General features: G+C 37.5%; 2 protein-coding genes across 2 annotated transcripts; both read left to right on the plus strand.

Annotated features, from left to right (window-relative positions):
• Positions 1–1,198: 1,198 nt before the first annotated feature.
• Positions 1,199–3,520, plus strand: LOC130185450 (uncharacterized). Its single transcript, XM_056401924.1, has one exon. It carries the CDS (start codon positions 1,256–1,258, stop codon positions 3,209–3,211), a length of 1,956 nt encoding a protein of 651 aa, XP_056257899.1. The 5' UTR covers positions 1,199–1,255; the 3' UTR covers positions 3,212–3,520.
• A 14,474-nt stretch (positions 3,521–17,994) lies between these two features.
• On the plus strand, positions 17,995–49,031 carry arhgdig (Rho GDP dissociation inhibitor (GDI) gamma). The gene is made up of 6 exons (XM_056402563.1): positions 17,995–18,672; positions 31,358–31,531; positions 32,696–32,779; positions 42,157–42,233; positions 44,924–44,987; positions 46,466–49,031. Exons 1-6 carry the CDS (start codon positions 18,600–18,602, stop codon positions 46,663–46,665), a joined length of 672 nt encoding a protein of 223 aa, XP_056258538.1. The 5' UTR covers positions 17,995–18,599; the 3' UTR covers positions 46,666–49,031.
• Positions 49,032–72,089: the final 23,058 nt, after the last annotated feature.

Here is a 72,089-nt window from a genome sequence, read left to right on the forward strand (position 1 = left end):
AGTCCAAAGTACAGGTATTAAATGCAGCAAAGTTACAGATCACATAACAGTAGCCTCACAAAGTATTGTGACACAAAGGAAGAGTGACCATCTCAGCAGCTCTACATCAACCAGGCCTTTATGGTAAAGTGTGGCCAAACATAAGTCAGACTATTTCACTGCTGCCATTTTTTTTTTTTTTTTTTTTTTTTTTAAAGATAAATGTGCTTTAATGTTGCACATTAATCTTTCTGGCTCCACTGGATTAAAATGGAGGCCCCGCTCTATATTTATGTGTAACACGAGGCGATCGTAGAACGGTTCAGGTTCATAAAAGGGAACGTGAAGTTACCTGTGAGTCTCTTGAACTTATGTTTATTAAAAACATGACATGGTGTCAGAAATTCAGTGAGCCCACGTCAGGACGGTACATCTACCGTACTAAAAACCTCCTGAACAAGGCAAGGGACCCCTACCTGACTCTACTCGCCTACAGAGCCACACCTCTCCAGTGTAGACACAGCCCAGCTCAACATCATATGGGCCAACGTCTCTGCACCACGGTGCCAACTTTTCCCTCTCAGCTGGCTCCTGCCCTGCCAAACAGCATTACTTTCACTTTAAAGGAAAATGAGAAAGGGATGTAAGATGCTGCAAACTATGACAGGCGTCACCGTGCCAAAAATCTGCCCTGTCACCAGGAGAACGGCTATGGGTGGTGGATGAAAAGATAACTGGGACTGTTCTCCAAAACCACTCCACTCCGAGGTCGTACTTGGTGGATGTACCTGGGGGTGGTGAGACACAACCGTCAGCACCTGATACCCCTACACACATCTGCTCGAGACAGAGGTCTCCACCACAGCAACAAACCTGAGGGCCAACTCCTGAGGGGGTTCACATGTCACCTGCTGTGGTACCCACAGTCTCTCCAGCTGAGACTCCCACTCCCAGAGCTACGTCTGGGAGAGCCAGACTAATGTGAAGAACAACCAATGTCAGACGGGCAATAGGCCCAGGAGGCACTGGAATGTGATGATGTCACAGCATAAAAACATTGAATACATAAATGCTAAACACTCGGAAGTGATGTCATACAGGGAATAGGCCAAGATCAAAGGCACTGGAATGTGATGATGTCACAGTATAGAAACACTATACATAAACGCTAAATGTCAAAACAGCCCAGTTTTAAGTCCAACGTTTGACTTAAAGAGGAGTTGCTTAAATTCTTAGTGTAGTCTGTGTATTAACGAGAATCAGTCCTGATCTGAAGATGTCTGTGAACGAACAAGACAAAATTGAACATCCTCCAAAAAGGCACTTGCTCTTCTTGGCAAAAGAGAAAGCAGTGCATGACATACAAGTGGAGATGACCAGTTCAAAGATTATGAAGCTGGACAGGGCCATGGCAGCAGAGAGACGACAAATAAAATGCCTTGAAAAAAAGATTGCGACAACAGAGTATGTAACCGAAGAGTACCTCCAGAGGACTGAAAAAAAAGCTGCAGATGCAGAAGCATTTTATGAAAAACAGCAGGCATTAAAACAGGAGAAGAATGCTGTCATTAAGACGTTACAAGATGAAATAGAGGCCATAAAAAATAAATATGCCAACGATAAGGAGACATTGGAAAAATATAAAAGATACAAAAGCCTTATGTGCAAGGTGATGACTTCAGAGTGGGTGAATGCCCAGGCAGAAAAGATGAAAAAACTGGGCACAAATTCTAAAACGACTGGTGACAGCTCAGAATCTGAGAAGCAAGAGAAACCACAAATTGAATCTGAAAATGTATTTGATATAGTGGCGCATCTGAGCGAGCAGAACATGTCCCTGATTGATAGGGCCAACAAGGAAAGTGTCGCATTTGCCCATGTCCAGCGTGACTATGACAACACATGGAAGAAAATAAAAGAGATAGATGACAAACAAACATTGCAGATAAATGAGTGCAGTGAGGAACTTGAAAAACTAAAGAAGAGAGCCTTCTATCTCAATAGGATGATTTTAATCCATGAGTCTTTAAAAACAGCAAACGAGGATGCTATGTTGCATGCGCTTGGCTTGAAGGTGATAAAAGTGTATTGCAGAGTAGTGAATGGGCGACCGAACTGCCTCACCACCCTGGAGATGCTGTGTAGCATTGAACACCAAGTTTCATTACTGCTCGACCTAATTGAGCAACTCCCTGAAGAAATCTGGGAAAAAATGAAGAAGATCAAGCAGAATAGGAAGAGGCAGATGATCCATGAGAAAAAGCTGAGACTAGAGATGGAGAGAGAGAATGAAAAGCGGAGGAAGTGCGATCAAAGAATTGTGGGTAAAAAAAAGAAAACAGGTACAAGAAAACTGAGACCCAAATGTTTCTCTGGCTGGAAGGACACAGACGACGACGATGAGGACTTCAAGTTACTAGATGGGCTTATTTGGGACATGAAGGAAACCAAAGAGAAGCCAGGCGGTGCCACTCTAGAACTATGGGAGGAGTGGGGATTTGGCGAGGAAATGGCTCCAAGAGATGTCGAACTGGTAAAGCAGTGGGAAAAGGAGAAGAGTAATGCAAGTGCACATGGACAGAAGAAGATGGAAGAGAGACAGCAGAAGAACCTGGCAATTAGGTCTGAAGACAAAGGCAGGGACCAGCACAATTTGAAGCTGACCCGTTCAACTGGAGGTCCCGCTTTTAGTGTGGACGGGTTCAGTCATCTCTATGCTGTCCCCCCCGATCCTCCAATGAAAATTTCCTGGCCTAAACCTTTGAAAATTATAAAAAATACTAAAAAACCTCAGGCCAAATGTGAAGAGACCAGAGGCATCCATTGGCAATGTACCTGCCGCCCCTCTGCACCTGTCGTCTCCAAGAAGAGTGCTGCAATAACTAAGCCTGTCTGTGTCCATGGACAGAAGAAACAAAAGAAGGAGCAGAAGAACCTGCCAATCAGGTCTGAAGACACAGACACGGACCAGCACAATCTGGGGCCGACCTGCCTGCCACCCATAATCGAAACAGGTAAAGCTGCAGAGGATTCAACTGGAGGTCCCACTTTTGAATTGGACGGATTCAGTGATGTCAGTTCTGCTACCAGCAAGCCACTGCAGAAAATTTCCTGGGCTAAACCTCTGACTATTGAACAGCAGCCGAATCATGAAGAACTGGAGCCCAAACGTGAAGAGACCAGAAGCAACGAGCCCCAACATACCTGCCACCCCTCTGCCAATCAGGTCTGAAGACACAGACAGGGACCAGCACAATATGGGGCCGACCCGCCTGCCACCCATTATCAAAAAGGGTAAAGCTGTAGAGGATTCAACTGGAGGTTCTACATCTGTCTGTAAGCCCCAGCAGCCCTTTGCAGCGCCTTCAAACACTTGTCTCCCGCCCATTTGAAATGCTGTTAAGCAGAAGTCCAAAAACTAATGATCTGGACAAGCCTAATATCCTTAATTCTTACCCTTTCTTTACCTTATTTCCCTTCTTTCCCTTCCCGCCCTCTCTCTCCCTCCCTCCCTCTCTCTCTCTCTCTCTCCTTCCCTCTCTCTGCCCCCCCATACAAGCAATGTTAATTCTGTTAAAACTAAAACATAATAAAAAAATAAAAATAAAAAACAAATTATAAAAAAATGTGATGTTCTTATATCTGTAAAACCATGTGAGCATGTCAGAAACCTGGGTGTGGTTTTAGATACCGGTCTCTACTTCCAAAAGCACATCTCTAATATTTTTAAGACTGTCTTTTCTCATCTTAGAATTTTTTTTTTGACATCAACCGGATGTTGATTTCTTACTAAAATTTAATATCAGATCAATGTTGGATGTTGATGTCAAACAAATGTTGGGTTTTGACGTCAACCCGATTTTCATTTCCAACTAAAATTTGATGTCTGTCCAACGTTAGAGTCCAACGCCTTTGTGACGTTACATTGACGTCCTGCTGGGTTATTAATGTTGGAATTAACTACACAACAACGACACAACGCTTTTGATTTGAAATGACTTTTTTATATTCTGTTTTTTTCCAAAGTCAATGAGAAATCGTGTTGAATAATTGTGATCTCAATATTGATTAAAATAATTGTGATTATTATTTTTGCCATAATTGAGCAGCCCTAAGCTGACTATAGAGGCGACAGCTTAAAGAGTAACAAAGCCTTTCTGTCACTGAATTATTACCTACCCAGGAGGTAATTTCTCTGGTTCTGTTTGTTTGAGTATATCTCAGAGAACGTTTTAACATTTTCTATTGAAATAGTCCTTTTTCTCGGTTCTGTTCAAGTGTCCCAGTACGCTGTGACAGTGTGAACAACACCAGAATTAAAGTTATTATTCACACCTGTGCTTTTCCTAGTGACATGTCCGATGAGTTGATCAGTTAGTTTCATTGCTCAACAGAAAATGAATCGCCACCTCTTTTGATAACAGATACATTTTTATATTTAAGTCATTTTTCCACATTTTTGCTGATTCCAGCTTCTCTGATATGAGGATTTCAAGTTTTTCTGTTTTACATGACAGTAAACTGAGAGCTTTGGGTTTTGGGTCCGTGGATAAAAACAATTTGAAGATAGCACTAGGCGCTCCAGGAAAACGTGTTCTGACATTTTACAAATGAACAATGTATAGTTCTGTTGTCTTTGTTAATCGTCTCTTGTGACTGCTTCTTGTTCTGAGGTCTCTTTGGATAAAAAGAGAAAGAGATTTTAATCTCAATGAGTGCCTGATTAAATAAAGATTATATGACGTTAGAATTAAAATAATCAGCAGATTCATTGACAATCAAACTAATTGTTAGTTGCCTATAAAGGCCTTTAAATAAAAAGCCCTGTCCACCACGCAGTTATTGCAACATGGATGAGGCTAAAGTGGAGGTGCACCCTGAAACACAGCCTGTATTCTCTCAGTTCTCTCTGTGTATATATATATATATATATATATAAACACTTAAACACTTATGAAAAAGATATAATGAAAGCAAGACATCAGTGACATTGACATCAGTGCACTGAAATGGTAAACTTCACTGGGAATTAAATAAAACAACTATGAAAATAAATAACTATAAATAAAAAACATAAGAACAACATACATACATACATGAAATGCTGCCTATATAGCTTGACTTGACCAGAGCATTTCCACTGAATTGTTGTTTCTTAATAAAAGTATTGATATCAGCACATATCAGAGAATATATGCGCTGATACCGATATATCTTTGACAGGCCAATATCGGCCGATAAAATCGGTTCTACTCTGAATCACCGTCCAACCAACAGTTTGAATCCCAAAGACACTGAATTTACAGTCAAAACATCTGAGAACTGGAACCAGTTCAGCTTGAAAAATGACTGAAACAATGAATTGATTATCAAATAGTTGCAGATTAATTTCCTGCCAATAGACTAATTGATTAATCAACTACTCTTTTCAGCCCTGGGTGCAATTATTTAAAATGCTGCTGTTGCCACTGTTTTTTAATCCACAAATGCTTTAACATGCAGATATGGATGGTCATTCCTTTAAGAATAGACAGAAGTCCAAAAAGTTGTGAACACAGAAGTAAAAACAAACAAAATCCCCTAAAGTTGTGAATTATTTTTCCTGCATTTCACATGATCATGTAAATCTAAAAAAAGACACATTATTATGTATTTAGTTGTCATGATTTTCAAATCAAGCATGACAACCAAATAAGAGGGTTTTGAATATTGAAACAGATCTCCTGTGTGTAGGCGGTCGGTGCTGAGGCAGAGACAATCACTGCAGTGGAGACGTGCTGCCACCGTGTGGACGCCCTGGAGGAAGCAGTGGTGAGTGTGTGTGTGTGTGTGTGTGTGTGGGAGGAACGTCAGCTTCACTCTGTACCGTTCACACTGAAATTATTTCTTGGTGCAGTTTTCCTACAATTCATTCTTGTCACCTCGTGTGTTTCTCACGGTGACAGGGATCTCTAATGGACACATATCAGAAGTATCCAGACCCGGAGGAGCTGAGTTGGTGTGTGACCTGGGACGTCATGCAGTCAGCTCTGCTCAATGAGGGAGAAAACCACAAGGTGAGATCCAAAAGCTGTTTGTAGACTTCCCATGAAGAGGGAAATGTAGTAATCCAGCCTGCTCATGACAGGCTTCATGACTGTTCAGTAGTTGATTACAGCGGTTCAGACCTCAGCCCTGCTCCTCTCTGAGTATAGTTTTAATGTTCACCCTTTGTCTACAAAAGTGCGTTCATACGTTCAGCTGAAACTACAAAGACTCTTCAGCATTTAGGCCTTTACACTGTGTGATTCAGGGCTGCTTGAGGCGAACATTGACATTCCAGAGAAATGTGCTCAAATCTGCTCTTCGGTCACAAAAAACTGTGATTCTACATCAGACAGTGAGACACAGCAGACGATGGCTGATTCTTAGGTTTGGTGACTAAAGACAGCGTCAGCAAGTTCTCACCATGTGACTGAATGCTGCTACGCCCCACATCTACAAAACAACCAACCAGAGTACGATATTAAATGCTGCAGTTGGGTCTTTAAAATTTAGGAGGGAAAAGACACATTCACACAGAGAAACCAAAACTATGGCAGAAAAATTAAACAGAAAATAGCTTTGTTTGTCTTTTAACTGAGCTCTGTGACTTTCAGACCAGAAATCAGTCACTTCACTGTTCAGTAATCCATACATGGGTCCAGGTCATATCAACTGATTGATTATATTACCAGGAATTATTCTTAATAAATAATTGTCAGTCTCACAAAACACAAGAATCTATTTAATGAACAGAAACCGGTGGATCGGTCATTAGCATGTCTTTACTTTTTGCTTTTGCTTTTTTTGAGTTTGTGAATTCAGGGGTTGTTGATCTGGTCAGACCCAAACATGCACATGTGTGTGTTTCTCAGAGCGTGGAGCTGGTGAACGATGTGCAGAAGGTGATCCTGCAGCTTCAAGCCGAGTGTGAAAAACTACATGAAACAACCAGGTGTCTGCACGAGGACAACACACAGAAACAGAACCACATAGAGGTAAAGAAAAAAACTTACTGCATGTTTCATGTTGCTCTTTTCTTTGTCCCTCTCTTCTTCGGTGGCCCTTAGAGATCAACGCACTGCAGCCTAAGAAACCACATACTAATAGACAAAACACAAACATATTCAGAAAAGATCTTTATCAATTTGACGTCACATGTGCTGCAAATACACACAACACAACCAAATATAGAAATGTGTTGCAAGTAGCACAGACGACAATGGAAGTGTTTCCAGGGGAAACAAAAAAGTGATGAACCTGGCTGGGATGCACCTGCATGGATGTATCCATACATACTTTGTGTTCGATGCTTTTAACTTCATAAGTCACAAATCATTGAACAACAAGTGCGTCTCATTTAGACAAAAGACAGAAAGAGGAAAATCTGAGAAAGTATCTGAACTGTGTGCACCAGAAATAAGTTTTTCCTTCTTTCCTCTCCTCTTAATTATTGCTTCATATTATTGAATTCAGGCGCGAGTGTAAGGTACGGAGAGATCAGCTGTTCAAGCATTAACACTGTCAGCCATTTACTCATGTTTTGATTTTATCGTCCCAGTAACAGATGCAAGGGTTTGACTCGTACTGCTTTTGAAAGGTTGATCTGATTAACCACGTGGTATTTGACTTGTGATCTCACCACAGCTGGTCAGGATCGAGTTGGACTCTGTGAAGAAGCAGCTGGAAGACTGCAAGAAGAATATTCATGAGAAGCTGCAGTCTCAGGGAGCTGCAGAGAACGACGATGCTGCTGGTATCAGAAAGTAAGTGTTGAAGTCACGCTCATTAATCAACAGTTAAGTTTTTCAATATCAGTAGTCAGCCCTGCTGTATTCACCTCACACCTGCACATGGTTGTTTCATACTGTGAAAATGAAGAACTTAATATAGTGACGTTTCTTTGTGTGTCTTTCTGTTGCAGACAGCTCGTGGACAGATTTCACTGCCTCTCCTGTGACCGAACTGTTGTCAAGCAGACCCCCGGACCGTGAGTCAACACAAATAACAGTGACTATCATAATTCATGTATTTAGATTTCTACTCCTTATGTGTCCAGAGGAAAAGTTATTTCATAATAAAATTTCCTGTGTCTTATATTTTAATGCCTCAACCAGGGCCAGAGGCATATTGTTTATGGGTTGTCCGTCTGTCCGTCCATCTGTCAGTCCTATTCTTGTGGACAAAATATTTCAATTTGGCACAAACATTCACTAGGACTCAAGGATGAACTGAACATATTAAGATTTTGGTGGGCAAAGGTCAAAGTTCAAGGTCACGGTGATCTCACGTTCTTGTGAATGCGACATATCAGGAACACCCAGAGGAAATTTCATTACTTGTGTCACACTGTGACCTCACAAAACACTTTTGTGGCCATAACTCACAAATTCATTCACTAATTATGACACAATTTAAATCGAATGTCTGTAAGATAAAATGAACTGATTACATTTTATTTCCAAACGGTTAAAGGCCATTTCCACTGTGACATCATAATGTTCTGCAAAAACACTTCTGGCCATTATTCAATGCTGTAACTCAGGAAGGGGTGATTGTGACCATATTTCCTGAAACTTGGCTGGTTGGCGGAGGGATACAACCTTGAGGCTGTAATTCCAGTTTTTATTTGACTTGATCATTTGAGGAACTGTGGAAAAAACAAGGATCTAATCATATTAAGAATGGCAAACGAAAAAATGTTCAACTGAAAAGAAATGTGGCCAAAGAAGCATGGGAGTGAGTTTTTATTTATTCCGTTAATATTTTACCCTCCTCTAGCTGAATGTAAAGAGTGCCACACCATTGCCCACTCGTCTACATCTTTGTTAATAGTGTGTATAAGATCATCTTTTAGATAATGTTTTAATAAATTACAATATCCTCTCTGAAATATTTTTGTGTAACAATGAATTTTCCGTTTCCGTTGGGGAAAGGTGAGGGCGTCCCAGAGCTTGTCGGTGTATTTATACCCTTCCTGTTAAAGAGACCCTCCTCGACCATGAGTGGGACTCCACACAGAAAGAAAAGATAAGAAAATATGGGCTGTGTCTCAGCCTCACGCTGTAATTTTACAGTTCAAAATATCCTACAACGCTTTTCAAATTTTTTGTGGGTTATGATGGAATGTAAATTCTTGTGGGAATATGCTCCAGTAGTAACAAGGGGTAAGAAAGGAGCTAATATTACAGCATAACTGGAACTATAACAATGACAGGTCCTGAAAATGAACAATGAGTGCATTGTGTGTATTTTGTGTAGGAGTCTTTAAACTCTAAAGTATTAGATGGTCCAGCTGGTGCATAACATGATGACTGGGGTATTTTACCTCTGTCTTGTACAATCACCTCCCAAACTTCAACATCAAGTGCCCTGAGAAAGATGGAATATTGGCTTGTCTTCATTACCCCAAATTCCCATTCCAAACTCCTGGCCTTTGAGGGAAAGCCCAGCCTCGTGAGAGTAGGCTAAATATTGGTCTCAACGTCCTCTGAACAACAGATTCTTGCAAACAGAGGATGTTTAGAGAGAATAGAGCTTATGTATAAGAGGTTACCATAACTAAACATCTGCGGGTTTTGGCTGAGAGACTTGCTTTGCTTCTAATTGGGTGAACACAATGAACCAAAATAAAGAATCATTTCCGTGTTTTGCAGCAAAGAAGACAAACTGGAAGCATGATCTGAGGACAAAGAGGGAGGGCCTGAAGTCAACTTTCAAGGTATAAAAGTCACTGGTCAGTGTGAATAATGAGCTGCAAGATGAGACTTCTGCTGCTAGTACAACCTCGGTGAAGAGTTCCCAGCCTCATCTGAAAAGGTAAAACATTTTAAGCTTTTGGATGTTGTGATGAGCATTTTAAGACACTATATGGATTAAAGGGTTCCAAATTAATATAAATAAACAGTACTTCAAATAATCATTGGTTGCACTCCTGCAACATGTTAATTCAGTATATTAGTCTTCTAACACACCAAACGAGTAGGACTAAGAACAAACTATGTAACAAACAATACTGCATTTGTATTACGCGGGAATCACTGTGTGTAGCTACAGCATGTGCACTTTATCGTGATATATTGCACAGTTAATTATTGCTAATGCTACCTTCCCTTTCCTTTGATAAATTGAGTCAAATACTTTCACTCATCACCTGACAAAACAAGCAGCTTAGTCATTCCTTCATCCCCAAACAAACTTGATTACCACCCCTGATTTTATTCAGTCATCACTTGACGAACACCTTTTGTATTCATTCATTCATCGTTGCCCAGCGACTACCTTTAACACATTGAATTATTATTCATCTCCTCAGAGAATTAGTGTCTGGGTTATTCAGTCACTCTCAGTCTGACTGAATCAGGCAGTTATGGATGAATGGTCTCCACACGAGTCGGGTATTCTTTCCACACTAAGCAGCGATAAATGCTCCCCACCCAGTAAGCTGTCGGGAAACCATTTAGACACTGCTTATACATGCACCCCAAGTGTATAGCTTACATACTGTGTCTGTGTGTGTCCGTGTGTGTGTGTGTGTGTGTGTGTGTGTGTGTGTGTGTGTGTGTGTGTGTGTGTGTGTTTAAGAGAGAGAAAGCAATTACCAGGCTCATGTCCCCGCAGCTTAATAGAATAACTTGCCAAATCAATGCAGATTACATTTGCAAATCCATGTGATATGAGTGCATGTATTTAATTTGAGGTGTGGGACTGTATGATAATTGTTTTTCCTCAATCATCAACAGCACCCATATGCCTTATCGAGATGATAGAAGAGCTTTTCTTTTAAATAACGTGACTGTGGTTTTGGAAAGAGTGAGAGAGCCAGTTTTCACTTCCAGAGAAAGTTCTGGTATAACCTTATTTTTCCAGAGAAGATGTAATGTACTTTTCAGTAGTTTGACAATAGGAGCTTTAAGTGGGTCCCTGCATTTGCTAAACTACTTTCTGTCACACTTACATTATCAGTACAAACTTGTCAATTTCCCACTGTCACAGCATTATACGAATATGATAAATATCAAGCTACTGTCAGCTAGGGCTGCCACTAACAACTATTTTTCTAACGATTAATCTATCGACTATTTTATCCAGTAGTCGATTAATCTAAACAGTTAATTTTCCTCCAGAAAATCTAAATGACACTCTGGCATGAGCAATAACCCCAGATTCAGGGGTTAAACATTTTCTCAAACACTTATTCAGTGTAAATACTCAAGCAGCAACAACTTTACGACTTTATCAGAGTAAGCATCAGTTACAAAGACCAAAGATATTAAAAAGCTCTGTCTACTAATGAATAAACAACACTTACACATGAAGTAATCCTTCACGTTTGTGACTGATCTCACTGTGCGCCACAAAATAAGAAGGGATTTGAACAGTAATGTGCTCAAGTCAGAAACTAACAAGCTGATCTTATCTTTATCTTATCCATACACCTTGTGATCCAGCTCAGAAGATTACTGTTGTTGGTTTTTGTTGTTGTTGTTGTTGTTGTTGTTGTTGTTGTTGTTTTTAAAAAGAGTAAATTCAGAACAGGATTTGAATTGATTGTTCTGGTTTCTCAGTTTACAACAATCTGCCACGTTTTAGGATTTGTGGTAAACTAAGATAATCAGTGAGACTCACATACAGACAGCTTTCGTCAGCGCGATGTTGCGGTGTAAAGGACACCGGGAGTCCGTGGGAGAAACAGATGAAAATATCTCTTTTCTGTTTGTTGCTGTTTGTTGCAGGTATTTTAATAAAGTTCTTATTGGCCTTTTACGTTTTATTGCACTTACAGTAAGGTAAAGTTCAGTGATAGTTGTCGTCCACTCCAGTAATCTTCAGTTGTCTTCACCTGGTTCTGTCTCGCGCAGCCTCTGCCGTGCCGTTTGCTCCGTGTGCGTGCGTGCGTGCGCGCTGTTTACCTGCAGCCCCGCCTCTCCCAGAGAGCAGGCTCGAGGACAGAGAATCAGTTTGACCATAAAAGACAAATAGGGAATAAATATATGGCGGTTAATAGTGACTGACCGCCACAAATAAATCAATGTATGTATGAGAAACGATTCATCGTCGACGTCGTCGATTACGGCGACTAATCGCAGCAGCCCTACTGCCAGCAGGAAGTTAGCTTAGTATAAAGACCTGAAACATGTTAAAGGGTTTATATCTTGATAAAACCACAACTTGCTTTTACAGACGTTTTTGTTTTTGTTTCTGTTTCTGTGCGAATTAAACACGTGACATATAACGTGATAATTCGAGAGTTGTAGCTGTAGAGACTCAAACAAACATTCACTAAGGCTCAAGGATGAACTGATTAGATTTTGTAGGCTAAAGTTCAAAGGTCAAGGGTGTGTTGACCTCACAAAATTCTATTCAATCTAATTCTAGTTTTGTAAGTAGTAGCTCTGCATCTACCTGAACAGATGGGTGACGGACTGGTTCAGTTGAGGGTTGAGCTATGGTCCTTGGCCTTTGCCCGCTGATCATTTTATCAGGTTTTTTCTGTCTGTGGAAAAAAATGTAGCTTTACATGGCTAAACCCTGGGGGCTCCTTATGCTGAGACACTCTTTATGACCGCCTTGTTCAAGCACACATTTTATAGATGCCACTCACCCCACCGGGAACCACTGCTGCTGATTTATATTTCCATAAAGCAATATGAATATAATGGGTTTATAGCACTGCTTGCTTTAGGACAAAGACAAAGAAGAAGAGAAAGACCCACTGCTGACACTGACAGGGGTGATTGGTAGGGCAAGGCAATGATTTTAAATCAGGTTTTATTGTCGTTAACCATTTTAAAATGATAGATTTATACATCGAGGCTTAAGATTTTTGCCAGTTTGCGGGGATTTCTTTATAGAGGGAACCACCTCAGCACTATGTGGTCTTATTCAGAGAAACAAATGACGTATTCTTTAATACATATAGCCTACTGTTGTGAAACATGCTTCTTCTGTTTTCCATTTCCCTCTAAAATTAGAAAGGCTGCCCTTAACTTCGACATTTTGGATTGCAAGGTATGGATTGTTGTTGACACCTGCATTAACAAATGATAAAAACATAAAACTAGACTTGAAGTAACTTTAACATGTTGCATGTATCCTGAATTCAAACGGTTTGTATGATTTTGCAAAGTCACTCAACTCAACTAATGTGCCTATCTCGTTTCTAATATTTTTATTGTGAAGCATAAACACAATTATACACATCACCGAATGCAAATAAATAGCAACACCTACAACAAAGAAAAGCAACCACAGCAATACGCACAGAAAAAGGCCGAGTAGAATACCTCAAAATCGACTTTTATCTAGTTTTAAGTCACATACACTTTTTACACCTTGAGCATTTTCAACTATATATTTTAACCAGATGAAGGATTTTAGTCATCAGACGTCTGGATCTTAAGTTGTCAGAGAAAAAAAGCCAGGCAAAGGTTCGGCAGCTCAGCTCCCAGTCACTGGAGACGTCCTGCCCTGTGTCCGCTGAAGCGCGTTTGCAAATCACAGATTTTTTTAGATTTTTGTTTTTTTTACCGGTTTTAATCCCCTGGTCTGTGTGTTTAAGGATGTTTTGGATTCTTTCCAGTGGGAGGGTATCAGTCATTGTTGTTATCCAGGCTTTAAAGGTATAATGTGTAAGATCGTGCTACTTGATCCACCTCCATAGGGGGCAGCATTTCACCTCTTCGCCCCTGTCCAGTTAATCATGTTGTTGGGTTCCCCATGTTCCTTATAATTTATTGTTTATATGTGCAGTTATCGTTGATAGTTGAAATTGTTGATAACACTGGAACAAATTATGAGTACTTGTAATACAAACAGTATGTTTTTATTTACTAATAAAAATAGGAAGGCAAGGGGATACTGCATGACACATGAAGCTGTTCTTCATATTAATGACTGGGCCTGAAATTTTTTTGGCTGAAATTTCGATTCAGATTTCATTCACGATCTGGGCTCACAAATAGATTCAGTTTCTGTCTGTGGGGACTATTCTTGGCTTTGGACCCTTGCTTGAGCTCTGCCTTTAAATTTTCAGCTTTTTATTGAAATGTAAGCAGTTCAAGTCCAGTGAGTAATGTTAAATAATACAATGTTGAGTGGACTGCCCAAGGTTTAGGCAATTAAAAAACGAAGGTCAATTTCATGGAAAACAGGCCTTTCACAGGCATAAAGAATTTGGTTAATTTACAGCTTTCCTGCAGCAATGTTAGACAATGAAGCCTTGAAAGTTAATTCAAACGATTTCTACAGGTGATGATTTACATACTCTCTGTTTGTACAAAGGCAATGTTGGGACAAATGGTGTTACTACAACCTCTGATGCATTATTAGGACAATACTGTCCTGCAGAAAGTAGTACTGTAGCCTACTTTATTTTGCTATCAGCATGGTGAGAAAAAGGCAGGTAACAAAGGAAGACAGACTGGTTGGCCAGGGGTTCATCCTACAGCAAGATATGGACTCTAAACATTCAAAGACAAGAACTAGATAGTAGCTTCAAATTATGAAAAGCAGCACTGTCTCCAGACTTAAACCTCATGGAGCTGGTTTGGTACGAACTGAAAGAACCAGAGCAACCTACAAGAGCAACATGTTTTTAGGAACTTCTGCAACAGTGTTGGGACAAACTTCCAAACAATGTTGGTTGCCCATTATTATATGGTACCCTAATAAGATGTAACTAGCCCTACTTTGTGTCAATTTGACAAAAACTAACATTAATATTTTCTGTATTAAAAGGTAAAAAAAACAATGCATACCGTAATTAGACGCCATATACCTAAATTATGGTTTAATTATTAGATACTGCATATAATTTCATAGAAGACCCAAAATATACTATACTTAGATATTATTATATTAAGAGCAAAGAGCTAACCTTCAAGTCCCCAAAGTTCTTGATGTTCCAGTATTATTCAGGAACTGTGTCACGGAAAAGAACGTAGTATAATGCCATCAAAGCCGCACTGCATCGCCAGACCGTCTCCTTCAAACTGCTATTCCCAACCTGACTTATTATCAAGATAGGGATAGAGATATACAGCTACAATACGCCGACTAAAGCCAAAGATAAACTCTCACGTCTGGTGCCTATTCTCATCGGCCAACGCGATATCTATGATCTGTAACTGAATCAGCGTATTATTACCCCAGTAAATTGGGGTGTGAACCTTTAATTCATTCATTAGCCGTTTAACATTTATCCTTTTAGGGTTGTGAGGAGGCTGGAGCCAATCCCAGCAGACACAGGGAGAAGGCAGGGTACACCCTGGATAGGTCGCCAGTCTATCACAGGGCTGATGTAGATACTAGCAACCAGTCATGCTCACATTCACACCTATGAGTCGCAGATTAACCGAGAGTACAGTACAGAGGGTCTAAACTTCTAATATCAAAGTTATCTTCAGGGCACCACCCTACTGAGGGAAGGACAGCCAATACTGATTCGGTCTCAAAATGTACTATCAATTTGGGTCTCTGAGGAATACTTAATTTGATAAATACAACCTTTGTCTGTGGAAATGGCTGATTCAAAATGGTGGCTGGGACCACATGGCCTAAACAAGGGAGACTGCAAGCAAGATGGCAGACTCAAAGGATGACCACTGGATGCCAATGTGGGGTAGAGAGAGATTGTGTTTCTTTGTTTGAGACTAATTCATGTGGCTAAAGGTGCCAAGTTAAAAGGGCGTCAGCTACATACAAGACCTAGTACTGGAAAGGCCTCAAGTATGTGTGTGCCCCCCATGTCATGCAACATGGAAATTATGCTGCCGTGGGCACCAACGACTTGAACTCCTTCCGCGGTTGCCGTATTTACAAGTTTTGGGTGCACCATCCAGCTACCTGTAGTGCACTGCATGTAGCCATTCTTGTCAGTGTGATTGCACTCAACATAGCAAGTACTCGAAGTGAGACAACAGCGTAGGTGTATGGTTATTGGGGTATGACTGTTTTTGTTTACTGTCTGATCAAGATCATATTAATTATAGTTTTTGTCTAATTTGATACAAGTGCAACCACAATGCTTCATTTCCGTTGTAGAAAAGTGTTGAGTGTGTTCGGCTGCTGAATCAGTCAAGTTATTATTTATGTGTTCGATGCTTTGATTTTTTGCAAAACTCGGTTAAGACAAAATAAGCTAAGACTATTGTTGTAGGCAGCTCGGAATGTCCCAGGTTTTGCAAAATGTGATGGGGTGTTAGTTTCTCAAGCACACATATTGGAAGTGTGCAAATTAAATCCTCTAAATATTATATCCTTATGCTCCCTAGTAAAATACACCCAGTAGATGCTTGAATGACTAGGCTAATAATAACCATGGTCAATAAGGATGGCATGGGTGTTACAGTTTATTCCAAAAAAGACACAGAATGTAATGTTGAAACACAATACTAGAGTCCTTTAGGAGCAAAGCTGTAAATAGCTGATACTTTGTGCCAATATTCATAAAATTTTCCTCCATTTCTATTAAAGAAATGACATGTTATTGATTTTACGTGTTAATTATCACTAAAAACTAAAACTAAAACATGTAAACGACCAGCATAACTGATATCTATTATTCAATGAAAGGCCAGTATTGACTCAAGCTCAAACCTGTAAACGCACAGTTTCTTTGCTGGCAAGAAAGTCTAGAAAATCTACCACCAAACTAAGTTTGTATCCAGACACAGCCGCAGCTCTGTTTCTCCTCAGTCTTTTTTATCTCTGCTCTCACTTCCCTCCTCTCTCATTTTCATTTTCTTCCCACCACACAAGCCGACATCCCTCATTTATCAAACTGGCCCATTTCACTAATAAAAACCTGCACTGTGTCTGTCTGTGTCTTGGGTTTAAACATGAATTGTAATGTGACAAAACAAATCTGGGTCAGTTTATGGGAGGTCATGTTATACTTTCGCTGGAATACTGCAAGCACATTTTTGGGAGGGTAATTATAAAGGGTTCATTAGTAGACTTTTGTTCAAATCCCAGTTGTGGCTAAATTTTGGCTAAATTGACTCCCAGCAAACTATATTCTGATTTCCTCATGTTTTTGAAATTATAAACTATATATTTGGGTGGTTAGCGTCTGACACGGTGTGAGAGACAGAGAGAGAAGTTGTCTCCAATAACATGCGACATGACAGCTGGACTTGCTCTGAATGACAGATTAACAAGGTATGTGTGTGTGTGTGTGTGTGTGTGTGTGTGTGTGTGTGTGTGTGTGTGTGTTGTGTGTGTGTGTGTGTGTGTGTGTGTGTGTGTGTGTGTGTGTGTGTGTGTGTGTGTGTGTGTGTTTGTGTGCATTTGTGTGCGTGCAGACGTGTGAAAGGGAGTGAGTCTGATTGTCAAGTGGGAGAAGCAGCCCCTTTTGTATTCTACAGTACTACAGCCTCTCTCATTGCACCAGGGATATCAGAGGAAAGCAAAAACAGAAGAGAGAAAAAGAGAAGACCAGGGAAGAAAAAGACAAATGATAGTGGAAAAAAGACTGAGAGGAAAAAAGAAGAGAGTCAGAGTCATGATTGAAGCATACTGCTGACAGGGTGTGGTCACTAAAAGACACAGGGAAATAAAGAAGAGGATGAAGACGAAGAGGTGGGAGGGGGGAAATAAGATAAATACAGACACAGAGAGATGGCGTGACACAGTGATGAATAGGTGGAGGGAGAGAGTGGACACCACATGAGAATTCATGAAAGTGATGAAAAATGAAGAGGGAAATAAAAGCATGAAAGAGTTAGAGGGGGAGATGCATGAGAAGGAATGAGGTGTGGAGAAAGAGAGGAGGGGAGGCAAGGAAGAGTGAATGAGGGAGGGGAAGAGAGAGAGAGAGAAAGAGGGAGGGAGGGAGGTAAAGGATGAGCTCATTGCAGTCTCTGGGTTGATGACACGAGGAGGAGGGGTGGGGGGATGCAAAGGGGGGGGGTGCAGGGGAGGGGTTCACTGCTCGTCTGCGAATCGATAGCCAGCGTCTGAGTCCCACACACACACACACACACACACACACACACACACACACACACACACACACACACACGCTGCAGCTCTACCGGCTAAACCAGCGTCTGCCCGCCACCGTTAGCTTCCAGCATCCCCGCCGCATGCGAAAAAAACAGCTGACAGTTAGCATTTTAGCCTTTAGATTTCTCCCTTCTTTATCGCTGAGCTGTACTTCACAAAAAGAGACGAAGAAGAAGTGCAGAAAGCCGGCTGCTACTGGTGTCTGCTGCCTCTTCCTCACCCTACCTCACTCCCTCCCACCATCCTCTCTCTCTCTCTCTCTCTCTCTCTCTCTCTCTCTCTCTAGCTCACACACATCACCATCTCATCCACACCCACACCCAAGGATACCCTCCCTGCCTCTCCGCCTCTGTCTCTCTCACACCAGTCCTCTTCCCCCCTCTACCCCTCCAACTACATTTTTGGTATTTTCCTCCGGGGTGGAGATGCTCGCCTGACCCCCGTTCTTTCCAATCCAACACTTTTGTGGATGCTCTTGTGTTTCATTCAGCCCTGTTCTGCTACTTTGTTGCTACCTGTGGAGGTTCCCCGGTTCTCTGGTTCTCCTTCTGCCAGCCGTCGCACAGAGTGCAGCCGCACGGAGAGGCACCATGCTGGGATTGGACGTGTGTGAGTTTGGGGGTCAGGTGCTGGAGCTGCTGTGGCTAACTATGTGCTACAGAGGTGAGGCAATGGAGGAGTGTGTGTGTGTGTGTGTGTGTGTGTGTGTGTGTGTGTGTGTGTGTGTGTGTGTGTGTGTGTGTGTGTGATTGCATGTTTTAGTGAATTAGTATAACCACAGTGATCCAAGTTTTTATTCCTTGCATGCAACGTCTGTTTTATTGTGTTTTGTTTCAAGGCATTCATAATATAGATATAAAATTTTAATATTGTGTGTGAGCTTATAGGAGTGTTTGTGCTTGAATCTTTGTGTGTGTGTGTGTGTGTGTGTCTATGTGCCCTTGTGCATGTGTGTGCCATATGTCTCAATCCTGGTGGGTGTGGACATTTTTATGTCTAACATGAAGCACTGCCAAGACAAGCCAAAGGTGGCAGATCAATAGGTATTGATCACATGCTACACTATCTCTGTGTGTGTGTGTGTGTGTGTGTGTGTGTGTGTGTGTCTATGTGCCCTTGTGCGTGTGTGTTGCTAGCTAGCTTTTGTAATTATGTTTCTGCTCACATATAAACACAAACACAAACATGCAGAAGGGTGTGTGTTGGTGAGAAATGTTGACAGTAGGGAGCAGGTGTGTGTGTGTGTGTGTGTGTGTGTGTGCCTGTGTGTGTACGTGTGTGTGTGTGTGTGTGTGTGTGTGGATGACAAGGCGTATGCAGGAGTCAAATGATGTCACCAACGTCTGCTGTTACTTCCAACAGTATTTTTGCTATTGTATTTGCAGCAGCACTATACAGTCAGCTTTCTGTGTGTGTGTGTGTGTGTGTGTGTGTGTGTGTGTGTGTGTGTGTGTGTGTGTGTGTGTGTGTGTTCACTACACTGCAGTATTGCTGAACAGTTACAGATGGTGGAACAGTCCTGGGGTTTCCCCTCACACGGGTGTGTGTATAAGAATGTGTGTTTTGAGAGATAAAGGGAAAAAAGGAAAAGAGGAAGGGAGAGCGACGCAAAAAAGAAAATCAGAAGACGAGTGAAGTAATTTGACAAGAGACACAGAAACAGAGAGAGGGAGAAAAGAGGCAGTAAAACCACAGTGACAATTACGAGAGAATAAACAGAGGAAAATGAGAGATCCTCTCCAAGTGAAGGTCTTGAAAGTGGACGTGAAATGTGATTTAAGATTTAAGAAAGCCACGAATAATCTATTCCATTAACTCTATGAATTTCAAACAGCCATTTGAATTGATCACCTGCTCCAGTTGGGCTCTAAGGCGTCGTGAAACGTAGATCTTTGTGTCGCTGCTTTCAGTCTGTTTATGCTGAAGATTTACTACTCAGTCCCAGCTCCCTAAAGTTCAACTGTACTTCTTGTTTTAAACTGGGGACACTGTTCTGTTGGCGTGAAGCCACTGAACCCTCATTTTGTAGAATTTATTTGTTTTTGAGCACCATTAATCCACACAACCACGATTGATGTTTTTCTCACTGGAGAAATCTGTTTCTGAGACACATTAGAAACTCAAAGTCACTTTGAAGCATTTAGTCATTAGCCAATCACACCAATAATGTCACTGCAGAAACCAATATCATTGCTATATTTGCATTATTTCATTGTTTTCCAAAAACTGCTTAAAATTTTATGGAACTGTGCAATTTCTGAGCAGTTTTTTGTGGATATGACACATCAAATCTTGTCAAAAACACTTGGCTAGGATTGAATTTTGAAAACGAGGAGGAGGAGATTTTGATAGGAGCGTGGGAGGTGACTGAGTGGAAGATAAATGGCAAGAGTAGCGAGCAAAATGACAAAGTGAGGGGGATGGAGGGGTAGAAACAGAGGTAAAGAGGTCTGGAGGAAGTGGGAGGCTGAGGAGGAAAAGAAGAGCAGTGAGAGGAGGTGAACTGGAAGATATCAGGAGAGGAGGAGGTGGAGGAAGAGAGAGATAAGAGATGAGATAAATTGATAGGAAGGAAGGAAGAAGAAGAAGAAGAGAGTAGGTGGAAGATGGGAAATAGAAGAGGCAGCAGGAAAGGAGGAGAGAAAAAGAGGTAGAGGGGGTAAACAAAAGACAGGAAACAAAGGGAAATGTTGGTGGTTGAGATCGAGATGTTCTGTCAGCAGCTGTTACTGGGAAAGAAAGGAGAGCAGCCCAGGATAAGTGTGTGTGTGTGTGTGTGTGTGTGTGTGTGTGTGTGTGTGTGTGTGTGTGTGTGTGTGTGTGTGTGTGTGTGTCTGTCTGTGTGTGTGTGTGCGCAGTGTCAGAAGCACCTATGCTCTTGGTTTCATTCCATTAGTTCTCATTAATCAATGTATGAAAATCAATGTGCAAAATGTGTGTGTGGGTGTGTGTGTGTGTGTGTGTGTGTCTGTGTGTGTGTGTCTGTGTGTGTCTGTGTGTGTGTGTCTGTGTGTGTGGTAGAGAGAGAGTGGGTGAGTGGGTGAGGCCCATGTGGCAGAACACTCTTCACGAGCTGTCAATCAACAAACACCAGCACAGGCAGCGAGCAGCACGCGTTGAAATAGGCTAATTGAAATCTTGCTCTTTTCTTTCCTCCTCTTTTCTACAATCTCTCTATCCTCATTACTAGCTGCGACAGCAGGCCTGGTATTGTTTTCAGCCTGTGTGTGTGTGTGTGTGTGGGTGTGTGTGTGCATGTGTGTGTGTGTGTGCGTGTGTGTGTGTGTGTGTGTGTGTGTGTGTCTGTCTGTGTGTGTGTGTGCGCAGTGTCAGAAGCACCTATGCTCTTGGTTTCATTCCATTAGTTCTCATTAATCAATGTATGAAAATCAATGTGCAAAATGTGTGTGTGGGTGTGTGTGTGTGTGTGTGTGTCTGTGTGTGTGTGTCTGTGTGTGTCTGTGTGTGTGTGTCTGTGTGTGTGGTAGAGAGAGAGTGGGTGAGTGGGTGAGGCCCATGTGGCAGAACACTCTTCACGAGCTGTCAATCAGCAAACACCAGCACAGGCAGCGAGCAGCACGCGTTGAAATAGGCTAATTGAAATCTTGCTCTTTTCTTTCCTCCTCTTTTCTACAATCTCTCTATCCTCATTACTAGCTGCGACAGCAGGCCTGGTATTGTTTTCAGCCTGTGTGTGTGTGTGTGTGTGGGTGTGTGTGTGCATGTGTGTGTGTGTGTGTGTGCGTGCGTGTGTGTGTGTGTGTGTGTGTGTGTGTGTGTGTGTGTGGTCAGTGTTGTCCTCGAGACACCTACTGTAGTGGGAACTACCACAGTCTGTCTGTGGACAGAAACTATACAGGTGTGTAGCTGAGATCAAAGATGGGTGTGGTCCGACCCGAGAGTACTCATGTAATAATGTAGTAATATCTACTGAGTACTTGGGGTTTTGAATGTCAACATGTTGGTAGACGTTGTGGCTGGTGCGATCCCATCGCAAGATGGTCTTTGGTTTTCTCTACATTTTCTTGCACAGTCATCCCCATCTTTCTTTTTCTTTCTACTTTCTTTCTCATTTTTTGAGGCTGAATTGACGGCCGTTCCCTCCCTGATTGCCTACCTGCCTCCTTCTTACCCTCCTTCACTTTTTACCTTCCTGTGTCCCTTCTTCGCTTTGTCCCACTGTCAGATTGAATAACATAACCTCTCTACGTCACTTTGTGAGATGAGAGTGTTTAAGAAACCGTACTGTATCTGCTTCTCACATCATCTCATCCCTCCTCCTTTTTTTCTGTCACCGTAGTGATAAATGAGGTTGTCTGGGTGAGCAGACACATACGAGACCAATCAAGTCAGTCAATTAGACAACCTGCTCTCTCAACCAGGCTGACAGAGCAGCTGAGGATGTATTACTGTGTGTGTGTGTGTGTGTGTGTGTGTGTGTGTGTGTGTGTGTGTGTGTGTGTGTGTGTGTGTGTTCAGATGAATTTTATGAATTTATTAAGGGAGGGGGGTTCAAGCTAAAATGGGGTGTTAAGCGGCTCTTTAATAGGAAAGTGTGTATGGTAAACAATCTAAAACCAGGGCTGTGCCGTGGTAACATGATGTTTTAAATGTTGCTGAACAGCAGTCGCTGTCTCCACAAGTTGTAACTACAAGATGACGCAATTTCCATTTAATTCTGGTGAGGTACAGTGTTTTACTTAGTAATGAAACCTTTACAGTGCTTCTTTTTGATCAGCTAAAACGTAGTATAATAATGATCTGTGTAAGGTTTGTAAACTTTAACTAGCATTAGCATTTTTCCACATTTTCTTATGTTGTTATGGCACTTGAAATTTAACTCAAGAGTCTCCTATATCTCCTGATCATCTTTGAGATGTTTCTGCTCCTTGATTAGAGTTCACCCGTGGTAAATTTAATTGACTGGACATGATTTGGAAAAAAATAAGCACAGTCAGGCTCAAATACTGTTTAAGTCTCATACCAGTGCTGGCCTTTTATTATGCCAGGTATCAGACACTCTTATGATAATGGTTCCGTATTGAAATTTTCCTAGTTGAACTATGATAGCATGGTTTAGTGTCACATGATAATCTTAATGATGACTGCAGTAAAAGAATGTAAAGATTTCAATCAACATCATGGAGTTCATTTTGGTTTAGCAGCATATATGACAGTATATGGATAATGCAGTTTTAAAAACTGCGAAACACGTGGCAGTTGAGCAGCTGTATCGCTCCCTAATCACTACTGACAACTGTAACATTATAGTCAAAGCATATTGAAAGGTGTGTGTGTCGGGTCTGCAGAGTTCAGTATGCTAAATACTGTATAATCAGAGGCTGCAGTGTCAGTCATGAGCATGGTGATATCACCGTTCTCAGCAGCTGGTATCATTTGTTTATCATCTAAGCCTTTCATTAACAAGGAAACGTGGGGAGTGAGGTTTCCGCAACTGGCTGGTTAGCATGATGAAGTGTTATGAGCGTCTCCAGTGTTGTCTGCAGCGCTGCACAGAAATCGTGCAGGTCGCAGAACAATTCGGTTGTGTTGTGGCAGAAAAGGCAACGCACGACAGCACCCTTGGAGATGGAAGCATACCCTGCTCGCATGGCCTATGTAATGCTGTTACGTTGATCACTTCGACTTTACTACCTTTTCCTTCATTGCAAAAGCTGTTATTGGCTTTTCAGAGGCCTGAAAGATTTCTTTTTATCTCCCACTGTGTATGTCTTTTTGTATATACTGTATGTGTGTGTTTCAGTGTCCCAGAGGTCTTGTTATAGGATTAGAACAGAGCAGTGACAGTGGGCCTCAGAGGACTATAAAAAAAACAGCAAATCAAAGCTTATATCACACACGCTTGCAAACACACAGACAGTGAGAAAAAGGTGTTTTCCTGACACAGTGAACAGTTATCTGGGTTAAGGAAAGAGGAGGCAGGAAGTGATTATGAAAACAAAGGAAGATTGTTGAGGCCAAAGGAAAGCAGTTTCCCTTTGATTACTTAAAGTCCCAATGAAATTAAACATTTTATTTTTAAATTTGCGAGACAATGACCCCTTTATGACACGTTATTTTAAACAATCTTCATCGTTCAGATGAACACAAAAATTGCACGTTTAAACATTCCCTTAAAGGAATCGTTTGCATTTGGGAAATATGATTATTCTTTTTTTGGTGGAGGATAAAATGAGAAGATTGATACCACTCTAACATTTGTCTGTTCAATATCAGGCTACAACGAGCAACTGCTTTGCTTCTCTCAGCACAAAGGCTGGAAAAGGGTAAGCAGCTATAGCCTGTAGCTGTCAGAAGATAACAAAATCCAACCAACCAATCATTTCTTACTGTAAAAACATAAACTTTTGGGACCATTTCTTGGCTCTGAGTAGTTGCCAGGTAACAATTAGAGACTATCAAGAAATAGTTTGACAGATAACCCCACGTAAAAAGGCAAATTTATGTTTTTGTATGAATTAAGTAAACAAGCTATAGGTGTTCATTGCTGAGCTTTAGAGGCACTGATAGGTGTGTTTTTAACCTATGGACAGAGCCAAGCTAGCTTCTTCCCCCTGTCTTAATGCTAAGCTAACCCGCTGTTGGCTGTTGTCATGCACTGAACACCACAAGGTAAGGACTCAAAATCTTAACTCAGGCGAAGGCTTCCACAAATCATAATCACTCTACTTAACAACTGTCAGGACAGGACAGCAATACATACAAGGCAGACTGATCTAGAGGGAGAAGGCTGAGGCGAGGTCAGAAGACTGAACTGTGGTTACACACAAAGCGCAGACAATCACTGTGGCAGGAAAACATTCAAGGGCAGGAAGTGATTCTGAAGCGAGAGGGCGAGTTAGTGACATCAAAATAAAACAGTGTAAGTGTATACAGTGACAAGACATAACCAAATAGATGCAGAGCTGGACATGACAGCTGTAACTTTATATTTACCCGACAGATGTGAGAGTCTAATTAGCTTTCTGCACATGAAAAGTCAGCCCCCAATGAGCTTAAAATTTTTGTTTTTTTTAATGTTTTTTTTTAACATTATTTTTGCAAGTGTTGGCAAGCAACACGTCGCATTCAGATCGACATTTGTGAAAGGCAGTTGTCACCAAGGAACTATTAAAAGAACATGTTCTGTGTGTGTATGTGTGTGTGTTTTTGAGGTCTCATGTGAGCAGTCCTCTTCGCATCCTTCTTATCCGTCTTCCCCTGAAGCGACTTCTCCCCTGCCAAACAGACTGTTGTGTTGATTTTCACTAAGCATGTTGGTTTAGCTGTAAATATCAGCAGATGAACACTGAGACTGTGTCTTGTGGGTCTACATACATGCTTACATTCAGCAAGTGGGTCCTCTGTCTTAGTGCAAAAGCCGCAATCTTTTTTCTTTTTTTTTTTTTTTGGAAAATGTAGTTTGATTTTGAAGATAGGATCAGCAGTTGACAGGCAAAAGTCTGATGCAGATAAAAACAATCACTCTGTGGTAAATATAAAGTTGTCTCAAGAAGATTAATCATTATGAATTTAAAGTAAAAACAATGAAGATAAATGAATCTCAAGTTACTTCACTATTAGGTTTTAGCACTTACATAGCATTGTGAGGGGCCTACAGATCCACATTAATAATAAATACTCACGCAGTGGCACAGCAAGTCCTTTTTTAGAGGTGACAAGTGTTTTGTTGTTTTGTTTGGCCCCTTTTTTTTCCCAGCAGCATCTCTCTTTTGGCACATGCACCTTCTCAGTTTTCTTTTAGTGTAAAATTTCAAAAGGTAAATAAATGAATAAAATTTCTGTGTTGCTGATTTACACTTAGTCTCCATATTTCATAGTAGCCATGTGTGTTATGATGCAGGAGGTCTGAGAAGCTACTGGGTTAGTGATGCGGTTTTCATCAAAGAAAATGCACCAGTTAATATCACATCGTAGATGGGGGCTGAAGCAGTTGAAAGACCACACACACACATGTCAACACATGCACATGAACAGACACACACACGGCTGGCTTACTGCTAGTGTTAGCTTGTTTCCAATGGCAGATTCACACAATATGGAGGGTTTTAGCCCTGCATGTTTTTTCATGTTTCGGCCAGCAGCAAAGGGAGTTGAAAATCTTCCATAGTAACAAATATTACAATTAGATGACTGTTGTTAATTGCAAAACTTTGATTTTTAACTTTTTTTCACGAATAGAAAGATAATTCAGATCAGATTAATTGCAGGGTCGTTAACAGAGTCATTACCTCAAGTAATTTAACCTGGTGGGAACAAAGGAGAAATTTTGTAGGGCTTGTCACTACAACTACAACAAAAGAAATCCATATTTAAATGTACAGTTGTACAAGCTGCTGCCTCTCTGTGGAACGAACCCTGCCTTTTAAAATAAATGTTAATTGATGCAGTTACTGTGACAGGTCAGCAGTCTGGAGATCAAAGAGGAGCTCTCAGATGTCAGAGAGGAAACCGGTTTTAATGGCCGCAGAAACACGTTTACGCTGCAGTGTGTGTACATGTGTGCGTGTGCACGTCATGTGGGGGTGGACTACAGAGTTTGATATGTAAATAGCGAAGGGTGAATCATTTATGAAGTCATGTACCATCCATATCTGACATACTACAGAGTTTAATGTTTGTGTGTGTAAGAGAGAGAGAGGGAAATCGGCAATAGATCTCCGGGGTAATATTTCAAACTAGACATTTATGCTTTGGCTACTTTGCTTGGAAACGGTTTTGAAGATTAATTCAAACATGCACTTTCAATGAGCCACCTGGACTGATCTTAAATTTCCTTTATATACTTCTTCATACTTTAAATTTCTTCCATGTATGAGCACAGACAGCACCACCTGAGATCTTGACAGCTAATCGGCTGTTTTCAGTAATATATTTATAATATGCAGATTCAAAGAACTTTGCCTATTTGTTAATATCAGAATGATGAAGGATAAACTTGGAATTTTAATTTTGCTAAAAAACATGTAATAGATCTCTTTCTTAATGGCAGCAGTGAGGGGGACGTGTGTTCTTATGCTAAACATATGAAAGGAAAAAGCTCAGGTATGTAGAGTTAGGGGCAGAAGCAGAGCAGCGAGGATGGAAAGTTAGGATATGTCCAGTAGAAGTAGGATGTAGAGGATTTGTAGCAAGGTCTGTTGTCTCTTTGGTGAGGGAGTTAGGAGGAAGTAGACAGAGTGTGAGGAAAATAGTAAAGGACATGTCAGATGACGCAGTAAGATCCAGTCAGTGGATTTGGATGAGAAGAAGTAATGGTAGCTGGGGGCCCAGCAGGGGGAGCACTTAGGATAGACAGACTCTTTGTGTTTTTAAGTGCGGGGTGTGGCCTGTGTGAGCCTCTTTGAGACCATGTGGTTAGTCCAGGTGAGGTGGCCTGTATTGCTTGTCTGTATTGCTTTGAATTGGTTTGTAGTGTGTCTTTGACTGTTTAGGTGAGTTTGTTTGTTTGACAAAACACTGGTGAAAGGATGTTCCCACCTGATGACCCCAAAGACATGTTAGTCATCGCTGCTCATTAGTCTGTATAGCTAAATTAATAGTTATCATAGGACTTAGGATGTTAAGCTTAGGGAGCTATTCACTGAGTTTGGTCCATTTTCTGTAGCACAAGTTTCTTGTGTTTATCTTAAAAAAAAAAAAACTAAACAGCTTTGTTCTGCAAAGAAAGGCAAGGTAACCTTATTTGTACAACTGCTTTCGATAAGCTGAAGAAATGCATGAATGAGTTTGCTTCAATCATTACCTCCAATTCCTTCTATTTATTTGAGATGGGGAAAAGCTTATTTATTTCTTGTGACTGGTGAAACACAAATCTCCAAATCTCTCCGAGTGATCCACGTAGATTCATGGCCACCAATGGCAACAACTTAACCTGTCTGCATTAGTATCTAATATTTTATCATCAAAAGTACTGTATATAAATACTGAAAGATCAAGCAGAACCAGAACCAATGTTTTACCTAAATCAGTACTGCAGTACAGTATATAGTATCTCAGTGCTGTGATGTGGTCTAAAGCCAGACTGAAATCTGAACAAAATTCAATTATATCCAAGAAGTTGTTGAGTTGAGTAAAAACAGCTTTCTCAACATTTTTTTCCAACAGTGGGAATATTGGAGAAAGGAAACTTATGTAAGGATAGTGGTTATCCATCAGCCAGTGAAGACAGTGTGAGGTCAGGAAACTAACCTGTCAGTGCCTACCCAGTGTCCCGTGTCAATTATAGGGAAAAAAGGTTAGAAAGAAAATATGAGGGAAGATGCTATCGACATAGTTAAATACAGACTAGCATTTTCAGACACTCATTTTCTTTTTCTGGATGAATTCTGTGAATTAAGTGCTGAGACACAGTTATAAACCTGTAAATACTACACAAATGTAATAATATTCCATGTTAAAACATCATTTATCACCTGTTAAGTGATGACCTATGATAAAATCATCTATGTATCAACCCTAGAAGATCATTAGCTGTACTGCTCCACGCTGTTAACTATACACTATGTTAATGACAGTAGACAACTATAGCTTCATCTCTGAAATCTACTTTACTGTAGTAGACTGTACTTTACTGTATATTATAAAAACAATCTGCACCAGGAAAACTACAACCAAGGGATTATAACCAGTAAGAAGTATACCATCCCATTAAATATAGATTTATAGTTATTTGTGTGTGTGTGTGTGTTTGTGTGTGTGTGTGTGTTTGTGTGTGTGTGTGTGTGTGTGTGTGTGTGTGTGTGTGTGTGTGTGTGTTGTGTGTGTGTGTGTGTGTGTGAATAGAGATTATTAAAACTGGTATACCATGAATCTCTCTTGCTGCAAGTGAAAATAAACGCTCCACTGTGTATATTCAGTCACATAAAACAGGTCCACAGCAAAGGTGATGTCAGTGCAAGGGGAGTTGAAAGGGTTGCCATGGTGATGGGCAAAGGCAGCCGTGTTTGGCCCTGACTGGGTGGGGTGCTGCTATAAACACACAGATGTGTGCATGGGTACATGTGTGCATATGTGTACTGAGACTTGCTTTGGGTCATCACATCCCTCATTAACGCATTTGATTTCCACTCACAACCTAACACACTGTGGCTGTGTGCATTTATGCACCTGGTAGATGTGTTTGTGACTAGATTTGAGTGTGTTCATGTGTTTGTGTATTTTCTGTGTCATCCAATTACCTCCACACACAGCTTCGAGCTGATGTACACTGAGCCGTCTCATTATGAACAGTAAAAACAGAACCAGAGGCTATTACACAAGGCTGTTACAGCACAGTAAACAGACATTTACAACAGTGTGTGTGTGTGTGTGTGTCTGTCTTCTGGAGTCTTGAGGTATGCACTGTGGATTTGTGATCGTAACCATGTAATGTTTTATCATAGAAAATGATCCATATCACAGTAAGCGTCATGTCTGCTTTTATGTCGTACTGAAGTCAACCGCAATATGACAATAGTAAATGTTGACACGATAGAGTGGTTACTCTGATGGGTTACTTAGTATGTAAAGCAAATTTTCAAGCTGATTTCCATTCCACATATAAACATCTGATCACCTTCGAAACCATTTTCAAGGTGGAAATGATAAATGGTTGTCAATTCCTGCCGTTGGTGCATCTTGGGAAATAAAGGCCTGGGCTGTACTTTCTCTTTCTGGTATAAATGTATCGGCCTTATTGTGATACAAGCTGAAAGTTTTTGCTGTTCTGTTGTTGTTGGAGTTGTTTTTTTTTTGTCTTGTGACTGCTGTTGATTACGGTTTTGACGGTTTTAATCCTTCCAGTTATTCCAACTATTCCAGTCTGCGCATATTCACTCTTTGGAGGTGCGGATGAGGTAGAGATGCTAAAATGAAATTTCAGCCCGCAGAACACATTATCGAATATTATCACATTATCGAAAAACTCAGTATTGAATCAAAATCCCTGATGAAATCAAATCCCGGATGGCTGGAGCTGGCCTACATAGAGTTATATATCTTATCCCAGACAGTAAGCAATCTCGCCTGTGCTGGCTGAGTTACTGAAATATAACAGAAATATTTACTGCTGATGAGCTCTGCTGAAAATGTTGCTTTCCTTACTGTCAGACCAAAGTCAGTATTTATTATTTTATTTTTAGTTATTTGATATATAAAGTTATTTTATATGTATAAGGCATACATATCAAAGTTATTTGATATTTAAAAAAAAAACAATCTTAAACTGAGATGACTTCATATCCATATGTATTATAGGCCTTCCAGTTTATAGTCCCAACAATTCATTTGTCCAACTGCCCATATTTTCTCGCACCGTGGTTTACAATCAAATATTTTAGTTTAGTGACTCCCAACCAAGGTTACTTCTATTGCCAGTATAGGCATGTGGAAAGATTGGGGGAGTATCAGAAATTATGTTTTGATTTTGAAAAATACTCCTTTAGTTTCCAGTGTATTTGGTCCACCTAGCTAAATTAATGCAGGCTAATTCAACCATCCTGCAATAGGTTCTACCTTTATTAAGGTTATGTTCACTTTTTGTTGGAAACATTTTTAACAGCTATCGATTCAACTTACTGATCATTTTGGAGCATGTATGCTCGAAGGGGTGTCGAACGGTATTACATTTGGGAGGTGTTTCTTTTATTTAGCCTACGAAGCGAAAAATAATGAACAAATGGCTGAAACAGTGAGCTAAAAGTAATTGTTAGCTACCAATATCTAATGGATAACCAGTTGAAAGAGTTTGATAGTAGTTTAATAATGGTTAAACTGTTGAAAATGTCGACTAAAAGGATTGCTATAAACAATTAAAAGAGTCAGATAAATTATGGCTATGGCTGAAAGGGTTGGCTAACTAGAAGTAATTGTGAGCTAAAATGCATGAATAAACAGTTATAGTTGCCTATAAGTAAGAATAGACAATTGAAGTAGTAAGCTAAGATAGAAATAAAAAGCTAAAATTAGCCTGATGGATAAATACTTAGCTACGTTAAGTATTGAATAAATGTTTGAAACATCCCTTTTCTTCCTCTTGGAAGTGTTGATGATATAAATGAAGACTTTACCAAACCAACCTAAACAATGGCAGTTCAATTGTGTGTGACAATTATCCAAACAGTGTATGCTTTTGTATAATTAACAGTGTTAGTCCAGTTTAAATTAAATTAAAATGAACACATTTGGAACATGACAGATGGTTTCAGTGAAACAGTGAATTCAGTTCTGCGATGGAGTGTGTCTGTAAGACAAAAAAACCCTGGTCTAAAAAAAACAGCTCCAAAAACTGTAAGAGTGACATGTAAGTGTATTTATTTAATGGTTTTCTCCCCCTTCTCTCTGGAAGGTCTGATGGCTGACAAAAAGGATTTGCCCATTGAGGAGGAAGAGGATGAGAGAAACCTCAACTACAATCCTCCGGCTCTGAAGTCTTTGCAGGAGATTCAGGAACTGGATAAAGATGACGAGAGTCTGGTCAAGTACAAGCAGACCCTGCTGGGGACGGGACCAGCGACAGCAGGTGCGTGTGTGTGTGTGGTTATTGATTACCTGAGGTGACAGAAGAGCTGGTGATTCACACTGGTAGCCAGTGTTACTGCAGCTTTAATAATACCATTCACTCAATATAACGACTTGGTACATAGTTCCTTGGAGTCATCAACTTCTGATCAAACACACACACACACACATACATACACACACACACACACACACACACACACACACATACACACACACACAAAGGAACAGACCTGCTTGCCTCAGCATCTCTAATCCAGCAGCCCGGCCATGACAGCTGATATCAGTAGAATAGCTCTGACTCCCTTAACACTGTAACTCAACACCACCACGTCTACAGCTTGGTAACATCGAATACAGTGGGAAAAGCAGTGAAAAGCAGAGAGGAGAGGATTTATCGTCAAAGACAGTTGCTGAAATGTTTACAGACTGTGATATTTAACATTTATATGCTAAAACTGCAACTTCTCTCGTCTCATTTCAGTTTTATTATCATTGACTTTCAATATTTTTGTAACCAATTTAACAGTGTAACAGTGTGGCTCTAGGAATACCAACATAGTTGTGTCAGCCACCAGGATTACCAGGTTATTGACCATCAGGATGAATTAATGATGATCATCTGACTTTTCATCTAGCACCATCTGATACTTTGGTTTATGACCAAATACATGTAAAACTAATTCCCATCAGTCTCAGCTGCAGTTTGTGTTTAGTGCTAACTAGCAAATGTTAGCATGCTAACACATTAAACTAAGATGTGTTATTTTTAAACATATGTTCATGAGTACAGATTCACAAAACCCCTAGCATGGCTGTAGACTCTCATTTATATTATTCCCCAGATCTCGTAATCATTAATACCATCATTACAAAGACAGAAAAATAGTTCTAACACACAACCTCCCCTAAAGCCACAAGTCTTGTGTTTGTGTATGGATTGAATAGGTTATATGTCACATGTTAGATAATGTGCCCAGGTAGCTGCTTCCAGTCTTTTTTTGTTAAGCTAAGCTAATCATAATCCATATCGATCTTCTCATCTAACTCTAATTTTCCTAAATGTTGAACTATTACTTTAAAAAAAAAAAGATCAAACAAACAAATATAAGAATGAGTGAATGAAAAATAAGTGAATCTGTGAATACTGTATGTTTTTCTCCAGACCTCTCTGGCCCTAATGTATGGGTTACCAGACTGACCCTGTTATGTGATGAAGCTCCTGGACCGATGACCATGGACCTGACAGGTACGCAACACTTCCTTTTCACCACTCTCGCATTCCCTTAGCTAGCATTACCTGTGGTACGGTGCTGCCATACCCTCTCATATACTGATATGCTCTGGAGCAAGGCATCCCCCACCCCACTGTGCTGCAGTTTATGTGCAGAAAGACTGCAGTGGGTGTGTCCATGCTTGAGAGAGGAGAGACAGCTAAATGTTTGCTTAGTGGGCAGTATTGACATTTTCCCCTGGGTGCAGGCGAGAGCGACAGGCAGGGAAGGGGAATGAGGTGTCTGTAAGTTTATGTGTGTGCATGTGTGAGTCTGCAGTGCATGGTAATCAGGTGGCTGCAAAGAGATTATGTCATTACCTACAGGGGACAAAGTTGAGGAAAAGATCAATCGGTGTGTGTGTGTGTGTGTGTGTGTGTGTGTGTGTGTGTGTGTGTGTGTGTGTGTGTGTGTGTGTGTGTGTGTGTTCACACCTGTCGTTGACTTGTGTGCCAGGGCGTGTCTCATAAAAGGGACAACAGTTGTCTGTCTTTTAGTGTGTGTGTGTGTGTTTGTTTCTTTCTGATTTCAGTGCATACAGGGTTTGCTTTGATTTTTCCTTGTCTGAGGATTTTCCTGGTTGTCACACACAGAATTACACATTCCTACTCAAAAAGACCCAATCACAGACTGCTTAGACTAATAAGAAAGGTCACCTGGTTGCTAGGCAATGCTGACTTCGTAATATGCAGTTTGCTCTGATTCAAACACAGAGAGATGGAAACTACCTTACAGCCTTTAATGTGCATATTTCAGTGTGTAATGGAAGATCTGCTGAACTGCATGAAATGTGAAGAGGACACTGTTCTTCCAGAGCAGATAGATCATTTTTCAGATTTGGTGTCAGTTACACAAGATGCAGGAAATGAAAGGCAGATGGGAAATCACTTGAGCGATCTGGCGTTGGGCTTAGGCACTACAGATTTTTAACACAAAGACTGTGTTGTGGAATTTGAAGGGGCACTCCACTGATCATACACCTGACGTCCAGTTCACTCTTCATGAGGAGAAATACTCAGTCTGTGGAAATGGTTGCATATCTTCTGTGGCTCTGGACGAGCTTCGTCATGTCTGACAAAATAACCCTGCTGATGTCATAGTGATGTCATCAAGGCTTCTCAGTTTACGGTTGAGACTTTTTCAACAGTTAGCATGCATTACTAACTGCAGGTGTGGAGTTTCAGAAATATTGGTGTCCACCGGGCAGGGAGGGTCTAATGAAAGATGCTTAAGTACTTTGAGTTTCATAAAGATAACCATAAAGTGTTATTCATGTTTTAGTTGCTTGGTGCACATACGGTAGGAAAAACATGAATGTTTGTCATATACATTCAATAATAACATTGATTTGGCAGTAAACAGACTACAGATACTCTGCATTTAAAACATATTTGCCATTGAAAACTAGTTTTATAGTATATGAGCTTAGTTTTTAGAAGCCATCACCACCTTTAGATGGCTGATTTTTAGCTGAACTGACCACCGGCCACATCACCGAGTGAGTGATTAAGTTTCACCATTGGTTGGTTGGCTTTGTGTTGAACTTTTCCTATTGGCTGTTGCTTGGTGCAAACTGTTTCTATTATGTCAATCAGGAGGCCTTTACAGCAGATTCACAACAGTTTTCAACTGCCGTATTTCCTCAAATAGTGACCGGGGCCTTTATTTCCATCAAATGCAAGAGGTAACAGGACTTAATTTGAGCTTGAAGCTTGATTTCTTAATACCTATGTTTGATATGTATAATTGGTCATATCTACATTTTAGTACAATGCCTCGTTTTGATCCGCTCCCATTTGCACAGTTGAAGTTACTGCATTATGCGTTAATAGAGACACTTATTGTAACTGTTTCAAATTAAAAGCCCTCTAAAGTTTCAGTGTGCAGAAACCCTTAATTTCTCAACAGGGCTTTTATTGTTGTGCTGACATGCTGTAGTAAGCGTATTGTCTCATTTCTGGCTGCTGGTGTTTCTGATCTTTTGACTGACCCACCATGATGTTATTCAGTGCTCCCAATGGCCACTCAAACTATAGAACAATCTGAAATGGACTTTCACTGTCAGCACTGGCACTCCTGTGACAATATTGTGGCAAGCCTATTTCTGTTAATGTTGACAGCATGTTGTGCTATTGCATTTAGAGATTATTTTCAATTAAATAGTACTGAAGTTTATAAATAGGTCAATTTGTTTTGGCAAGCCTGGTCGAGTGGCGCTATCCATGGTCCTGAAAGAGCTATTTAATTCTGGCATGTTAAAATGACATTTAACCTTTTGTTTTGTTGTGTATGATCACATCCTCCATGTGTTTGCAAGAGCACAAATCGCACCATAGCCATATACTAGGTTTATACCTATACTTAAAGTCTTATTTTCCTCTCAGCAAGGCTTCACTAATGAGCAGAAATCATTTCAGTGAAGTTAATTTTGATTTCATTTGTTAATGGTTATTCTGTAACAGTGTTGTAACACTGTAATAAAAATAATTCGCCAGATTTGCGACATGCAAGCTGCAGTTAGCAACATGAGATAATTTCTGTCCTTAGTTTTGACATGTTTTATTAATCAAAACAAACTGCATACTTGGGGGATCCCTGGTGGGCTCATAAATTTATCTGAATTTGTGAACAATGACCATTTGTGAAACATGATGCTGCCACGAGTCTACATGTAACCGCTGCTTGAAAATCGCTCAGTGAAACAGGCCTCTGATGATTAGATTGTGATGGTTGAAGCTTTTGGGAGCGTAATGTGATGTTTTGTATTGTCTGACTTCCTACAATACAGTGTCTGCTCTTCCTCCTTCCTTAGCAGACAGAGCCTTCATCCCAATACAGGAAATGCTCTTTGACACTGGACACTGTTTTAGACTTGATTTCACTGTAGCACTGTTTTCTATTGTGCCACAAAAATTGTGTGTCCATCCAATTGTTGAAAAAACTGAAAAACTTTTAGGTATTATCCCTGGAAGGAGTTCAAATAATTATTGAATTAATTTGGTTTAATTAGGATGAACGTGCATGTGTGTGTTTGTGTTGTAGAAAAAGGAGAAATTGCTTTATGCTGCGTGAGAGAAAAGCATCTCCCATCATAAATCTATAGAGTAAGCAACAGTGTAATAATCGGTCCTGCTGGTATATCATGTTACAGTCAGATAGCCGAGCCGGCACCAGACTGGATGTGAAATGGACTTTCCATCGGTGGCTGAATGCATTAGAGAGCTCATTATATACTATATGCTGTTACCAATGCAGCATGGTACCTTAATTGATGATGGGCATTTACTGCTGTGTGTGTGTGTGTGTGTGTGTGTGTGTGTGTGTGTGTGTGTGTGTGTGTGTGTGTGTGTGTGTGTGTGTGTGTGTGTGTGTGTGTGTTTGTGTGTTGATGTTAGAGAGGGAGAAGAAGGGGTGGCTAAACACAGGGTGAGATACATTCCACCATAGTAGAGGTAATTGCTCAACACTCAGGGTGTAAGGGAAGAAGAGAAAGGAGATGCTAACTCATACTGCACGCTGGACTGGTTGTCCTATCAGAGACCTTTAATTTCAGTGAGGTTGTTTGGGTCCATGTCTCAACTTTAACTTCGCAGTACATACAGTATCTGTTGTGAACTCCCTGCAGTACATCGAACCTCTGAGTCTGAGGAAAGGTGGTAGTAGCCAGTACAACTGCTGAGAGCATCCGTGATCTAGTTACAGTTTATATGTAAATTGTTTTCTTTTTCTTCGGAGGCATTTTATACCAGCACGCATTTGCACATATATTTACTTAATGAGGTGTCAGTAAACACATTCAGGGCCTCCCATGACTGATCATGCAGCTTTGTTGATAAATAAGAATCTATCCCAAAACCTTTAGGTCAAAGGATAATTCCAGTTTATTACGTCTTCAGTCTTATTTTTTGTAGTTTGAGCAATCGTTCATTCACGGTTAGTTACAGAGATCCGAGAACTTGTTAACAGGTTGAATAGTTTATCTGCAGGAAAAGTCTTGAAAATCTTGAGAAGCAGGGAATTAAAATGTTCTAAATGTCATTACATAGATCTTTAATTTTTTTTTTAATTAATTAATTTATTTATTCATACATCTAGAAATGAAAAGTGTGATTGTTTCAACAGTGATGCAGGGGATGTTTCAATCCTTTTTTGTGGAGTTTCATGGAACTATCAGACCTGTAGCCAACACTGTCACCACTGCTAACTAAAACTGAAGCTAAAACTAAAATTAAGTGATTGATTTTTAATTTGTTGAATTGTACAGCCTTAGCCCAGGTCATGTTTTTTGCTATATTAGGAATTATTGTCATATACAGCTGGGAAGTTTGTTTACAACCTGACATCTGATCATGTGCCTTCTCGCCTCCCAAATCTAGGCAATTATTTTGGTGTGCACATTTTAATCATGGCCAATATAAATGATGGTCAGAGCACAACCAGTCTGAAATTTGACTTTTCTGCTGCAGTTTAACTCACAACTCTCTTTTGCTGTCAGGCCTTTTGTGGCACTACACAACATCTTCAGTGCACCTTGTTGTTTTCTGTAAACAGCCACTGAAACAATACTCTAAATAAGAAATTTGCACATTATGTTGAAGGGGGAACCTTCACTCATTAATCATGCTATGCCCTGTAGCATGTAAGCAGGAATATGAAGGAAAGACATCTTTATGCATGTTTGCCTTTAGCACGCAGGCTAGATAATGCTCTCTCTGTAGGGATGATTCACCAAAAATTATCCACTGACAGAGCTTGAAAGGGTTGGAATCATTGAATTGATCAAATGGAATATTAAAATTATGAGATTCATTCAGTCAATTTATGGGATACTTTCTCTTCCTCATTTTGAATATATGACTTAATTTCTGCTTTAGATGTCCTTCATTACATCCCTACCTTCTTATCAGCACCTCTTTAATGTTATGAGAGTGCAGGCCCACTGCTATTAGACTATCACTTTGCTTTCAGATTAATCCTCCACAAGAACCTACAGTTATTTCAGCTCTTACTGCTGCTTGTGTCTTGATCAATGGCCCGAATGTTTATGCACTGCAAAATGAAAAATGCTTTTCATCATTCAGCACAAAAATAACTTGTACTTCTGTGTCTCAGTGGATACAACAATAAGACGACGACCAGAGATAGAAATTCACTGCCCAATGTGGCCACTCAGGCAAAAAACATATACTGGAAGCACAGAACTGTGACCTATTTCAGATTAAAGTATATGTTACACATCAAATTTCAAGAGGATTGTTACATTTTACCACAAAACATGTGCTGTAAACCATTATTTGTGAGGCAATTCCACCACAATAGTATGAGTTTTAATAACAGGACTTCTGTTCTATTTCAGTTCTGAAATGACACAATATCCATTTTTAAAATCTATCCCTCAGTTAATAACACACCACACAACCATATTTCTATGCTTTAAAGTTTAACACAACACTGGTATATCATATATCATATCATCAAGACTTAGGAGAATTATATATGGTGTGTCACAAGCTGTACTGTGCTGCCTGCTGCCAAACCCCACTACACAAAGCACTATGACTTTTCAGTGCTCTGGTGCCCTAAATGCAAGCACTGGCTTTGTTAAACTTTCATGTTCCCAGGGTTGTTTTGCTGAGCACGCTACATGCTGCGACACATTAACTCGCTCACACACACTCGCACCGAGCAGCCTCTCTATCTCAGTCACTGATCTTTTCCTCACCGTGTGATTTGTTTGTTCTGTGTTGTGTGTCTAGAGTTATGTCAGTAATATGTGGTCACTGTAAGGATGTTTCATTTGTGAAATTCACATAATAATGGGAGGGGTCTTTCCAGAGTGTGCAGGGGGTGAATAAAAAATGTGTTAAGATTAATTCAAAAGAAATGATGATAGACTGGATTTCCTCTGTCACCTCTGATATTTGAGCAGCGCAGGATGAAACCCTCCATGTGCAAAAAGCAGAAGAGAAAGAGGATGAATATTTTGACTACAGGCCAGTTTCTAATCTCCCTCTCACAGCTGGACTTAATGAGGGTCATCTCCTATAAACCTATTGCTCATTTGCAAAAGTCTTATTAACTTTTTCACTTTGGGTTAATGTCTGATCGCTCCACAGAAACTGCAGCAATGTAGGTTCTTAACAGCTTCTCATCTGACATGAAATCAAACTTATCATCAGACTGCTCTGTCTGATACTGTTGACTACCATAGTCTGATGAATGCTGGTGAAGTATTCAGATCATTTATGAAACTGAAAGTACAAATATCACAATGTAAAATACTCCATTACAAGTAAAAACCCTGCATTCAAAGTTGTTTACATAAAATAACAGAAGGATTATGATTAAACGTGTACTGATCTATCAGAGTTAAAATCCTCATTATACAGAATGGTCCTGTTTAGAGTGTGCAGTTATTATATGTTTTATAATATTGGGTTGTTACGACTGATATATTTATATGTAGGCAGCGTTTTTAACTAGTGGCGTGGTTGTGTCAGTCTGTCCAGCTGTCAGACGGCCATCCACCACTTTAATCCTGACAAAAATATCTTAATAACTTTTATATGGATATAAAGGAAATTTGATACAAAACTCCATGGTCCCCAGAGGATGAATCCTAAAGACTTTTACCATCAGGTCATAGTGTCAGTTTGTCAAATATTTTATTACCTAAAACTATTTTATACATATTCCCATCAGCCTCTGCTCTACTTAATGTTTAGTGCTCATTATTAAATGTTATAAAACGCTAAACTAACGTGATAAACATTATACCTGCTAGACATCAGCATGTTAGCATGCTGATGTTAGCATTTAGCTCATAGCATCGCTTTGCCAAGGTACAGCCTCACAGAGCTGCTTCCATGACAGTAGATTCTTTGTGGTGTTATGTTGTCGCTGATCAAGGTGAAGCTACTACTGACCACTATTCTGTTGGGTAGTTAAATCAACAATGTTGCATCATATTATATAAACTGATCATGTATTTTCACTGATAATTTTATTCTGAAATTCACCAGTAACTGTAGCTGTCAGATTAATGCAGCGAGGTAGAAGTTTTCCCCATAGTACAAAGCTCATGTGATATCTCTATAGTATAAATTAGTTTTTTTTAAACCCTAACCTAAACCTATCCCATCAATCGTATTATGCCTATTATTTCTATTATCTTATTTTATTTTGTCCCCTTTAAAGTCAGGTCTGCTGTGCTGAGACATCCTTATGTGCAGCCCAAATAAAAACTGAATTTACTTGACTCTGGTGGTGACACTTTTTATCACACGTATAAAGTTGCAGGTTTTAAATGCATGTCTGCTGGTAGCTCCATGATGCCACTACCACAAGAAATATGATTTTTTAATGGAGCAAAGAAAACAAAATATTTGTCTTTTTGTGTTATGTCTTATTGGATAGGTTTAGAAAGTAAATTAACATGGTGTAAGGGGGATTTTTCAGTTAATTTATTTTCTAATATTTCAGGCTTTTCTGGCTCCAGTACAATATTTCCCAAACACAAGGTTCAGATGGAAAATCAGTGTGTGGATGTGCCTGTGCATATGCATCCTTGCGTGCGTACTTGCATGAGTACATACCCATGTGTGTGTGTGTGTGTGTGTCTGAGGAGAACAGGTAGACAGCTCTCCACACTGACCTATTTTCTCTGTCAGACGCTCCCCGGGGAGGCCGGCATCTTTTCTCTCCTCTCTGTCTCCTGAGACAGGAGAAAAAAAGACGAGGAGAGGAATCGGAGAGAGGAGAAGGGAGAGGTTGTAGAGGGAGATAGATCGAATGAAATAAGACATAGACACAGATGGAGCAGTGAAAAATCTCCAAATGTCAGCTACTGAGGAACAGCTTTATTAGCTCGATGACATACATTTTTGATTTTATCTAATGGGGAATTTAAAGCCTTTCATGCGGTGGTATAAAGCTCCAAATTACAAGGAGACATGTAGAATTTCAATTAAAGCATGACAGTCTACATAAGCAGGGTTAAGAGATTTTCATACAGCAAAAGGAATATGCTGTTTGTTGGAGGCTTTTATGTGAAGCACCTAAATGTGCCACAAGCACATATATATTTAATATGGGGAACACCAGTGGGAATCAAACCTCTAACACCAAACACGTTTTTTGTGTGCAGTGTACTGCCTGCACTGTGTGAGTGCGTATCTTATCTGTCGGTCACTGTCTTTCTTTTCCGGTCTGTCTTCTTCCTCTCTCCCTCTCTTCCTCCTCACATCACTGCTGTCTGTTTTTTTTCACCCCGTTTCCTCTATCTCTCCTTCATCTCCTCCCTCGTCTGTTTCTCTCTGTCCATTAGGAAGCACTCAGGACTGATGGTTGGGTTTAAATTGAGATATAAAGTGATTAGGCGGTGGATGCATTTCTGATTGCTATGTGCTTTTACAATTGCCCAGGATGCTTTTTCCTCTCGATATGAACCCATTCAACTCCACAGCACTGCAAAGACAATTTTATTGTACAAAGAAGCCATTCTGGTCTCACCAATAACACTAAATCACCAGTATGTGTGTCAGAGTTGTAGTGAAGCCATCACACCTTCAAGTATGACATCCATTCGTCTTATTTAGCTGAAAACATGAGAGGAAAACACTCCAAATCCCTGGTTTACGTGTATATTTAAATCATTTTAGCCACATTTATGATATCGTACACCACTAAGCAAACATGCTGTATTTCATTTTCCAACTGATACTGTATAAAACCTAACTAACAATTTTCATAAATGATTTCTGTTGTCTGCTGTTGGGAAAACTATTACATGTTAATGTACATGATCTATTTGTGTCATATTTCCCATGTAGCCATGTGACTTTATTTCTCATTTGGCACCAATTTCCTTTTTTTTGTGTGTATTTTTTCTTTTTGTTTCTTTCTGACATTCTCCGTCATTTTTTTTCTTTTATCTGTTCAGTTTTATGTCTATTTAAAAACATGAAATGAAATAATAATAATAAATCTTGGCGTGTTGTTTGTTATCTTGTATTTATATGGAGATTCAATAAATAAAATAGTCAATAAATAAAAGTTTGGAGGAAAACAAGAGAAACAAAACTACAAACTGCCAAAAAAAAAAAAAAGAAAAGTCAAATAAAAATAGAAATACACCTTTTCAAATACACACAATATTTGAGGATGAAAATTTTTATTGGTACTTATTTTAATTGTGAACTATTACGCCTACCACTGAAAGCCGTGTTTCTCCGTATGTGTAAATCATCAGCAGTGTGATTGCATAGTGAGTCATGGTGCATGATGTATGTAATACGTGTCATGTTGACCATGAGTGATGTTTTATTGTTGTTTTGTTTTTGTGTGTGCGCAGGAGACCTGAGCGCTCTGAAGGAGAAGAGCTTCTCCTTACAGGAAGGAGTGAAATACAGACTAAAGATACACTTTAAGGTAAGATGGAGAGATGCAGCCATAGAGCTATGTTAAGGATGGAGAGAATTCATTTTGCATTATAGCATGGAAGGATTACTGTGTGTATGTGTATGGATGAAATGAAATGAACAAACAGATGATCACGTATTTACTGTAAGTGATATAGAGATAGAAGGGGAGAGAGAATCTGCTGAGTAAGCCTCCATTTACTATACAGTCAAACCACAATAACAAACAAGACCATTATCATATTCGTTATCATATCGTTTTATCGTGCCAGTTAAGATCAATGCTAGAGAAGCAACTCATCATTTAATGTCAGTAAGTTTGTTTCTCAAGTCTGACAAACGATTATTTTTTACATTTCTAATATTAAAAAGTCGTTACTTTTAAATTTAATTGATTGGCGACAGTTGCCAGGTATCTGTTAGTTAGTCCACTAACATCTACTAGCGAGAGGAAAACATTCATGGTCCCCAGAGGATGAAGCCTGCTGACGTTTGTAATCCCCTGAATTTTACTTTTAGTGCCACCAGCAGGTTGACATGATTGTCTTTACTGAAATATCTAAGAGCTATTGCCTGCATTGCCATTGCCAAGTTTTACATAGACATACATGGTGCCAAGAGGAGGAGCTCTAAAGACTTTAATAATCCCCTGACTTTTCCTGTAGAGCCACCAGCAGGTCAAAGTTTTCACTTATCTTGTTAAATATCTCACCAGCTACTTGATGGATTGGCACAATAATGACCTTGGTTATCCCCTGACTTTTCGTTAACCACCACGATGAGGTTGACATTTGTGGCTTTTAGTGAAATTGTTTTACAACTATTGGATGGATTGCCATGAAATGTGGTCCTCTCAGGATGAATTGGAATAATTTTGATGATCCACAGACCTTTCATCTGGCAGACACCATCAGCTCAAAATGTTACTTTGGTTTATAACCAAATACCCTCAAAACTAATGACATTCCCATTTTCCTCAGTTGTAGTTTGTGTTAAGTGCTTATTAGCAAATGTTAGCATGCTAACACACTAAACGATGACTTGTTAGCATTTAGCTCAAGCACAGCTTCACAGGGCCGCTAGCCTGGCTGTAGACTCTGTAGGGACGCTGTCTTGTTTTGTTGGTTCCCACTGTAAGTCAAAAACCCAGCACAGCTGTTTGCAGAAGGATAGCGAGGGCAGGACTGGTACCACCACCACTTCTCTGCCTGCTGCCCTGAGTGCTTTTTCTTTTTTGCCCAAATGACTCACCACATAACTGCCCTATATGCCTCCCGGTGCAGCTTTATGGCACAACTCTATCTTCTGGTGTGATAACAAAAATCTGTGATAGCTGCAATTCAATCCCAAAACTCACAACACTTTCAAAATTTTCCACTATCCTCTCACGCCACTGTCCCCAGCCTAGCATTACCCTTTTTATGTCTTTCTCTTGCTTCATCTCTCTCCCCATCATCATTTTCTCACATCTCCATCATCATCCCCTTCCTTCCTCTCTCTGTCACAAATAAACCACTCAACACTCATGTAAACACACCACCATAAACAAACACAGACGATGGAGAATGGCATATTTTTGAAAGGAAATTCACAGCAGATATACATGAGATAAGGAGTGTGCCCAGAGGCTAGAAAGGATGTTTATGCAACAATGATAACATTAAGGATTATTAAATATTTTCTAAATTTGCCCAATTAGCCACTGGAATAAGAAAAATGCACCAACAAACAACAATATCGACCCAGGAATGCAAGATATATCACCAGTGGCTGATTTTTAATAGTTTAGAGGTTTAGCGTTATCCCTAGGAACCAGTTGTTTATATCTCTAAAATTCAGTGAAGCTACTTCAACACACTCAGGAACAGGCTGAGTACCGCATCATCTACAACCTCCTCGAATGCTTTGAGGTTGATTAAGATTGTGGGAAATATTCCTGTACTGGACAGGACGCTAACATCTGAGTGAATACTGCAAAAAAAAAGGACAATTTGATCATAAACAAGATTAAATTTTTTTTTACAGTAATTAGGCATAAATAAAAAAGTTAGTAAGTTGCAGCAAGTTCCCTGTATAGTATATAGATTTTTCTTGAAATGAAGAGACTGTATGGCTGTGAGTGTTTGTGTTAGTGCATGTGAGTAGACTGGAGGCAGTCCTTGTGGGACTCGGCCCTGAAGGGAAAGGGAGATGTGCTGAGCATGACCTAATGGCTCAGAGAGGGACACACTGCTCTGCTGTGAGGACACCTGCTGGACAAACGGCTTCACTGCTCTCATCTTAACCCTCATGTTGTTCAGCAGGGTTCATCTAGAACACGTAAACTCACTAATCTATGTGTGTCATGGATTGATACAATGTTTTCCTAAACTTGGCCGTCTTTTCTCAACATGTGTTATGTGTAAACAATAAACGAATGAAAAATCGGCGCTGTTAATTTAGTCTGGATAATTCACATAAAGTTATTGAATGTATAATTAGGGTTGATACTGTCTCTTTCTATGTGGAGTTTGCGTCTTCTAAATGTGTCTGTGTGGATTCACCCTGCATGCTCCACTTTCCTCCCACCAACAAAAACCCAAACTTTCCTGAACTCATGCATTCATGTGAACTGGAAAGTGCAAATCGTCTGTAATGTGTGAATTTGTAACCCAGAGAAAAATCCATGCCAAGATTTGATGAAACTAAGTGTGTCTGCAGGTGAAAAGAGAAATCGTTGCCGGCTTGAGGTACCATCATGTGACCTACAGGAAAGGAATAAGAGGTAAATTCACCCATCATATGCCAAATGTAATTTACTTTGTAAAGGCTAAATGCAAGACTACCCTTATTCTGATGAGAAGACATTTATACAGCTGTGTCATTTACTGTTTGACCTGCAGAGAGTGTTTCATGACCTACAGTTTCCCCATTTATACCTAAAATATGCCATTTATTCTGCAGGTGTGTCACATTTAGCTTCTGGATCTTATTTTTCCAAGGAACATGACTTTTCAACAAGAAAGTGTAAATTAACCTGAACGTATCTTATGAAATCTGTGCCTGTATTTATCAAACTTATATGTATTCCAATTAGCCGTCCTCTAAAGAGCCAAATTGGCAGTACAAAATTTCTTTGCTGATTGTGAATATTAAGACAAGTTAATCAAGCAGCTCACTCCTAGTCACAGAGAGGTTTAGGAGGAGCCTTTATGAGTCTCTCTGAAGCGATCACATGATGAATCGCATGTGGTCAGAGCAGAAATAGCCAATCAGAGGACTTAACCCTACATCTGCCCCATTGTTCAAACATCATTACATTTTATTGGGGAATGTGTTTTTCTCCTACAAGAACAAATCTAATTTTAGTTTTAAAAGGTCAGCTTGTTTGTGTTAAATCCTAAATATCTTCATAAGAGATTATGTGAAATTAACAACAGAAAAATTACCCTATTCTTTTATTAGATAATGCATCGTCAAACATATTACTCATCATGACCAAACATATTTTTGGGCAATCATTTCAAAACATGGGTCACAAGGCATGTTCCCACCTTGTCTGTGTAGCACAGTCATAGAGGATCTACTCTGAACAAACTATATACTCTTGAGGTCTCTTAACTTTAAGAGCATTTTAAGTCGTTAGATATTGGATGAACGGCTTTTATTTTTAGTGTTTTGCAAGTATCAGTAACAGAAATTGATTTATATTTATATGTGTCACTGAAGTCCCAAATTACCCTTTTATTACTTTGATAAATACAAGCCCTGGGGCCATTTTCACCAAACATCCGTGTGTCAGTCCTATCTTTGAGACTTACTTACCTTACTTTGAGTTGACACTAATTTACAAAGGCAGGAGGCGGCCCAGAGGACGCCTAAGTCACTGAGACCTCCTCATAGCCAGTGAAGCTGCTGTGGGCAATGAGCCTTTTTGAAACAATCCAAATATAAACAGCAATAACACTGACGATGACTGTTTCTGCTACTTTGCACTACTGTGATAAAAAAAAAGGGAAAACTGAAAAAATGCTGATTAACTCAGAACATCTCAGCCATTTGTTATAATTAGGCTGTTCATCAAGTGGGCTTTACTTTAAGAGTAAAATATATAATCACCAGCTGAATTAAATAAATAAAGCTGATTCCAAGGCCATTGCAAGATTATCCGGTAAACTCATCAGAAAAGTATCACAATATCAACACGCAAATGGATGAATACGGCCCCAGGTTACTAAGTGTCAATTTGGTATCTTCCTGCAGTGGACAAGGTGTCGTACATGGTGGGAAGCTACGGTCCAAGGGCGGAGGAGCATGAGTTTCTAAGCCCGAGTGACGAGGCACCCAAAGGCATGATGTCACGCGGCTGCTATCAGATCAAGTCCCACTTCATCGACGACGACAAGAACATCTACTTGGCCTGGGAGTGGAACCTTGACATCAAGAAGGACTGGAATGAATAGAGGTAGAGAGAGAGAGAGGGATGACGCTACTCTCTTCCCTTCTTTCACGCCTATTCTTCACCTCCCTCTCTTCTTTCCCCTCTTTAACCCACCTCCACGTTGTCTTGTGAGAGCAGCCTTTGCACTGGCCAAAACAAAGAGGCTCTCTTTCCTTTCCTCTTCTACATTTCATTCCCTGCCTGTTTAATGCAGGTCTCTTGAAACCTGAGAGCAACTGGGACTTTTAGAGGAGAGAACCCCCCCCCCCCATCCCTCCAGCCTTTTATGTCTGCATTATATCTACAAATATATACCATCCATCCTAAGTTATCCACATGATGGAGTTTCCCTTTCCTTTTACTTACTCCCCCCCCTCCCCTCCTTCTTCCTCATCCTGTCATGTATCCATACCTTCATACAGCAGCAGTGGATGGTCTGAAAAGCAGGCATTTAAAGGAAGTCACTTGAGGTACAAAGGGAAATACAATATGGCAAAGTCCTAGAATGACTTGTTACAGCTAAAGTGAAACACACGCATCAGCGAGCTGCAGAAGCTGCTGTTGTAGCTGTTTTCAGTAGTTTGTAAGATTCCTATATTATTATTAATATTGTAGAGTCATGATAAACTGCGACATTGTTCAGTTTACGGAAACAAGATGCCCTGAACTGTGTGCAGTACACTTACAAACCTTCAGTATCTGTCAAACAGACTTTCCCAGAAAGAAGAGATGATCTATATGAATGTGGGGGGCATCATGATGCTCAGCAGGAACATTTAACGAAAAGGTTTACCAGTAAAAGAGAGCTGAGGTGGGGTCGTAGAGGGAGACACACAGGGGAAAGATATTATGTGAGGTGGTGTTCTAAAAACAATGGGAAGTTGGTTCTCGTAGTTCGGATCAAGTGGAGCTGCAGCAGAGGCTGCGACACACAGCTCATGGAGGCATTTCAGGGACTTTAAAACCCTTAGCACCCGACTGCCGCAATTTGCATCGAAAAATTGCGCTCCTTCTCTGAGTCATAACTTAGTCAAATGTAAACACACAGATGTGATACACGTATTTTTAGATCCAGTGTGACACACACTTCCCAAAGATGTCCATCGCAAATAAATGTCCATAGAGCCACTTACAAATCGTAGGAAAAAAGACTCTCCTGTAGTTGTAGTAGCTGTAGCTCCAAAACTTAGAGCATGATTATCCCCCACAGAAAAATCCAGCTGTCTCAGTTTGTCTGAGGTGGAGCCCATAGTGTCAGACTTTGAAAAAACCCGGTTTAGATTATAAAAGGAAGAGAAAATAAGTTTTTGGGAGGCAGGAATGTAACTTTACATGTTGGTAAGCTCATGTATTTTCTTTATGTAATTCTTTATTTACAGCATATCTGTTTATTCCATGCTATAGGGTACTGATTGATTAGTTTATTGAGTGATTATCTCTTCCTTTCATATCATGATATTAATATTTTTTGTAATCATTTTTGTTTTTTCCCCATGACCTTTTTATTTCAGTCAAAGACACAAATCAAACATGTTGTTTTTTACATCAGTATACATAATCAACTACAGTTTTGTTAAAATTCAGATTCTACTCTTCTCCCAATGTGCACTACATGCATAAGATCTTGGACTTTATCAAACTTTTTTTATTTTTTGAAGCTGTGTTTGCTTTCAAAGCACCAGTTTTCTCAAGTCTTTGTGGAGCTTTTTGAAAGAGCAGACCAATTAAAGACTGTAACTGAACTGTGTATATTGTAGAAAGAGATGCATGTATGTCCTTTAGGGTTTGATACTATTCACTCAGTAAAAATAAACAAAATTAGCCCTTTCTAAACCTTTCTCTCGTATACCAGGGACACAAGATGTGAATAAAAATCAGTTTTGAACATTTTAATGAAACATTTTAAGATGGTAGCTGGAAGACAATGGAGTACTGTCAGAGAAGTATAACAGGGGATGAATTAATTCCCCTTAAAAAATAAAAATATCATTATTGTGTTAAGTCTTTGGATATGATATTGTCATTGTTGCTGAGCATATTGAACATTGAAATACCATTTGAAATCGTTGTGATCTAAGACTAACTGTAAATGTTGGCTTGTTGGGTGTTGCATGGTTTAACAAGATTCTCTCTTCCTTTTTTACAACTTTATTGTAAAATTTAATGTGATTAAAAAAAGAAAAGATACTGACGCAATATCCAGATGTCAATGGTTGCCAGATACTGCAGATACAGTATTTACAGGGATATTTTTAAAGGCACAGATAGCTGGAAAATTCTGTCTGTGTCTAATGCCTCGAGCCTGTAACAATCAAGTGCTGCATCTTCAAATATTGGTGTCAAGTCTAGTATCCTGTATCTTTTAATAAAGGCAGTTCAAACAACCAGTCGGATGTCTCCTTTGAAGTATTTGTCCAGCACTTACCAATCAAAGAGGAAATTATTAACATGACACCTACAAAAGCCTGTGAATTTCCCGTGTGTAACCTGAAAGTAACACATAACAGAAGAGAAATTAGAGAAATCAGTCTTCTTTATTGTCTGTTTTATTACATTACATTATTAGCATGGTGTAAAATATGGTAAGAATTACATATTAAAATGCAGTGTACAAGTGTATTAAGTGAAATGTTACACACAGAAATGTGCTGGGTGAAGATTTTTAACATGCCTCATAGCGTTTTGTCGAAGTTTTGTTAATCCTTTGCCAAGGCATTAAAAGAAACAATATCCCGCACTTTAAACTTGACAATACAAATAGTATTAATTGTTTCTCATTATCTGAAACACTGAGGTGTTGGTGCTTCTGTAACAGTTGTGCAAATGATTCCCTGTGCCTCCTCCATGCTACAGTCTGACATAACAAAGGTTATTATCACCAGAGTTATACAAGACATATAATTGAAATTAGTTTGTTTATTTGCAGATCGGTTTTATATTTGCAAGATATTTTTTATGAGTTTAGAAATTTTTTTTATTTTTTATTTGTGGGTGTTTTATATTTACAGATTATACATTTACTTCCTGATTGTCTGATCTGTTCATGGAAATATAATTGAGACAAATTTACCTCCATAGACAGGAGATGAAAATTTGTTAACAAGACAGGATTGAAGAAAAGAGGAGGAAAGGAGAGCAGAGGTGGAGCAGATGTAAGAGAATAAGATATGCATTTCATATTTAACATTTTTACATCTTTAGTTTATGATCAGAAACATTAAAACTCCTTTTGTTTTATATTTTCTTTGAGTTTTGCCTCTTTTCATGTTACAATAGTGAAAATTTGTCATTGTCAGAATCTGTTTCAGAATGATGGAGACAGAGAACAATTAGATTCAAAACATGTTGCAGGCATGATTTTTTTTTTCTGGACAACTGTCATGTTTTCATCAAATGATGTACACTCTTCCAGTGAGTTAGATGACGAGTTAGATGAGAAAATAATGATACCACTCTCATGTCAGGGTGTTAAATATGAAGCAACAGCTGGTTAGCTTAGCTTTGCACAAAGCCTGAAAACGGGGGAATAGCTAACCAGTATCTGTTCATCGCAGACAAAAATCCAGCTATATGAACCAATAAAGCTCTTAACACCTTATCTCGTTTTTTGATATAAAAGAGTAAAAACAGCAGGTTGTGTGTATAATGGCCTAAAAGTTGGGCTAGCTGTACCAAAGCCAATTAGCTGCTGGTTGTAGCCTTAGATTTAGTGTACAGACATGAGAGTGGTATCAATTGTCTTGTCAAACTTCTGGCAAGGAAGCAAATAACCATATTTGTGTGTAAAACATTTGCTTTAAATGTGTATTTGTGTGATACGATGCTATTTTGACGAGCCTACTAGAACAGAGTTAGACAACTGGACAGTTAATTTTCAGTAATCTCTTTAAATACTCTGTAGTAGTCAACAGCAGTTACCAGGGATTAATAATTTTTAATCCTCTTTTGCCATTTTTCATTTGTAGAGTAGTTGAAAATATAATCAGGCAAAGGGATAGTTTTGGGAGTGCGGTTTAAAAAATAGAGCTCTACACATGCCAAGGTTATCACTGAGTGAGTTGGAACTGCTCAGCAACCAAAACAATCTGCTTCATATGATAATTTTGTCCTACAGGACAATACAAATCACACTTGAGAGCCGGATAATCCACATCATCTACTCAAGGACAGTGTCTACCACTGCGCTACTGTCACATGTCTGCTTGTACACTGAAAAAGCTCTTCTCCATCTGTCTTATCCATCTGTGAGTCAGTCCTCCTTGGCGGGTGTGGGTACTGCGGCGGTGGTGTTGTTGGTGTTGTTGCTGCTGAGCGCCTGCTCCAGCAGGGCTCGCTGGGCTGAAGCTGGCAGATAAAGGAAGACGTAGAGAAGCCCCAGCAGCAACAGAGCCAGCAGCAAAAGAAAGCCCCAGTCTGATGTCATGATGGGCTCGTCACAACGAGCCTGCAGAAAAGACTTGTTCTGCATGGTGCACAGAAAGTTTATAGCTCTGATGTTGTGGTGAGGTGATAGAGAAAAGTCTACAAAAGTAACCAGGCCAGAAGAGCTTTGTTTTGAAATTGAGAAATCACACCTTTTCCCACGACATCGCTTCTTTCTAAAATATATACTGGCACTTTATTCAGCTAAATCAAACTAAAGGACTTTGTTGTTGTGGGTAAAATTGATAATGCTTCTCTAATCTGTATCATTCACACTTCGGATCATCAATTTAACGTATTTCACTCTGCTGTGAAACACTGAATCCAGATGAAGAAAACAGACCACCGGTAGTCTGGTTCCAGTCTTGCACCAAGTGTAGATCCAGAGAGGAAAAAGGATAAATCCGAGAAGGAACGAGTCAGCTTGAACACCATGGAGTCAGTTAAATCCAAGGAAATACAACTTCCAAGTAGGTTTTCATTTATAGAGGCCAAACTCCTCCTCTGGTCTCCTCACATGCAAATAATCTTGGTAAATAAACTTGGTAATATTTCCAGTTAAAGGTTAAGATTTTATAGCTAACAGAACAAAATGATACCAAGTTTTGTATCAATGAGCGATAACAGCTCCATGTTGAAAGGGATCATCATGACTGTCTGTAATGTCAGTTCTCTCCTCTTCTTCTTCTCTGTCATCTGACTGAAATGTCACGTGCATCTTTGTGTGTGTGTGTGTGTGTGTGTGTGTGTGTGTGTGTGTGTGTGTGTGTGTGTGTGTGTGTGTGTGTGTGTGTGTGTGTGTGTGTGTGTCTGTGTGATCCTTTATTGTCATGATGCATGCCCAGGTAAACATGCCAATCTGTCAGTCAGCTCTCTGAGATGATTTGCTCTGAAATGTTATGCAACAATAACCAGAAACTCAACTATAGAGACCTAATGCTTGTTGACTTTCCCACTGCAGTAACACCTGTGTCATTTTTACACACACACACACACACACACACACACACACACATATACGAGGGGAAGCAGATTGGGTTATGAAATGCCAATTATATAACAATTCTTGATCTGCTTAGCTGAAAACACATTCATACCTGGCTGTGTTCAGGGATTACTGGAAGACCCTGCTCTTTATTTAACCAGAGCGTTTCAGCACAGTATGTTCCAAACAATCATCACTGAGGGAGTGGGTTGAGAAGGTTCCTCTGAGCCTGTAGATACTGACAAGTTTTTCATTGCCAGTGACGTTGCAAGATTACAGAGAGAAGATGCTTGTGGCAACCCTGTTGCCAGCAACCCAGGAACATTTGAGGAACTAAGCAGGGGCTGTTTATTGAGAGTAAGAAATGCCAAACACTTTAGATATAATATGAAATAATGGCATTAAATAGCTACCATTTTAACTCCAAATAGCTGCAACCTTTAACCCAATACAGTATGTTTTAACCCAGATCTTATTAGATGACTTTGTTATCATGTTTGTTTTATTTACAGTGGTGTGTAAGAAATCTTTGCTGATAGCTGTTGAAATGGAAAACAACATGAGCACAGTCCACATCCGACTGATTCCTACACCTCAGTGGCTGACCGATCAGACCCGACCGGCCTCTGTCTATCTGGAGTCTGCATGCTCCTGGGTCTAATATTAAGCCATCAGACAGGTAAAAAAACCACAGAAGGTAACTGTAGATCACATACAAACTGTAAACTACAGATGAAAGCTCACATATCCCATACAGAAATGTATATGACATATACTGTATGTCTCTATATCAATAGTGATGCTGCCATATATGTCACTTATAAGGGAATATATTATTATCACATATATAGGCCACATAAGTTTACGAAATATATTAAATACGTATTGTAAGATTTATATATGTATATATATTAAACATATAGTACCAATGATTAATTTTTATACATATAGGTAGACATGTTGCAAGAATACATGTTACGAATATATATTTGATTAAGTTTATTAAAACAACATACATACAAAAATTCTATGTGCTTATATGTTTTTATTTCTTATTAATTTTAAACATGTATTTTTCCATTCTGCGAATGTGGCCTCAGACTTTTGGACCCTATACAATATCAATATATATTGACAGGCTGTGGGAGGAATATATATTTGTCTAGAATATAAACATACATAAACATACATATTTGTATGGGTGAGACATATATGACAATGTATGAAATTGTTACATTTATAATAGGTTTTATATATCATTTTTACATATATGTTTTTATTTTATATGCACATACAGTATATAGCATACATGGAAATTCAATATATGTACAAACATTATATTTACATGTGGTACCTATTGCTACAGAGGCATTATAGACTGGTTTAGTCATATTCAGTGCTGTATTTTGATGGACATTTCAGTAAATACTGCATAAATAAACTGTTAAGTAAAGTAAGAAGGTAAAATTCAATATGTAGACCAAACCAAATACCTGCTGACTTTGGCTGGGGGACATCATAGGTGGCCAGTCAGATTTCTAGGGGGTCTTTGCTACCCCTGACCCCTGCCCCTGAAAGAACACATTAACAAAACACACAAAAGCATTTTATTATCTTAGATACCACATGCTCACAATACTGGATTTAGCATGTCATCAGAGCCAGTGACCCTAGCCAGATAGAAGTGTCAAGGGATTATGGATGTCACAGTGGGTGAGCGACCTGGAGAAATACCTACTGACATAGCAGAAACAGATGAAACAAATTCAATTAACATAATCCCCGTAGTCAAGATGATAGACTTTAACATTGCAGGTTAAATTCATACAAAGTTTTGAATAGTTTTACCATGATCAATAACATGACCATTAAAAATTTATTTTGATCCAGTGTTCAGGGGCGGGTTATCATCAGATAATATAAGAAAAGTAGAAGTACTTTAGTTAAACAAGTTACAGCTCCTTATTCTTTTTACCTTTATCTAATTTTTTTTTTTTTTTGTGGATTAGTGGAGACATTCACTGCTACTGGTCTCTAAAGATTATCCATGTGAAACATATATGGAAACAAAGCTGTCTCAAGTCTTTATGGGGCCCTTAGCAGAATTTGATTTGGCATAGGTTTTGTCTCAACATGGGAAGGGACGCAACAACCCAGCAACCCCTCCAAAATGAAGACATTGACTTTTTAATGCCATCAACCAAACGGTTTATTAACGTATAAGATCTGACTTTACATTCAGAAATGCCCATACGGAAATGTAATATATGTACATGTGTTGAATTTCCAGATATGACATTTATGAACATATGAAGTTAAATCATATATGTATATACAGTTTAGCCTTTATATGTAAAAATTACATGTGAAACCTGTTAGAAATTGAACAATATCAAATATTGACAATAGTGCTGGTAACATGTTTTTTAGTAAATCTGTTTAAACTACATCTGTTTATATTATGAGTTTATATTATAAACATATGTTACATGAATATATATCCATCCCAAAGCCTGTCAGTATATGTTCATTATATATGTAAATATAAAAGATAGACATGTTTGGATAATTCAATGAGAAATTTTTAAGAAAATCAGATACAAACATATAGGATTTTAATAATCATGTTATTTTGATAAAGTTGCATTTTACGATGAGTATTTGATGTATTTCATAAAGATATACCTTATATCCAGAGGATGTATTTGTGTGATAGTAATATATCCTCTTATAAATGACACATGGAAACCTTCACTCTTCATATAGGGACAAATATGTCAGATATATAGTCATTGTATAGTAAGGCATAAAAAAGTCATAATATAGTGAAGCATAAAGAGTCATAGTATATTAAAGCATGAAAAGTCATAAGAATGTCATAGTACTATAGTAAGTCATAAAAACTAATGAAAAAAAACATAGTAAGGCATTCAAACATCATAATAGAGTAAGGTATAAAAATCATTAAAAAGTCATACTGTAATAAGGCATGAAAAGTCATAAAAACGACATAGTATGAAAAAAAAATTCATAAAATTCATAAAAATGCCATAATATAGTAAGGCATAGAAATTCATAAAAATGACATAATATAGTAAGACATAAAAAGTCATAAAAAGGACATAATATAGTAAGGCATAAAAAGTCATTAAAATGCCACAGTATAGTAAGGCATAAAAAGGTAATTGTATGGTTTGGTGTTAAAAGTTAAGAAAACAACATAGTATAGTAAGGCATAAAAAGTCATAAAAACAACATAGTATAGTAAGGCATAAAAAATCATAAAAACAACAAAGTATAGTAAGCCATAAAATTTTCATTGTATAATGAGTCATAGAAAGTCACGAAAAATTCATAATATAATAATACATAAAAGGTCATAAAAATGACATATTATAGTAAGACATAAAAAAGTAATTGTATGGCTGGGCATAAAAATGTCATAGTATCATAAGGCATTAAAAGTCCAAAACATCATATTATGGTAAGGCATTAAAAGTCATAAAAATGCCATAGTATAGTAAGGCATAAAAAGATCATTGTATGGTTGGGTATAAAAAGTCATAAAAACAACATAGTATAGTAAGGCACAAAAAGTTAAAAAAAACAAAAATATAATATAGTATAAAAAGTCATAAGAACAACATAGTATAGTAAGGCATCTTAACGTCATAGTATAGTAAGGGATAAAAAGTCATAAAAACATTATAGTGTTGTAAGGCATAAAAAGTCATAAAAACGACATAGTATACTGAAGCATAAAACATCAAAGTATAAACATTTATAAAAACGTCCTAGTATGGTAAGGCATAAAAAAGCCATAGTATAGTAAGTCTTTAAAGGTGAAAAAAAACGACATAGTATAGTAAGGCATAAAAAAGTCATAGTATAGTAATGTAAGGATTAGGAACTTTTGTTTGTTTTCTTTCCCTCTTGTGCCTACTGTTTTCCCCTCCCTTGTGTTTCTTTTCCCCCAGTTTGTCATTTGTATATGTCTGTGTGTGTGTGTGTGTGTGTGTCAGCTGGGCGTGTCTTCCTGGTTCAACCCCCTTCCAGTCTCCATACTCACCTGCTTCTCATCATATAATCAACTCCACGACCGGCTGCTTTATAAAGGAACGATTCAACTTACCATTCTCTGCCAGATCTTCCATTTCTTCAAGTGACATTAACACTATGGCCAAGCACAGCTTGCTACCTGTTTGCCTTAAGTCTTTCTCAACTTTTTGTTATTCTGCTGTTTTTGTGCTTCACATTCATACTCCTGCCATCCCGCCACCGACCATACTCAACTCCTGTCTTGTCTTGCCAGCTTGGATTTTCTTTGCCTGATCAGCTCTGTGGATTCCTGTCTGTAAATCCATCTCCGCCATTGTTCTACCGGACTGTCTATGGCCACATGCCCTCAGCATCGTTACCAGCCCTCATTCAACACCATGAAATAAAAGTGTAATAAAAGACTTGTTTTTACCACTACTCTTTGTTGTTATTGTGGTTTCAGATCATACCAAAACATTACAAAGAAGGCATAAGAAGTGATAGTATAGTAAGGCATTAGAAATAATAAAAAGGTCATAGTATAGTAAGGCATGAAAAGTCATGAAAAAGTCATAGTATAGTAAGGCATAAAGAGGTCATAGTATAGTAAGGCATGAAAAGGTCATAGTATGTTAAGGCATAAAAAGTCATAAAAACGTCATTATGGCAAGGCATAAAAAGGTCATAGTATGGAAGGGCATAAAAAGTCATAAACATCATAGTATAGTAAGCCATAAAAAGTCATAAAAATGGCGTAGTATGGTAAGGCATGAAGAAGTCATAAAAACGACATAGTATAGTAAGGTATAAAATATCATAAAACAGCATAGTATGGTTAGGCATAAAATGTCATAAAAACGTCATAGTATACTAAGGCATAAAAAGGTCATAGTATGGTATGGCATGAAAAGTCAGAAAACTGACATAGTATGGTAAGGCATAAAAAGTCATGAAAACGACATAGTATGATAAGGCATAAAAAGTCATAAAAACGTCATAGTATAGTAAGGCATAAAAGGGTCATAAAAACGTCATAGTATAGTACGGCATAAAAACGTCACAAAGCAGCGTAGAATGGTAAGGCATGAAATGTCATAAAAACGTCATAGTATACTAAGGCATAAAAAGATCATAGTATAGTATGGCATAAAAAGTCATAAAACTGACAGTATGGTAAGGCATAAAAAGTCATAAAAACATAATAGTATAGTAAGGCATAAAAAGTCATAAAAAGGTCATAGTATAGTAAGGCATAATAAGTCATAAAAACGTCATAGTATGGTAAGGCATAAAGATGTCATAAAAACGACATAGTATAGTAAGGCATAAAATGTCATTTAAACGTCATAGTATACTACGGCATAAAAAGGTCATAGAATAGTAGGGTATAAAAAGTCATCAAAATGACATAGTATAGTAAGGCATTAAAAGTCATAAAAACAAAAATATAAATTAAGGCATAAAAAGTCGTAAAAATGCCATAGTATAGTTAGGCATAAAAAGGTCATTGTATGGTTGGGCATAAAATGTCATAAAAACAACATAGTATAGTAGGGCATTAAAAGGTCATTGTATGGTATGGCATAAAAAGTCATAAAAAACATCATAGTATGGTAAGGCATAAAAAGTCATAAAAACATCATAGTATAGTAAGGCATAAAAAGTCATAAAAATGTCATAGTATGGTAAGGCATAAAAACGTCATAGTATGGTAGGGCATTAAAATGCCAAAACACTATAGTATAGTAAGGCATAAAAAGTCATAAAAAAAACATAGTACAGTAAGGCATTAAAAGGTCATAAAACAGCATAGTATGGTAAGGAATAAAATGTCATAAAAACGTTATAGTATACTAAGGCATAAAAAGGTCATAATATAATAGGGCATAAAAAGTCATCAAAACGACATAGTACAGTAAGGCATGAAAAGTCATAAAAATGAAAAAATATAGTAAGGCATAAAAAGTCATAAAAATGCCATAGTATAGTAAGGCACAAAAAGTTCATTGTATGGTAGGGCATAAAATGTCATAAAAACGACATAGTATAGTCAAGCATAAAAAGTCATAAAAATGCCATAGTATAGTAAGGCATTAAAAGGTCATTGTATGGTAAGGCATAAAATGTCATAAAAACAACATAATATAGTAAGGCAATAAAAAAGTCCAAAACATCATAGTATAGGAAGGCATAAAAAGTCATAAAAACGAAAAAATATAGTAAGGCATAAAAAGTCATAAAAACGTCATAGTATAGTAAGGCATAAAAAGGTCATCAATCAGCATAGTATGGTAAGGAATAAAATGTCATAAAAACTTTATAGTATACTAAGGCATAAAAAGGTAATAGTATAGTAGGGCATAAAAAGTCATCAAAACGACATAGTATAGTAAGGCATTGAAAGTCCAAAATACCATTGTATAGTAAGGCATGAAAAGTCATAAAAACGAAAAAATATAGTAAGGCATAAAAAGTCATAAAAATGCCATAGTATAGTAAGGCATTAAAAGGTCATTGTATGGTAAGGCTTAAAATGTCATAAAAACATCATAGTATAGTAAGGCATAAAAATGCCAAAACACTATAGTATAGTAAGGCATAAAAAGTCATAAAAACATCATAGTATGGTAAGGCATAAAAAGGTCATTGTATGGTAAGGCATTAAAAGTCTTAAACGACATAGTATAGTAAAGCATAAAAAGTCATAAAAGCATCATAGTATAGTAAGGCATAAAGAGGTCATAAAAACGTCATAGTATGGTAAGGCATAAAGAGGTCATAAAAACGACATAGTAAAGTAAGGCATAAAATGTCATAAAAACGTCATAGTATACTACGGCATAAAAAGGTCATAGTATAATAGGGTATAAAAAGTCATCAAAACGACATAGTATAGTAAGGCATTAAAAGTCCAAAATGCCATAATATAGTAAGGCATAAAAATGCATAAAAACGAAAAAATATAGTAAGGCATAAAAAGGTCATTGTATGGTAGGGCATAAAATGTCATAAAAACGACATCGTATAGTCAAGCATAAAAAGTCATAAAAATGCCATAGTATAGTAAAGCATAAAAAGTCATAAAAACGTCATAGTATTGTAAGGCATAAAAAGGTCATAGTATAGTATGGCATAAAATGTCATAAAAACGACATCGTATAGTCAAGCATAAAAAGTCATAAAAATGCCATAGTATAGTAAGGCATTAAAAGGTCATTGTATGGTAAGGCATAAAATGTCATAAAAACGTCATAGTATACTAAGGCATTAAAAGGTCATTGTATGGTTGGGCATAATAAGTCATAAAAACGACATAGTATAGTCAAGCATAAAAAGTCATAAAAATGCCATAGTATAGTAAAGCATAAAAAGGTCATAAAACAGCATAGTATAGTAAGGAATAAAATGTCATAAAAACATCATAGTATGGTAAGGCATAAAAAGGTCATTGTATGGTAAGGCATTAAAAGTCTTAAACATCATAGTATAGTAAAGCAAAAAAAATCATAAAGACGTCATAGTATAATTAGGTATAAAAACGTCATAAAACAGCATAGTATGGTAAGGCATAAAATGTCATAAAAACGAAAAAATATAGAAAGGCATAAAAAGTCATGAAAACGACATAGTATAGTAAGCCATAAAAAGTCATAAAAATGACATAGTATAGTAAAGCATAAAAAGTCATAAAAATGTCATAGTATAGTAAGGCATAAAAAGGTCATAGTATAGTATGGCATAAAAAGTCATAAAAACATCATAGTATAGTAAGGCATAAAAAGTCATAAAAAGGTCATAGTATAGTAGGGCATAAAAAGTCATAAAAATGCCATAGTATAATAAGGCATAAAAAGGTCATTGTATGGTAAGGCATTAAAAGTCTTAAACATCATAGTATAGTAAAGCATAAAAATTCATTGTATGGTAAGGCATAAAATGTCATAAAAACGTCATAGTATACTAAGGCATAAAAAGGTCATTGTACGGTAAGGCATAAAATGTCATAAAAAAGACATAGTATAGCAAGGCAATAAAAAAGTCCAAAACATCATAGTATAGTAAGGCATAAAAAGTCATAAAAACGGAAAAATATAGTAAGGCATAAAAAGTCATGAAAACGACATAGTATAGTAAGCCATAAAAAGTCATGAAAATGACATAGTATAGCAAAGCATAAAATGTCATAAAAGCGTCATAGTATACTAAGGCATTAAAAGGTCAAAGGATGGTATGGCATAAAAAGTCAGAAAACTGACATAGTATGGTAAGGCATAAAAAGTCATAAAAACATCATAGTATAGTAAGGCATAAAAAGTCATAAAAACGAAAAAATATAGTAAGGCATAAAAAGTTATGAAAACGACATAGTATAGTAAGCCATAAAAAGTCATAGAAATGACATAGTATAGTTAAGCATAAAAAGTCATAAAAACATCATAGTATAGTAAGGCATAAAAACATCATAAAACAGCATAGAATGGTAAGGCATGAAATGTCATAAAAACGTCATAGTATACTAAGGCATAAAAAGGTCATAGTATAGTATGGCATAAAAAGTCATTTAAACGTCATAGTATACTACGGCATAAAAAGGTCATAGTATAGTAGGGTATGAAAAGTCATCAAAATGCCATAGTATAGTTAGGCATAAAAAGGTCATTGTATGGTTGGGCATAAAATGTCATAAAAACATCATAGTATTGTAAGGCATTAAAAGTCTTAAACATCATAGTGTAGTAAAGCATAAAAAGTCATGAAAACGTCATAGTATAGTAAGGCATAAAAACGTCATAAAACAGCATAGTATGGTAAGGTATAAAAAGTCATAAAAAGGTCATAGGCATAAAAAGTCATAAAAACGTCATAGTATACTAAGGCATTAAAAGGTCAAAGGATGGTATGGCATAAAAAGCCAGAAAACTGGCATAGTATGGTAAGGCATAAAAAGTCATAAAAACATCATAGTATAGTAAGGCATAAAAAGTCATAAAAACGAAAAAATATAGTAAGGCATAAAAAGTCATGAAAACGACATAGTATAGTAAGCCATAAAAAGTCATAAAAATGACATAGTATAGTTAAGCATAAAAAGTCATAAAAACATCATATTATAGTAAGGCATAAAAACATCATAAAACAGCGTAGAATGGTAAGGCATGAAATGTCATAAAAACGTCATAGTATACTAAGGCATAAAAAGGTCATAGTATAGTATGGCATAAAAAGTCATTTAAACGTCATAGTATACTACGGCATAAAAAGGTCATAGTATAGTAGGGTATAAAAAGTCATCATAATGCCATAGTATAGTTAGGCATAAAAATGTCATTGTATGGTTGGGCATAAAATGTCATAAAAACATCATAGTATTGTAAGGCATTAAAAGTCTTAAACATCATAGTGTAGTAAAGCATAAAAAGTCATTAAAACGTCATAGTATAGTAAGGCATAAAAAAGTCATGAAAACGACATAGTATAGTAAGCCATAAAAAGTCATAAAAATGACATAGTATAGCAAAGCATAAAATGTCATAAAAGCGTCATAGTATACTAAGGCATTAAAAGGTCAAAGGATGGTATGGCATAAAAAGTCAGAAAACTGACATAGTATGGTAAGGCATAAAAAGTCATAAAACTGACATAGTATGGTAAGGCATAAAAAGTCATAAAAATATCATAGTATAGTAAGGCATAAAAAGTCATAAAAACGAAAAAATATAGTAAGGCATAAAAAGTCATGAAAACGACATAGTATAGTAAGCCATAAAAGGTCATAAAAATGACATAGTATAGTTAAGCATAAAAAGTCATAAAAACATCATAGTATAGTAAGGCATAAAAACATCATAAAACAGCATAGAATGGTAAGGCATGAAATGTCATAAAAACGTCATAGTATACTAAGGCATAAAAAGGTCATAGTATAGTATGGCATAAAAAGTCATTTAAACGTCATAGTATACTACGGCATAAAAAGGTCATAGTATAGTAGGGTATAAAAAGTCATCATAATGCCATAGTATAGTTAGGCATAAAAAGGTCATTGTATGGCTGGGCATAAAATGTCATAAAAACATCATAGTATTGTAAGGCATTAAAAGTCTTAAAAATCATAGTGTAGTAAAGCATAAAAAGTCATGAAAACGTCATAGTATAGTAAGGCATAAAAACGTCATAAAACAGCATAGTATGGTAAACCATAAAAAGTCATAAAAAGGTCATAGGCATAAAAAGTCATAAAAACGTCATAGTATACTAAGGCATATAAACGTCATAGTATAGTAGGGTATAAAAAGTCATCAAAACGACATAGTATAGTAAGTCATTTAAAGTCCAAAATACCATAGTATAGTAAGGCATGAAAAGTCATAAAAACGAAAAAATATAGTAAGGCACAAAAAGTTCATTGTATGGTAGGGCATAAAATGTCATAAAAACGACATAGTACACTACGGCATAAAAAGGTCATTGTATAGTAGGGTATAAAAAGTCATCAAAACGACATAGTATAGTAAGGCATAAAAAGACATAAAATGACATAGTATAATAAAGCATAAAAACGTCATAAAAACGTCATAAAACAGCATAGTATGGTAAGGCATAAAATGTCATAAAAACGTCATAGTATACTAAGGCATAAAAAGGTCATAGTATGGTATGGCATAAAAAGTCAGAAAACTGACATAGTATGGTAAGGCATAAAAAGTCATAAAAACATCATAGTACACAAGGCATAAAAACGTCATAAAACAGCATAGTATCATAAGGCATAAAATGTCATAAAAACGTCATAGTATAGTAAGGCATAAAAAGGTCATTGTATGGTTGGGTATAAAATGTCATAAAAACGACAAAGTATAGTAAAGCATAAAAAGTCATAAAAATGCCATAATATAGTAAGGCATAAAATGTCATAAAAACGTCATGGTATACTACGGCATAAAAAGGTCATAGTATAGTAGGGTATAAAAAGTCATCAAAACGACATAGTATAGTAAGGCATTGAAAGTCTAAAATACCATAGTATAGTAAGGCATAAAAAGTCATAAAAACGAAAAAATATAATAAGGCATAAAAAGTCATACAAATGCCATAGTATACTAAGGCATTAAAAGGTCATTGTATGGTTGGGCATAAAAAGTCATAAACATCATAGTATAGTAAAGCATAAAAAGTCATACAAATGTCATAGTATAAAGTAGGGCATAAAAAAATCATAAAAACTATGTCTTGTAATAAGGCATAGACAAATAGTATAGTAAATTATAAAAAGTCATAAAACGTCATTAAAACATCAAAGTATAAACATTTATAAAAACGTCCTAGTATGGTAAGGCATAAAAAAGCCATAGTATAGTAAGGCTTTAAAGGTGAAAAAAACGACATAGGCATAAAAAAGTCATAGTATAGTAATGTTAGGCTAAGGAACTTGTGTTTGTTTTCTTTCCCTCTTGTGCTCTACTGTTTTCCCCTCCCTTGTGTTTCTTTTCCCCCAGTTTGTCATTTGTATATGTCTGTGTGTTTCAGCTGGATGTGTCTTCCTGGTTCAACCCCCTTCCAGTCTCCATACTCACCTGCTTCTCATCATACAATCGACTCCACGACCGGCTGCTTTATAAAGGAACGATTCAACTTACCATTCTCTGCCAGATCTTCCAGTTCTTCAAGTGATATTAACACTATGGCCAAGCACAGCTTGCTACCTGTTTGCCTTAAGTCTTTCTCAACTTTTTGTTATTCTGCTGTTTTTGTGCTTTACATTCATACTCCTGCCATCCCACCACCGACCATACTCAACTCCTGTCTTGTCTTGCCAGCTTGGATTTTGTTTGCCTGCTCAGCTCTGTGGATTCCTGTCTGTAAATCCATCTCCGCCATTGTTCTACCGGACTGTCTATGGCCACATGCCCTCAGCATCGTTACCAGCCCTCATTCAACACCATGAAATAAAAGTGCAATAAAAGACTTGTTTTCACCACTACTCTTTCTTGTTATTGTGGTTTCAGATCATACCAAAACATTACAAAGAAGGCATAAGAAGTGATAGTATAGTAAGGCATTAGAAATGATAAAAAGGTCATAGTATAGTAAGGCGTAAAAGTCATGAAAAGGTCATAGTATAGTAAGGCATAAAAAGGTCATAGTATAGTAAGGCATAAAAAGGTCATAAAAACGTCATTATGGTAAGGCATAAAAAGGTCATAGTATGGTAGGGCATAAAAAGTCATAAACATCATAATATAGTAAGGCATAAAAAGGTCATAGTATAGTAAGGCATAAAATGTCATAAAAATGACGAAGTATAGTAAAGCATAAAAAGTCATAAAAACATCATAGTATAGTAAGGCGTAAAAAGTCATAAAAAGGTCATAGTATGGTAAGGCATAAAATGTCATAAAAATGTCATAGTATAGTAAGGCATAAAAAGGTCATAGTATGGTATGGCATAAAAAGTCATAAAACTGACATAGTATGGTAAGGCATAAAAAGTCATTAAAAACGACATAGTATAGTAAAGCATAAAAAGTCATGAAAACGACATAGTATAGTAAGGCATAAAAAGGTCATAAAACAGCATAGTATGGTAAGGAATAAAATGTCATAAAAACGTCATAGTATGGTGAGGCATAAAAAGGTCATTGTATGATAAGGAATTAAAAGTCTTAAACATCATAGTATAGTAAAGCATAAAAAGGTCACAGTATAGTAGGGTATAAAAAGTCATCAAAACGACATAGTATAGTATGGCATTAAAAGTCCAAAATACCATAGTATAGTAAGGCATGAAAAGTCATAAAAACGAAAAAATATAGTCAAGCATAAGCAGTCATAAAAACGAAAAAATATAGTAAAGCATAAAAAGTCATAAAAACATCATAGTATAGTAAGCCATAAAAAGTCTTAAAAACGACATAGTATAGTAAAGCATAAAAAGTCATAAAAGCATCATAGTATAGTAAGGCATAAAGAGGTCATAAAAACGTCATAGTATGGTAAGGCATAAAGAGGTCATAAAAACTACATAGTAAAGTAAGGCATAAAATGTCATAAAAACATCATAGTATACTACGGCATAAAAAGGTCATAGTATAATAGGGTATAAAAAGTCTTCAAAACGACATAGTATAGTAAGGCATTAAAAGTCCAAAGTACCATAATATAGTAAGGCATAAAAATGCATAAAAACGAAAAAATATAGTAAGGCATAAAAAGGTCATTGTATGGTAGGGCATAAAATGTCATAAAAATGACATCGTATAGTCAAGCATAAAAAGTCATAAAAATGCCATAGTATAGTAAAGCATAAAAAGTCATAAAAACGTCATATTATTGTAAGGCATAAAAAGGTCATAGTATAGTATGGCATAAAATGTCATAAAAACGACATCGTATAGTCAAGCATAAAAAGTCATAAAAATGCCATAGTATAGTAAGGCATTAAAAGGTCATTGTATGGTAAGGCATAAAATGTCATAAAAACGTCATAGTATACTAAGGCATTAAAAGGTCATTGTATGGTTGGGCATAATAAGTCATAAAAACGACATAGTATAGTCAAGCATAAAAAGTCATAAAAATGCCATAGTATAGTAAGGCATAAAAAGGTCATAAAACAGCATAGTATAGTAAGGAATAAAATGTCATAAAAACATCATAGTATGGTAAGGCATAAAAAGTTCATTGTATGGTAAGGCATTAAAAGTCTTAAACATCATAGTATAGTAAAGCAAAAAAAATCATAAAAACGTCATAGTATAATAAGGTATAAAAACGTCATAAAACAGCATAGTATGGTAAGGCATAAAATGTCATAAAAACGAAAAAATATAGAAAGGCATAAAAAGTCATGAAAACGACATAGTATAGTAAGCCATAAAAAGTCATAAAAATGACATAGTATAGTAAAGCATAAAAAGTCATAAAAATGTCATAGTATAGTAAGGCATAAAAAGTCATAAAAAGGTCATAGTATAGTAGGGCATAAAAAGTCATAAAAATGCCATAGTATAATAAGGCATAAAAAGGTCATTGTATGGTAAGGCATTAAAAGTCTTAAACATCATAGTATATAGTAAAGCATAAAAATTCATTGTATGGTAAGGCATAAAATGTCATAAAAACGTCATAGTATACTAAGGCATAAAAAGGTCATTGTATGGTTTGGCATAAAATGTCATAAAAACATCATAGTATTGTAAGGCATTAAAAGTCTTAAACATCATAGTGTAGTAAAGCATAAAAAGTCATGAAAACGTCATAGTATAGTAAGGCATAAAAACGTCATAAAACAGCATAGTATGGTAAGGTATAAAAAGTCATAAAAAGGTCATAGGCATAAAAAGTCATAAAAACGTCATAGTATACTAAGGCATTAAAAGGTCAAAGGATGGTATGGCATAAAAAGTCAGAAAACTGGCATAGTATGGTAAGGCATAAAAAGTCATAAAAACATCATAGTATAGTAAGGCATAAAAAGTCATAAAAACGAAAAAATATAGTATGGCATAAAAAGTCATTTAAACGTCATAGTATACTACGGCATAAAAAGGTCATAGTATAGTAGGGTATGAAAAGTCATCAAAATGCCATAGTATAGTTAGGCATAAAAAGGTCATTGTATGGTTGGGCATAAAATGTCATAAAAACATCATAGTATTGTAAGGCATTAAAAGTCTTAAACATCATAGTGTAGTAAAGCATAAAAAGTCATGAAAACGTCATAGTATAGTAAGGCATAAAAAAGTCATGAAAACGACATAGTATAGTAAGCCATAAAAAGTCATAAAAATGACATAGTATAGCAAAGCATAAAATGTCATAAAAGCGTCATAGTATACTAAGGCATTAAAAGGTCAAAGGATGGTATGGCATAAAAAGTCAGAAAACTGACATAGTATGGTAAGGCATAAAAAGTCATAAAAACATCATAGTATAGTAAGGCATAAAAAGTCATAAAAACGAAAAAATATAGTAAGGCATAAAAAGTCATGAAAACGACATAGTATAGTAAGCCATAAAAGGTCATAAAAATGACATCGTATAGTTAAGCATAAAAAGTCATAAAAACATCATAGTATAGTAAGGCATAAAAACATCATAAAACAGCATAGAATGGTAAGGCATGAAATGTCATAAAAACGTCATAGTATACTAAGGCATAAAAAGGTCATAGTATAGTATGGCATAAAAAGTCATTTAAACGTCATAGTATACTACGGCATAAAAAGGTCATAGTATAGTAGGGTATAAAAAGTCATCAAAACGAAAAAATATAGTAAGGCATAAAAAGTCATAAAAACGTCATAGTATGGTAAGGCATAAAAAGGTCATAAAAACGACATAGTATAGTAAGGCATAAAATGTCACAAAAACGTCATGGTATACTACGGCATAAAAAGGTCATAGTACAGTAGGGTATAAAAAGTCATCAAAACGACATAGTATAGTAAGGCATTAAAAGTCATAAAAACAAAAAAATATAGTAAGGCATAAAAAGTCATAAAAATGCCATAGTATAGTTAGGCATTTAAAGGTCATTGTATGGTAAGGCATAAAAAGTCATAAAAACATCATAGTATGGTAAGGCATAAAAAGTCATAAAACTGACATAGTATGGTAAGGCATGAAAAGTCATAAAAACTTCATAGTTTAGTAAGGCATAAAAAGGTCATAGTATGGTAAGGTTTAAAATGTCATGAACATCATAGTATAGTAAGGCATAAAAAGGTCATAGTATAGTAAGGCATAAAAAGTCCAAAATACCCTAGTATAGTAAGGCATGAAAAGTCATAAAAACGAAAAAATATAGTCAAGCATAAAAAGTCATAAAAACATCATAGTATAGTAAGCCATAAAAAGTCTTAAAAACAACATAGTATAGTTAAGCATAAGAAGTCATAAAAACGTCATAGTATAGTAAGGCATAAAAACATCATAAAACAGCATAGTATGGTAAGGCATAAAATGTCATAAAAACGTCATGGTATACTAAGGCATAAAAAGGTCATAGTATGGTATGGCATAAAAAGTCATAAAACTGACATAGTATACTAAGGCATAAAAAGGTCATAGTATAGTAAGGTATAAAAAGTCATAAAAATGTCATAGTATAGTTAGGCATAAAAAGTCATAAAAATGCCATAGTATAGTAAGGCATAAAAAGGTCATTGTATGGTTGGGTATAAAATGTCATAAAAACGACATAGTATAGTAAAGCATTTAAAGGTCATTGTATGGTAAGGCATAAAAAGTCATAAAAACATCATAGTATGGTAAGGCATGAAAAGTCATAAAAACGAAAAAATATAGTAAGGCATAAAAAGTCATAAAATGCCATAATATAGTAAGGCATAAAAAGTCATAAAAATGCCATAATATAGTAAGGCATTAAAAGGTCATAGTATAGTAAAGCATAAAATGTCATAAAAACGTCATAGTATAATAAGGCATAAAAACGTCATAAAACAGCGTAGAATGGTAAGGCATGAAATGTCATAAAAACGTCATAGTATACTAAGGCATAAAAAGGTCATAGTATAGTATGGCATAAAAAGTCATTTAAACGTCATAGTATACTAAGGCATAAAAAGGTCACAGTATAGTAGGGTATAAAAAGTCATCAAAACGACATAGTATAGTAAGGCATTAAAAGTCCAAAATACCATAGTATAGTAAGACATGAAAAGTCATAAAAACGAAAAAATATAGTCAAGCATAAAAAGTCATAAAAATGCCATAATATAGTAAGGCATTAAAAGGTCATTGTATGGTAAGGCATAAAATGTCATAAAAACAAAAAAATATAGTAAGGCATAAAAAGTCATGAAAACGACATAGTATAGTAAAGCATAAAAAGTCATAAAAACATCATAGTATAGTAAGCCATAAAAAGTCTTCAAAACGACATAGTATAGTAAAGCATAAGAAGTCATAAAAACATCATAGTATAGTAAAGCATAAAAAGTCATAAAAACATCATAGTATAGTAAGGCTTGAAAAGGTCATAGTATAGTAGGGTATAAAAACTAATCAAAAGGACATAGTATAGTAAGGCATTAAAAGTCCAAAATGCCATAGTATAGTAAGGCACAAAAAGTTTATTGTATGGTAGGGCATAATATGTCATAAAAACGACGTAGTATAGTCAAGCATAAAAAGTCATAAAAATGCCATAGTATAGTAAGGAATTAAAAGGTCATTGTATGGTAAGGCATAAAATGTCATAAAAACGTCATAGTATACTAAGGCATAAAAAGGTCATAGTATAGTAAGGTATAAAAAGTCATAAAAATGGTATACTACGGCATAAAAAGGTCATAGTATAGTAGGGTATAAAAAGTCATCAAAACGAAAAAATATAGTAAGGCATAAAAAGTCATAAAAACGTCATAGTATGGTAAGGCATAAAAAGGTCATAAAAACGACATAGTATAGTCAGGCATAAAATGTCACAAAAACGTCATGGTAAACTACGGCATAAAAAGGTCATAGTACAGTAGGGTATAAAAAGTCATCAAAACGACATAGTATAGTAAGGCATTAAAAGTCATAAAAACAAAAAAATATAGTAAGGCATAAAAAGTCATAAAAATGCCATAGTATAGTTAGGCATTTAAAGGTCATTGTATGGTAAGGCATAAAAAGTCATAAAAACATCATAGTATGGTAAGGCATAAAAAGTCATAAAACTGACATAGTATGGTAAGGCATGAAAAGTCATAAAAACTTCATAGTTTAGTAAGGCATAAAAAGGTCATAGTATAGTAAGGCATAAAAAGGTCATACTATAGTAAGGCATAAAAAGGTCATAGTATAGTAAGGCATAAAATGTCATAAAAACGACATAGTATGGTTGGGCATAAAAAGTCATGAACATCATAGTATAGTAAGGCATAAAAAGCTCAATTTATGGTAAGGCATTAAAAGTCATACAAAAGGTCAAAATATAGTAAGGCATAAAAAGTCATAAAAAAACAACATAGTATAGTAAGGCATAAAGATATATATTGATATATGTATATATAATATAACCCCATGAGATCTATATATAATAAAGATCTCATTGGGTATTTCAAGCCCTAAGCAGCTTGTTGTGTGTTCATTGACCGATTTCACTGCGCTTTTAAACTTTTAGCTGAGACAGTGAAGGGAGGGGAGGAGAGGGGGGTTGTGGTCAAACAGGGTGGTTGTTTGGCCGAGAAGCATTTGTTTTGGTCTGAGATGTTGGTGGTCAAGTGCGATATCTAGTGGCAATGACAATCGTTTACAGAACCTTATACTATATGAAGCTGCTGATACTTATCTACTCATACTGCTGGTACTTTAACTACATGAGGCTGATCCTTGTGTACTTTACTGATACTTTAACTCTATGAAACTGATAATACTTGTGTACTTTTACTGAAGCAGTATTTTGAATGCAGGCTTTTTACTTGTATTGAAGTAACTTCCAAACTTGGCCAGTAGATGGAGGTATAACACAACATTTGACCCACAAACACTAACCTGACCTGACACCTCCTGCTCTGAGCTATTTTAAAGTGTTCTCTTACTTTGTGCTTTTACATAAAGAAATACAATTTAGCAGCATCATGAACATATGTTTATAACTACCACTATAATACAGATTGTAAAGTCTGAAAGGCTTTTTGTAAGACATTTTCTTCACTGCAGTTATGAGATGTTGGTTTTGTATTAACAGCAGCCGTGTTGTTACGGTTACTATAACCGACACTTTTCTTTATGTACCACTGTTAAGCATTGATAAGCAGTATATAGACATCTGATAAATGCTTTATAATGCAGCTCAACAATGACAACTTCTCCTATGACGACTATATACTCACTATAATGTCATTCATTATTTGTTTATACAGCAATCTCCACTGATGATTGTCTACAGGACTTAGAGTTGTTAACAAAGAAATAAATAAACACTCTGATCTGTTACAGCTCCATTGTATTGTTTTAAACCATTTATTACATGTTTATATAAGGATTATAAATGATAACGAGAGGGACTTGAAGTTAAGTGTTAGCAGAAGTACAAGATTTGAGTGGAGTAAAAGTTTAATAAAGAAGCAAAAAAAGTCCAACTAAAAGTACTTCAAAATTGTACTTAAGTACAGTACTTAGTTACTTGCCATAAGTGTACCTGTACTTTTACTTTTACTTCTCCCAGAACCACCACCATCCTGTGCAGCTGTGTGGCCACAGTTCATCTCACCTGACCTGTGAGGTGAGCTGGATGATGAAGTAAAAGTTCACACTATCAGGAAGTGCTGCACCAAACTTCGTTACCCCCCCCAAACTCCCACACCCCCCCACCCCCCCACCCCCCGCTTCAGGCAGAGAAGCAGCCCCCCCCCCCATTCCTGAAAGTCAACAATAAACCACGTTTCCAGTAAGCCAGATACCTCCCCAAGTCCTGCTCATCCCCATGGAGACCACTACGAGAGTCTGCAGGCCTGTGTCCTCTGGCCAAACCAGGCCACCCATGAGGAGAGAGGGAGTCTATATTTTATTTTACCCAAAATGGATCAAAATGTGGATCTCCACTGAGACACAGTGCAAATGCTCCTCTCTGTTTTCTCAAAGAAAAGACTTGGCAGCTGCTGTGCTGCATATTTGATTGGAGAACCAGCCTCAAACAGAGAAAAAAAAACACTTTGTGATCATGGTGTACTATATTTTACAGCCTCAGTGTCCCCTCTTTTGTGAGCTGTGACGTCAGCATTCCCCTCAGTGCTACGAGAGTGACACAGTAGCTTTGTCTTGGAGTCGCCACATCTCATTCACGGCCGCTTAACTCCTGAGTCCGGGTCTGCGTTGTGGCCTTTCACGAGCCCTGATTCCTTAATCCGCTGGTTTTTAAGGCACTGAATAACTTGGCCATTTGTATGCTCAGTCCCAGGGCGGTGGGGTGCTTCTGCTTTATATGAATTGTTGACTTGCAAAACACGCCAAAGGACTGATCCACTGAGGTTGTGACTGCCAGCAAG

This window comes from Seriola aureovittata, chromosome 17, assembly GCF_021018895.1.
Source record: "Seriola aureovittata isolate HTS-2021-v1 ecotype China chromosome 17, ASM2101889v1, whole genome shotgun sequence".
NCBI classification, from domain to species: Eukaryota; Metazoa; Chordata; class Actinopteri; order Carangiformes; family Carangidae; genus Seriola; species Seriola aureovittata.

Excerpts from the sequence above, each read along its gene's own strand:
- LOC130185450 (XM_056401924.1), top strand. The coding sequence starts at position 1,256 with ATGTCTGTGAACGAACAAGACAAAATTGAACATCCTCCAAAAAGGCAC.
- arhgdig (XM_056402563.1), top strand. The coding sequence starts at position 18,600 with ATGCTGGGATTGGACGTGTGTGAGTTTGGGGGTCAGGTGCTGGAGCTG. Across the intron at positions 31,532-32,695 it reads GACGGGACCAGCGACAGCAG|ACCTCTCTGGCCCTAATGTA; the intron begins GTGCGTGTGTGT and ends GTTTTTCTCCAG. Across the intron at positions 42,234-44,923 it reads GACTAAAGATACACTTTAAG|GTGAAAAGAGAAATCGTTGC; the intron begins GTAAGATGGAGA and ends GTGTGTCTGCAG.